General features: G+C 51.0%; 6 protein-coding genes; 4 read left to right on the plus strand and 2 right to left on the minus strand.

Moving 5' to 3' along the window:
* Positions 1-23,968: 23,968 nt before the first annotated feature.
* CHC_T00005982001 (hypothetical protein) lies at positions 23,969-24,370 on the plus strand. The gene has a single exon (XM_005717584.1). The coding sequence runs from the start codon at positions 23,969-23,971 to the stop codon at positions 24,368-24,370; it is 402 nt and encodes a 133-aa protein (XP_005717641.1).
* Positions 24,371-24,645: 275 nt separating this feature from the next.
* CHC_T00005983001 (hypothetical protein) lies at positions 24,646-25,013 on the plus strand. XM_005717585.1 is given in 2 exon segments: positions 24,646-24,945; positions 24,946-25,013. 1 exon segment carries the CDS (start codon positions 24,646-24,648, stop codon positions 24,943-24,945), a length of 300 nt encoding a protein of 99 aa, XP_005717642.1. The 3' UTR covers positions 24,946-25,013.
* A 2,383-nt stretch (positions 25,014-27,396) lies between these two features.
* Positions 27,397-30,036, minus strand: CHC_T00005984001 (hypothetical protein). Its single transcript, XM_005717586.1, has 3 exons — positions 29,984-30,036; positions 27,483-29,855; positions 27,397-27,418 (listed from the first exon to the last, which is right to left on the minus strand). Exons 1-3 carry the CDS (start codon positions 30,034-30,036, stop codon positions 27,397-27,399), a joined length of 2,448 nt encoding a protein of 815 aa, XP_005717643.1.
* A 2,186-nt stretch (positions 30,037-32,222) lies between these two features.
* CHC_T00005985001 (hypothetical protein) lies at positions 32,223-32,543 on the plus strand. Its single transcript, XM_005717587.1, has one exon. It carries the CDS (start codon positions 32,223-32,225, stop codon positions 32,541-32,543), a length of 321 nt encoding a protein of 106 aa, XP_005717644.1.
* A 1,621-nt stretch (positions 32,544-34,164) lies between these two features.
* Positions 34,165-35,025, plus strand: CHC_T00005986001 (hypothetical protein). Its single transcript, XM_005717588.1, has one exon. The coding sequence runs from the start codon at positions 34,165-34,167 to the stop codon at positions 35,023-35,025; it is 861 nt and encodes a 286-aa protein (XP_005717645.1).
* Positions 35,026-35,094: 69 nt separating this feature from the next.
* On the minus strand, positions 35,095-35,616 carry CHC_T00005987001 (hypothetical protein). The gene has a single exon (XM_005717589.1). The coding sequence runs from the start codon at positions 35,614-35,616 to the stop codon at positions 35,095-35,097; it is 522 nt and encodes a 173-aa protein (XP_005717646.1).
* Positions 35,617-70,693: the final 35,077 nt, after the last annotated feature.

The raw sequence follows: 70,693 nt of genomic DNA on the forward strand, positions 1-70,693 counted from the left end.
CTATACTGCACCCAGCGTCCCTCACTTGATCGAAACATTCATCACTGTTCAAGTAAATATCACGGGCCGTCCTTTAAAAGAAGGATTGGTGCATTATTGTGAGGTAGGTTACAGCGCAGACTGCTGTGCGAGAGCAGACTGCCGTACGAGTACATTGTAGGTGCATAGCACGTCGTGGTCATTGAGAGATTGGGCATGCTATATCTCTGCGTCAACAGAAAACGATTTCCCACTGACGACTTCTCCTCAGAGCGCGAAAGCACAGTAATGGTTGCTCCGAGTATTGCTCGGAACATGGGCACGGGTGCTTCCCATGTCTCGGGCTGAGAATTTAGTGGAGCGGAAAAGGCAGTCACTCATGGAGAATCGGCATCGATGTACGAGTCTTTTCTTCACCCACACAGTCCCACGAACACTCTTCCATCTTACCGGGTATTTTCATTTATGGGCTTTGGCGGGGTCTTGTGCCAAACAACTGTTCAAGTGGTCAACCCATTGCCACAGCAACGTTCAAGTTGGAGCGATGCTGTAAGTCGTGATGATCGGGGGTAAAGCAGACATGAAACGTGTAATGTGGCATGCACACGTGTGCACATACTGTAGTGTATATCTGTAAGAGCATCCCCACCGGTTGGAGAGTAAATGAGCAACGAGCTAAATATTTCCAACACTTGTCATTCAAATACTGCTGCGCATGCCCAGGTGCATTTGTTCACATTTGGCATTTTAGCTCCGACATCAACACACTCCACCGGTGTTGCCAGAGCTAAATGCAGAGACGCACTCAAATGGAGCAGTCTTCATTGGAGGAATAGTTAAATCCTCTGGATTTCGGCTGCTCTGTGCCGGCCGTTATTGTGATGGGAACGAGGCTCGAGATGGAAAAGGCAATGATTGGGTGGGTTGGTGAGAGCATGTTCTGCACCTGGGAGAGCGGTGTGCGAAAGGGAGCGCATAAACAGGGTGGTGGTTGGGCAAGATCGCATGTACCTTGCGATCGATGCAGGAGAGGCGCAGGTTGGAGAGGGAACCGCAGCAATACGCGAGTGTGAAACATGTAGGAGAACGGGAAGTACTGTACGAGCAGATTCCCGCGACCAGAAACCAATAACTGCTTCGCACTTGTGTCGTGGACTTTTGGCTCTGGGCTATTTTCGAGGTGTAAAACCGACCGATTTGCCCCCTGGAAATATCCGTTCGGCACCTTATTCAGTTTTTGAACATAATCCGGTTTCTATAATTTTCATAATCTGAAGGGGGTAGTACCTCCTCCCCTTCAGTTCGCGGGAACCATAGTAACATAAGGTCCCTCAAACCAAAACAGAAGCACCATAACATCCGAAAAAAGGCGCCATTCTACAGATTGGCCCCCTAATGTTGCTCTACTGCGATATGAAACCTCAGCGACCATTATATGCGGCAGAAATCGTTCATCAGTGCGGCGGAGTGGCGCATGATCTCTCTGCAAAGCAACTTTCTGCATGAGACTCGTGCATCTCGTCGCCATGTCGCTTGGCAGCGAGCAGTGCGCGCCGTGAATACGGGTCAGTGAGTTAATAACGCATGGGCCAAGGCGACTGAAATATGATATGACTTTTCGCCGAATTATGCACTTCTCGGCAAATGAGCTTGAAATTGTGAAACTTGTGCAGTCTTATGTCGTGTACATCATTTCATTTTCAGAGTCCTGAACATTTTATGTTCATATTCAAATACCTGTCGCGTTAACAGTCTGTGTTCATATTTGAATACCTCTCTCGTGCGCAGTTGCTTCGTAATTATTTCACTACGATTTCTATTTGTTCAGCGGTCGTTAACAGATCCCTTGTCTATCTTTAGTTGCATATGAGTACAAGGCAACTCTTACCTTTTGATGCGAGAATCATCTCGTCACCAAATGCTACCTTGCTCCACAGTTCAACAAAGCTAATTCTGTTGTTAAAGCGTTCTCCTCATAGATATGGAGTGCTCTTTTTGTCAATTTTCCTATCCCTTCCAAGCAATAAACAACCTCTGCAATGGCATGTGTCAATAAAAGCGTCTCTTGCTATTTCTTTGGTGCTTTGTTTGAAGGCAATCGATGGATTTATCGATATTTTATCAATAACAATACATTTCGCAGGAAGAACGTAACGGAAAAGAACCGAATAAGGTGCCGTACGGTTACCCCCGGGCTAAATTATTTTACCTTTTGACTCCCCGGTTGTCACGCCACGCGCACCAGTTGTGTGCTAACATCACACGTGTTGCGCCAAGCGCACCAATTGATGACCACCAGCACACGGTGCTCGTTCTAGAGGCCTCTAGGGCCCACCTGGGCACAGTATTCGCCTTCCTCAGCTGCTGGAAGGCAACTGAGGCGAAGCCCCCGTCCCTTGGGTACAGTAGTATAAAAGGCCCTCTTCCTTGCGGGTGACTAGCACCTGGAGGGGGCAAGAGAAAGTAAGAAGTAAACACACAAGTTTATTTCTTCGCGGGCGCGTGCGGCGTCTGTGCCTCGATCTACTTACGATTAATTATCTCGTCCCCAGCTGTAGTCTACGCCAAACCGCGCAACCAGAACGATTGCCCGCTGCATACTCCGAACTGCATCCGCGCACGCTTCCTCGCAGTAGCTCGGTCTACTGTAGTGCGCGTGAGCTCACACCGAGTGGGAACACAGCGACAATCCGGATTTGTGAACCTGTCTGTGAGGAAACATGAGTTCTGGTACGCGATCGCAACAAGCTCAAGCTCAAGAGCGTCTTCGTCGCCGTGCTGACAACTTCAGACCCACAGTACCCCATGCTGAAGCACTTCGTCAAGTGGTTCTCCAAGTGCTCAATGATGTTCCGGCCGACTCTACGTTTGATGTCGATGAGGTTGGAGAGATGATTGTCAACATGGTGCCAGGCTTGAATGAGGTACTTTCTGAGGACTTTATATCATTTCCAACCTACTCCATCGTTGTTTTGCGAGAGGTATCCAAGTTTTATGGTTGTCTACCGATGCTGGTCTCCGTAGTCGAAGGTATTCGGGATGAATTCAAGATGCACAGCCCTCTTCGACATATATCTTGGCTTCTTGCGGCCGTCTACGGCATGGAATTTGAGGATGTCAATCACACGTTGGATCTCGTGGCCCCGCTTCGCCCTGCCCCGCTACCGCAGCTGCTTCAAAAGTTGCAGCGCTCAAGTACAGAGGTTGTTGAAGGGACCGCTCCGCCTCAGCGCCAGTTCTTCCCACTTCCAGGAATTGGCCGGGAACCGCCTCCGCCACTTTCTGAACAAGATACTTTTCGACCACGACTGCAAACAGAGCCGGAAGCCCGACGTTCCGCGGCTCAAGCTCAAGTACCTCGCTCCACTACTTCATCTGCCGCTGGGTCTGCCCGCACTGTTCAGGCCATATACGGAGCTTTCAAGGGAAAGAAGTTCACCGGTGACGCACTGCAGTCGATTCAGTAGTCAATTCGGGACTACAACATACTGGCGTTTCAGCTCGACCTCAGTGTCGAGATGAAGGCAAAATTCTTCATTTGCATATTCGAAGATGCCGCCAAGTCTCACTTCATCGCCAACGTTCGAGAAGAAATGTCCTTCGCTGAAATGGAAACGATCATGAGAGTGGAATTCGAGTCAGATGCCCGTCGTTTACAAGTTCACATGACACTTCGTAGTCTTCGCATTGAGACAGCCGTGTCCCAAAACGAAGATGTAACAAACGAATCTGATGCACTCAACTGGCTTGTGAAGAGAATCAACCGTCTCAGTCCGCAATGTCCAGAAGGCTTTCGTTCAGAGGAGAACAAGATTCAGTTCCTCCGCGATGCCATAATTGGAAGGGAGTGGGCTAGCCAGGCCATCTCCCAAATTACGACTTCGAAGTACTCGTTCAACGGATTCGTATCTGCACTTCGTGAAGGTTTGCGGTATACCGAAGAACTTCGTCTGCACAAGCAAGTCTCGCCTCCGTCTCTGAGCAAGGATCTTGGTCCCTTATTGTATCAACAATACGGACGACCACCTCGAAGTGTATCTAAGGTCAAGCTCCGTTGGAGTCAAGACAATGCATCGAACCGGGGGAGCACCTTTCCCAGCAAGAACCCTCTTGACCGAAATGGAAGGCGAATGAGATGCAACCTTTGCGGATCCGATTCTCATCTCCAACGCTTCCACTCTGAGGCCCTCAAGAAAGATACTCGTAACAGCCTCGCGTCTGGAGAAAGCCCCATTCATATCATCAGCGACTTGGTTAACGGAATTGATGATATAGCACTCAATCGAGACACCGAGAATGGCGATATTGATGCCCCCGATGAAAATCAAGAACTTGTTGAGACCCCTCAGAATGTCGAATCGGTCAACCTCCTCGATCAGCTTACAAGTACATACTCAGATCCCAGACAGACAATGTCCGATGGCAGCACCTCTGCATATGTTGAGAAGATTGATGGAGATGTCATCACAAATCACATAGCAGCTTCGATGCGCTCTACGAACCATGACCATCAAGCTGAAGGTGTGTATTTTCAGTAAGGCGACGACGCGCCGCGTTCCGTGATCTTCGCCGTAACCGCAGTTGTGGTGAACACCGCACTGCCATACCAAGACGCAAAAGCAACTCACACGAAGTTGATGCCACGACCATTCACGTTGCAAGAATTGTGAAAGACTTCAGAAGAAATTCAAACTATAAGAGACCTGGATTTTGCGCGGACACAGGCGCACCATCCTCCGTTTTTGGTCTCAAGGAGCTGAGAAGACTTGCTTCGTCGTTTGGACGTCACTTCTACGTTTGAAGAAGTCGCACAAGAGGTTTAGCTTCGTGGATGCTTCATTTGAATCTCTTGGACGTGTCAAGATGCCACTGACTACACCGTCAGGTGTGCCACCAGTCTACGTTACTCTTGATGTTGTGTCTGCAGATGTCCCTGCACTTTTAGGGATGGATGTTTTAGATTCAGAAGACCTGGTTGCTGATACGTTTTCGAATGAGCTAAAGAAGAGAATTGTTTTGCAGGATGTCGAAGGGACAGATGGAACCAAGTTGGAGAAGGTTGTAGTAGACGAATGGTCCATACTTCTCACTCGATACCTAGGGCACATCTATGCACCCTATGGATTCTCTACAGCAACTTACTTCACAAGGACACAGTTGGCCAAGATTCATCGCCAGTTTGCTCATCCCTCAGCACAGAAGCTGTACAACTTGCTGAAGCGCGCTCGTCCGGAAGAGGCTACGACAGAAACGCTTCGAACCTTGGAAGATTTTTGCAAGCGATGTGACCCTTATCAAAGGATACAGAATGCTCCCGTTCGTTTCAAAGTATCGTTTGGTGCTGAACACGTTCGGTTCAACGAAAGGCTTCTCATCGACATCATGTATCTGGACGGTAAGCCCTGGATTCACATTGTTGATGAAGGTACACGTTTTAGTGCCGCCCGTTTCTTGAAAAGTGTCTCTACCGTTTCACTTTGGTCTGCAATTCTGGAATGTTGGGCTACCATCTACACTGGGCTACCTCGCAAGATACTCGTCGACCAAGGATCGCAGTTTGGAGATTTTTTGATAAGCCTTGGTGCTATTAGCAATGTCGAAGTTCGGAGGACTGGGATTGAGTCCCACAACAGTCTCGGACTCGGGGAACGTTACCACCACCCGCTCCGCAATACGTTCCGAAAGTTGAAAATAGGCTACCCCAACCAAGAACGACAACTGCTTCTCAGCTTTGCTGTCAAAGCCTTGAATGATACTCTTGGACCTGATGGTCTCGTTCCCCCCGCATTGGTCTTTGGTATTCCCTTCACCTCTCAGGACTTCAGAGACCAGACACCCTCGTGCAATGCTCGAATCTCGCGCTGAGATTGCGAACAGAGCTCGAAGGGAAATGGAGAAAGAAATGGCAGCCGTTAGAGTTCGAAGAGCACTTCGGCATGCAACCCCACCAGCAGCAGATGCCACATTTCAAGTCGGTCAAGATGTTCTGATATGGAGGGAGCGCAGAGTCGAGCCGAATAGGAGAAGGGATTGGACCCTACAAAGTTCATTCTGTAAACCAACAGAAGAAGTTGGTGTTCGTCAAAGACTCTGAAGATGGTGATCCGAGACCTTTCAACATTACTCAAGTGAAGCCATATCGGACACCAGAGCAAATCAATCACTCCTTCATGGGTGACATTCGACAGGGTCTGTCTGACTTTTCATCGCCTAAAGATGAAGACCTGTTTCTTACGGAGATTCTCACGCCTGTGTAGCATAAAAACCCCCGGCGGCGAAGGAGTGTTGCTAACAGTCCGACGGTAACCCTTGATCGGCGGAAGACGGGGGACTCCTCCTGCTCACATGCTCCGGGCACGGGCCCGGTAGCAGTGTGGTAGAGCGGGTCGGGGTAGGTCGCGCGCACGGACGAGCGGATCGACGCCTCGACGCCCCGGAGCAGCGCTGGGTGACGTACCCGCGCTGACGGGCGGAGGCGGATTCCGACTCGCTCGCGTGTCGCGCAACCCGACCCATGCCGGTTCCTAATTAAAAAGGCGTGCGAAGGTGTCGCCTAATTAGAGTAAGCTGGAGGCTTTCGCCGCCGTCGTGGATCGTGACCAAGCTCCCTTGGTCCTCCCCCGCCGGCGCCCTTCCTCCTATTTAATATACAAGTCGAAGTTATCATACTATAGTACAGTACCGTGCTACACCCGTGAACGTTAAATAGTCCGGCCCCCACTAATTTTTAGGGTCCTATCTGAGCCTCGTGAACACAAATTAACACGGCCCCCACTATTTCCGTATCCGCACTATTCAGGTACCCACATAAATTAGTAAAAGCCTGATTGACAGAAATTGGAAAAATAGTGCCCGTTTTTACAGCACAAAATGGTCAGTTGCGGCTCCAGGTCGACCCGTTACCAAAAAACGTCCCCGCCTCTGCACAACGTTAACCGTTTGTAGTCAACGGTATACAAAACTCTGGTAACGTTGCGAAACACTCTGAAAGCAACAATGCATCCAGTTTCAAACTATGTTAATTCTAAGCAGCTATGCCATCCGCTTAGCATGTGTATTAAAGCAAACAGTTCATGAAGAACTGTATCCATCACCTCAACCAACTTATCTTCACCATGAATGTCCCTTCCCCTTCTCCGATTGTCGCAGCCATCCAAAACGCTCAATCATCGCACAATAGCAACACCAGCCTTCATCTCGACTACGATTCCTCGTCATCCTCCTCCCTTTTTACTCCTCAACCGTCTGTCCCTGAAGCTGCTTCTGCACAGCCATGCCCCAAAGGAAACAGAAAAAGAAGCCTACAGCAAGTATCCACTATTCAAGAGCGTGTTCATGTTGTTCGGTGGATGGTGGCTGAGGCCGAAGCCAGTGGTTCCGGGAAGCTGATAGCCACTAAAGCTATCAAAAAGTTCCCCTCGCTTTTTCGGGGGAAAGAGAAGGCCAACTTTTCGAAAGCTTCTCGTTGGTTTAAAGCGAGGAGTAACATTTTGTCGAGTGCTGACGAAGAGGTTCGTGTAGTAAGCCATCGCGTGAAGCGGCGACGTGTTGCGGGGGGTAGACCGACAGGTGGACGAAAGGTTGTGCGCGTCAAGGCCTCTAAGGGGAGAGGCAGAAAGCAAGAGGCATGGGCTCGCAATGTACAAGTTGTACTCATGAAAGAGTTTGAACGCCTTTCTAAAGCCGGCTTAAGTTTAATGCTGGTATAATTGGAGCTCTCTGCAAGCGAATAATTCGAGACCCAGACGGGGAATATGGTGTTGACTTTGTGGGTAGGGTCGCATCAGATTTGGTCTGTAAAATTACAAAGCGATGAGTTCAGAGTTTTATGGATCGCTTTGAGATCATCAGCAGGAAGCAATGTGGAAAGCTTTTGGTGAGCCAAGTTAAGGAAATGCTCATTGAGCGCAAAGTAGCCTACCACCTTGGACAGGTTTGTCGGGGGTTCAGAAACGGGTCGTTGGAGGAGGATATGCTGGAGAATATGGACGAGACCCATTTTGTGGTCAATATGGATGATGGGAAAACTTTGAGTGTGATTGGTACACAGGACGTGAGGTATGCAGATGTGTCATCTGGAGGGGTCGGTATGACTATGGTGGTAAGGATTACTGGCGGGAGGAATGCGTCAATAGAAGCTCCGTTTATGGTGTTCCAAAATGCGACGAGAAGTTACCCAATAAGGGGTGTGCCGGATGACGTACCGGGGGTATCATATCGTACAAGCCCAAAGGGATGGATGGATCAACAGGTCTTTGTGCAGTGGCTGACTGAGCCCCGTGCCGTAAAACGGGACACATACGGGAGGCAGCGCACAATTTTTTTGGATAATTGCTCAGGTCATAACTCAAATTTTGAGCAGATGGAGAAACTTAATGCCATTAATTCAAGGCTCCATTTTTTGCCTGCAAACTCGACACATTTGTGTCAACCCGCAGATAGCTTCATAATTCAGAAAATTAAGCAGAGATGGCGGGCACTTTGGGATGAGAAAAAGGTCGAGCTTTTGGGAAGTCAAGCATGGAAGGAAGGAACGTTGGAGTCTGGAAAATTACCTAACCCTGGAAAAAACTTTTTTCTTCGTCTCGCGGCTCGCGTGGTTCGCAAGGTTAATAATATGATGGACAAAAACGTGATCCGGTACGCGAGGAAAGCCATGATAAGATGTGGTTTGTCGCTTGATTTAAATGGGCAGTGGCATGAGAAACAATTGTTTCCGCATCTGCAGAACATAGTTGCCCGGCATCGCGAATATTTTGAGGGAAAGGACCCCAATGCGGATGGCGATGACAGCGCCGAGGACGTTGCAGATGATATAGGGGAGGAAAATGGAACAGCTGCTCAGATTAATTCAGTAGGGTCTCAAATTTAATATAACATATGTGTTCTGAGCGACAGTAATTTATGTGCGGCCATTAATTAGAACAGTCTCTACTATTTTGTTCTTGACCGAAAGGCTCAGAACGAAAATAGTGGAGGCTCCACTAATTCAGTTCCCGCACTAATTTTTCCCCCGGACTAAATAATGTTCACGGTGTACTGTACCAGTGCGGGTCGTCCCGCACTGTAATACTGTCAGCCATCGGGCTGACAGCACACGTTTCGTACACGTGTGTCCGCGCGCGCGCTGTAAGATATGCGCGCGCGCACGCTGTAAGGTCCGTACCTTACAGCGAGATCTAGATCTAATTGCAAATCTAATGTATACAGTAGTCGTCGGCAATTATGCCACATCGCCCCCCACTTAACGGTTCGGCATTCACATCAGCTTCTAGAGGGATTCAGGGTGTGTCCTAACAAGCGCTTGTTTGCCCGTGCTTGCCCGTGCTTGCCCGAAAAAAAACACTTGCTCTGGTTTGATTGGTTCTGGTAGTTTATTATTTATTAACTTCGAAGAAGTTACCTCTTACAGGCGGCATTGGTGTAGCTTACGCCTTTGGGACAGTTGTCGAAGTCCTATTGGCTGGTTAGACTGATTGTGCACTTACGATCTTACGATTTGGCGGACTATTTCCTTTGCGCTCCACATGCCCAAAAGTTTTGTAGTGCAAGCAAACAGTGGGTTGACAGGGAATGCAAAACCGTTCCCGTCACCCCAACATTCCCCCTCCCGCAGTCCCCTTCCCGCGCAATCTGTTCCCACCTCCCTCTTTTGCCATGGTCGCCACCGATCGAGGTTCTTCGCGCCGCTCCCCGCGCATTGCGAAGATTAATACACGAATATCTAAGCAACCCTCGACGCCATCCTCACTAGCTCCGACAACAAAACCACACATCCCCCCATTTTCGGGCGCCCCTCCACCTTCTGAAGGCGTATCGGGGGGCCGTATTCCCCTGTCCCTTTCCGAATCAGAGACTGATCTTTTGAATCGTCAATGTGGAGGGGCGCCTCCATCGAGCCCAGGCTGGCTGGAAGAGGAGGGCACGACGGGAAAAGTTAACGACGACCATGAATTGGGGGATCCAACGGCAGAAGTGACAAAGATGTCAAAAGTCTACACTTATCTCTGCCAACAAAAGAAAGGGAAGTTAAGGGAAGTGTGCTCTTTCTGGAATTTAAAATTGGGAGGGAACAAGTTGGCGCTGATATTTCGTTGCTTAATACTGTTGTGGTACTATGAAAAGAAGGGAGCAGATATACTCGTGAAGTTTGAATCAAACCATAACTGTGAAGATTTGGGGTCTTTTGTGGACAGTTTTGCGGAAAGCGGAGAAGATTGGATAGAGGCACCCTGCTTTTCGACGGCAAAGGCGTATTTGTACAAGATTGGGGACAAATTCGACAAGCACTACCGGCCGATTAATAACGCAAATAGAAAGGATCCTGTTGCATGCATAGAAGATCTAGAAGGATGTGAAGCTGAACGCCCTAAGCCAAACTTTTCACTTTCTGAATTTGCTCGGTTGGCCGTTTTGATGAGAGACGATGAAGTGGCGCGCAGCATGCTTTTTAGGTTAGGTCAGGAATTGAGAAGGGCGGAATTGGACGGGGGTACAACGAGGGACAGCTTTTGGGGGAAGATAGAAGAAAGGTTTAACGATGATTCGGTTTGTTTTCGCTTTTCTCTTCAAGGCCACGTCGATGAAGCTGACCCCTGCGCATCTCCCCTCTGTTTTCGCTGCGCTGATGTGTTGAAAGACCACTTTCGGGACGCGAAAGCGCTTTTCACGACAGCGTTGAGCAAGTGGTCGCGCTCTGGTCAAAACGACCCGGAGCGCTTTGTTAATTTTCTCCCACGAAATGGTCAAAATTTATATGCTGCCTCTAAACGTGCTTTGATTTTGTTTGTTGTTCCTAGGATGGGAACGCCGCACCAAGACACCTATTTTGTGGAAATGACGTCGAAAACAATATTGGATGCGGGGTACGAGTGTGGAGTTAGGGGAATAGATAGGCAATGTTACGACAGCGGGGGAAGGGACAGTGGGGGTCCAGATGATAGTATCAGAGCTGTAGCAGATTCTAGAAAGAAGAGGAGGAGCAGTGTAGATGTGATAGACATTATGGAGAAGCACGTGGAATCGATTGGAAAGGTGGTGTCGTCGCTTTCAGGCCCGGCGACGAGTGCGGCCAATAATTCAACTCCAGTGAATGCAGCGGCTGCTCGCATTGATTCGTGGGAAGAAAACAGTTCGATGTTTGCGATTGTCGAGGCCTCATTAATGGCGTTGGAAAGGGCGAAGAAGTTGGCCGTCGGGGATGAGTCCAAAACACCGTTTGTTGAGGTGGCAAAGGAGCGCTACGAAAAGGCACTTTCTTCATATCGCGAGATGAGCAGCAATATGTTCGCAAATTTGTAGAAGGAAGGGGATGGGTCCAGCATGAAGTGCAGCTTTCACATGTCATTCACGTGGACACGACGAATATACTTTTCATTTGTGGTGGCGCTTTCCCTGGGCTGGAACGCATCGTGGCAGACCGGATGTCAGCAAGCAGCATTGGTTTTGGCGCAAACGTCAGGGCAGAGGGAAGAGATGGGCCAATTAGCTCGTTCATTCTCGACCATATTGAGAGTGAGTATCTTGCCAGCTTCGGCCTTATTGGGGAGCTTATCGGGCGACTGCTAATTGTCGTCAATCTTCACGCGTTGAACATGCAAGAGCTAATTCAAATTCTGACACAACCAAAGAATGCTATTGTCAAGCAGTTCATACAGCTGGTAGGAATGAAGAATGCAGAGCTTCATGTCACGGACCCTGCGCTGTCCATCATCGCTCGACAGGCACTAGAAAAGGGAACTGGTGCACGGGGGCTGCGCTCCCTTATGGAACGGACTCTCAATGATGCTATGTACGAACTGCCCGACATGGACGGCATGTCGGCGGCAATTGTCGTCGCAGAAGATGAAGACGCGCCTGGGGAACGTGTGTGCACGACAGTCTTGCGCGGGCGAGGGGCTTTGGAGCGATATCTTGCCGAGACTAGTGGGTCAGGCAATCAGGACACTGAAGAGGCAGTGCTGAACTGATAAGTTCTGTTCTTCCCTCGCAGGTTATCTTGTACAATATTATACAGTGATCTCATTACTTGCGGGCTTCAATTCAGGAACAGGCAGATTTTGCAGCGAAGTACCAGTACCGAAGGCATGAGAAATTGTAAAGAGGCAGAGTAGAAGCTTCTTCTGGGACTGAGTAAGGGTCCACCTACGCCGGGCGTCGGCTGGGCACGGTTGAAGCTGTAAAACATCGTCAGGACTATGATTCTCTAGGCATCCGCTTTAGTATCAAGTCTTGTCCAGGTTCGCACAGTTCCACCTGCACCGCGTCTGTGGCACAGACTCTGTGCACGGACACAACACTCCTTCCGCCCAACCTTTTTCCGCACACCCTCCCTCCGCATACCCTCCCTCCGCACACCCCTCCCTCTGCACAACACTCCCTCCGCACACCCTCCCTCCGCACACCTTGCACTGCGTCTGCGCCGCCACCCGGTACCTTTTTTTCTTCTCTTCCTTCCTTGCTCCATCTCTCACCTTGTCAATAACCCCGCACGTGCACTGCGGGGTACGCCGACCTCCGCGACGTCCCGCAGCAGCAGCGCCCCACCGCCACGCGCTCGCGTCGCGGCACCCGCCCGCCGACGGCGCCTAGCAACGGAACCACACTCCCCCTCTATCCTTCCACGTTCCATCGCGTGGAAAACGCTCTCGATCTTCGCACACCAACGACGCGGTGCACCAGCTCATCGCCCGGCCGGCTGTACCACGGCCGCTGTCGTGCCCGACGCCCCGCGCAATCCCCGTCCGCCGCGAGCTCGTGCCCCATGCGCGCCCGCGCCGACACCCCCGCGCTCATCGACGACGAGGTCGCCGCGGACGCGCCCGCGGACACGGCCAGCGGGGACGCCCGCGTGTGGTATATGCGCCGTCGATTCGATTAGGTTTAGATCAGGGGCTGTAAGGCACGAACCTTACAGCCCACACGAGCCCACACGAGCCCACACGTGTACCACACGTGTGCAGGGCGTGCGCACACACACGTGGCACACACGTGTACTGTCAGCTCGATAGCTGACAGAGCCACCGCGCGCGACGACTCGCGCCGGCTACGGTAGCATGATACTGTAGTCTGGTATGATAACCGAACACTTGTACATTAAATAAGGGAGCGACCGACGGCGGAGGAAAGGGACAAGCACGGACTTGTCACCCACCGACCGTCAAGGTCCGACTTCCCGCTTATTCTAAGGTAGCGTTCGCTAACTACCTTAGAACGGCACCGAGCGCGGGTTGAGGACGCGCACGGTACGCCCACGAGTCGGCTCCGCCTCCGCCCGTCGGTACTGGATCGTTACCCAGTACCGCGCCGGGGCGTCGAGGCGTCGAACCGCTCGCGCGTACCGGCGTCCTCCCCGTTCCCGCTCTACCACGCTACCCGGGCCCGCTGCCCGGTGCCGCTAGCTGGTGTCCCGCTTCACCCCCGTCTTCCCGTTCGGACGGGGTCTACGTCGAGCTGTGCATACACCCCTCTCCGTTGGGGGTGTTTATGCTACACCGCGCTCGCCGACGAGGTGGTCGCCGCGGACGCGTGCGCAGGCGCGGCAAAGCCCGATGTCGCGCCCACGCTCACCCTCGGGCCGTGCCCTCGTCTTCGTCACGCAGCCACTGCGCCATGCCCATCCTGGCCCTGCTGTGCTGGGAGACCCCCTGCCGCAGGAAGAGGCCGAACACCATGCCGTGCTCGACCGCGGCGGCGGCGGGGAGAGAGGGGGAGGAGGAGTTTTGATGAGTGCTGATGGGACGCGATCGGCTTTTTACACTGCCATTGAGTGATAACTCGTACATACGTGAGAGGCCTTTGAGCTCAAACGTTAAGCATGTTTGTCATCGTTTCACGCCGAGGCGCGCTGCAAAACCTTCTGTGGTTGCCACGCTTGAACGGCGTTTCAAGCCGGGGCGCCTTCTGGTCGGTAGCAGTTGCCACACGCTTGAACGGCGGGACGTCGCCCGTGTTTAAAACTCCGCCCCACCTCACAAACGCACCGAACGTTGAAAACGGACCCAAATGCAACTCTCCGCAAATTCGCCCGCATTTCGGAAAATATTTATTTCTCCCCGCTCCCGCCCCCCCTCCCACCGGACCCCTTCTCCTCCCCCCCTCCCCCCTCCCTTCCGCCCCACCCACACGCCACCGCATCTCCGCACTATTCCTACTTGGAAAAGACAGAAAGCCTGCGCACATCGCAGCCGAAGCCCCCCCCGGCGTCCGCGCCGCCCCCCTCCGCCCCCGTCGGCTCCGCGCGCGCCCGATGCGCGCTGGCGCGCGGTGGCCGCCGAGGCCGTCAACCTGCGCCGCAAGCCCGAGCCGACCCTGCTCGCGCTCCCGCACGACCCGGTCTCTAGCGCCGCGCCCGAGCCCAAGCCCGAGCCCCAGCCGGCGTCCGCCTCCGCTTTGACGCCCGCCACGCAGCACGACCCGCGCGTCAAGCCCGAGCCGGCGTGCGCGCCGCCGCGCGACCACACCTGGCCGCGCGCGCTGCTCGCGCTTCCGCCGCCGCAGCCGCCTGCCCAGCGGGTACCGCTGCCCCTCTGCTACGCCCCGCGCCTCTCCTGGTCCACCGCGCTCATTGCCCCGCCGCCGCGCGCGCCGCGCGTCGCGCATGCGCGCGCCCCGGACATCGAGGACGTCCCGCTCGCCGAGATGGCCCGCACCCTCCGCCAGGCCGCCCTGTGGCGCTCGGAGATCGCCGACGAGGATTACGCGCCGGTAGAGGCGGCGCGGCCGTCGCCGCCGCGTCAGCTGCCCGTCGTGCAGGAGGGCGCCCGCGTGGCGGCTGTGGCGAGCGTGTTGTCACGCGATTCATCTACGCAAGTGCGTGTGACAGTGGGTCAGCGCGAGGTCCAGATCGTGGTGGCGACGGCGGAGGAATGTGTCGCGCCGAGGAAACACCTGGTGCAACCGCCACATCCTGTACAAAAGCCCGTTCGGGATACGCGGGAACCGCCCTCACGAAAGCTCATTCGGGATGCACGGGAACCGCCCTCACGGCTGGGCACACACCGGATGTCGCGTGGTTCTCCTGCTTCCAATTTGGCGATGAAATGAAACGATGCGTGGGCGATGGACGGAGGTCGCGGGCGGGAGCAAACCAAGTCCTCCAGATCGTCGTCGTCAATTGTGAGAATCGCTTGCCACAGGCGGGCGACGGTGCGCAAGTCAGTGCCCAAGCCTGGCGAGTCGGCCAGGCCGGCGAAGAAGGGGGCGGCCATGTCGATGCCGCCACAAAGGAGACCGCATCGGAATTCAAAGCCCTTCACGCAAAGAAAAATGTCCCACCACCACCCCTCACTTCCAGGCAAGAAGTGAGGCAACTGAAAAAAAACCAAAGCATAAACGAAAACGAATGTTAGCTAGGCGAATTGCATGAAGTATTCCGGGACTGGAAGCTCCCCAGCCACAGGTCTGACAAACCGCCCATCTCTAATGATAGAAACCAAAAGATTCCTCTTCTGCGTAGCATCCGTATTGCTGCTAGCCTCCACTCGCCCAGCCAGATCGACATATGCGTGCTTCCCCTCGCTGTACCATTCCCTCGTTTCAGTCATCATGTTGTGCTCCTGAAGCACCCTTTTCTGATTGATAGACACTCTACTAACTATCTTTTGCCCATGCTCTACGCAAAAGTTATGCAGTTTCATCGCCAAAACAATGACTTTCGCAGAATCTGCAACAGAGAATTCAAGCATCTTCAAAATCTTGAATTTCTTGACTAAAATGCCGAACGCTTGCTCCACGTGCATGCGCAATGAAGAATGATAAAAGTTAAACGCATCTTCTGTATCTGTAGCAATAGAGCCAGGAATGGGAACAATTAAATGGTTAGAACAAACATACGCTTCGTCGCCCGCGATCCAAAATGGCACCATCAGATTCCCTTCATCCAAATATCTTCCCAAAGCGGACACGGCGTGAGCAAGAGATCGTGCGTAGAATCCCTGCATATCGCTGAACAATCTAGGAAGCGATAGTTTGAGTCCACAACCGCTTGCACCGGGAGAGCATAGAACCTTTTCCTGCAGTAATACGTCGCAGGGTGCTCATGCGGTGCTGGCTTCCTGATTTTGATCGCTATTCCGTCTAATGCACCAACACAGCCGGGCAAAGGGTTAGGGGGGGAACGGGAAGTTTGGAAATCGTCTGAAACCTTCCTCAAACCATTAAAATCTTCAGGAAGTCCAGGTAGCCTCAGAGCGTCGTTCAGTACATCGCGCGTCTCTTTGAAAACTTGATACACTGTACTTCTACCGACTTCAAAATGTGCCATACATCCGTATACGGACTCACCAGCCATAATGCGAAGAAGGATTCCCAGACGAGCCTCAGGTGATACGGTCTCCCGTCCAGCACGCTTTGCCATCTCCTCGTTTTTGAATAAACGATTATTAACCAGTTGTAACAGCTTATGAAAAGTTTCCCTCCCCATCCGATAGGCCAGGGCAAACTCATCATCGCTGAACATGCGATTTGCTCTAGAAAAATTCCAATAACGACGCATGCCTTTTGGTTTCATCAGCAGGCGGGGCCTCGGAAATTCGGATATTGCGTAATGTAGACCCAAAGTGGAGAGAAGAAGTGATGTTGCCAGCATTGCTTTAAGAGCGAGGCCGCGGCGACGGCGGTCAGGGGAATCATTGTGGCTTGGGTGTCGCATGCTGATCTGGGAGCGGTAGAGTCGGTGAAGTGTTAGAATAAATCAGTCATTAAAGAAAGGCGTGAGAAGCGTTGTTAGTGAGGAAGGTTCGCAGAATAAATGCAAGAGTGGATAAGGTTTGGGTAAAGCGGTGGGCATTATGCGAATAACTGCTATTGAAAGCTCTCTTCTTGCGCAAGAAAATGCTTGCATCATTACGGCGGCGGCGGTGGTGTGAATTTGGAGCATGTGTGCAGGTGCAGACACAGAAAGATCGAAAGAGCTGCTCGGGAGTAGAGGATCACCAAGGCGAGAGCAAGACCGCGGACCACGTTGAAGGGCTCGTACACATTGGAATGCCGCGATGTATACTGTAACTGTAACCCTAGATTTATGGCTGACAAATACTGTCAGAGCTGCAGAGAGAGAGTGTGTAAGCAGTTTGTACAGCTGCCCACGTGTCCAAAATGTTTTTTTAATTTCTTCAACAAAAAACGGGCAAACACGGGCAAACACGGGCAAACAAGCGCCTGTTAAGACACACCCTCAGGATGAACTTGCCCTACTTGATGACATGGTGAACGCAGAAGAGACTATCGAAACTCGCTTCGTCGATCAAGTTGACAAAGAATGGTTCACCAACACTTTTTCTGCTTCCCTATCTGCGGATAACAGCTCAAAGCCGAACCGTCCTTCAGATTTTGGGGCAGGCGACGATCAATAAAGCCTCGGGATCGCCCGCCATTGCAAATGGGCCATGACCTATAGAACGACTCACCCGAGACGTAAAAAGCCGATATCTATTGAAGCTACGTCTGTACACGTTTCTAAGCTCTCCGAGGAGATGAAGCGTATTCGAAGTAGCCGCACTGACACACCAGGATTCTGTGTGGATATCGGTGCTCCAAAATCCTGTATTGGTCTAAGGGAGCTCAAGTCAGTCTTCCGTCGATTTGGACGTCGTGTCCCTCATCTGAAATGGTCCCCGAACCGTTTCTGATTCGCAGACACGTCTTACAACTCTTTTGGCAAGGCCTCGCTTCAGCTCGCAACACCACCTGGTAAACCACCCATAGTCGTTGAGATGGATGTTGTGAATGCTGACATTCCTGCACTACTTGGTTTGGACGTGCTTGATCGTGAAGCACTTATGGCCGATACGGTAGCTAACAGGTTGACGAGACGTAGCATTGCGCAAACCAAAGGTTCCTTGTTTTACTTTGACGAATGGCATGTACCTCTGTTACGTTCCAAGAGCGGTCATGTCTACGTCGAAATGGATTGTTCTTCCTCCGTAATGGTTACAAGATCGCAACTTGGTAAACTGCATAAGCAGTTTTTCCACCCATCTGCAGAAAAGCTCTTCAATCTGTTGAAGAAAGTACGCCCGGAAGAAACTACAGCAGGAACCCTGGGGATCCTTCAAGATCTGTCTAAGCGCTGCGACCCTTGTCAACGTATTCATACTGCTCTTACGCGTTTTAAGGTCTTCTTTGGTGCCGAAAATGCCCGTTTCAATGAACATGTTCTACTTGACATCGTGACTATTGATAGCAAGCCGGTTCTTCACATCGTAGACGAAGGCACGCGTTTTAGCGCAGCTCGCTTCATTCCCGACGTATCGACGAACACGATTTGGTCTACCATGTTGGATTGCTGGGCTATGATCTACACTGGCCTTCCGAATCGCATACTCGTAGACCAAGGGACATATTTTGGTGACACCTTTAAAACTCTCGGAGCTCTAGCCAACATTAGTGATGATAGCACTGGTGTCGAGGCCCATTCAAGTCTGGGGTTGGGAGAGCGGTACCACCAGCCGCTTCGGCACACATTTCGAAAGATAATGGCCGAGCATCCTAAGACCCCGCCTGCAAGGCCGCTTGCAGCCTCCGTGAATGCCATGAACGACACGTTAGGCCCGGAAGGTCTTGTACCATCTGCACTTGTATTCGGAGAGTTCCCGCGTGTGTTTACAAAGTCAGAAACTCGTCCAGAGAGACTCACGTTAAGTGAGAGAGCCTCCGTAGCTCAGTCTGCGCGTAAGGAGATGGGGAAGATCATGGCAGAGATGAGAGTCCGCCGAGCGCTGCATCATAAAAAGCCATCAGCTGCCGATAGATTCTATCAGCCCGGAGACAAAGTGCTCGTCTGGAGGGAGAAGATTGTCAACCATCGCATAGGCGAGTGGCTCGGTCCGTTCACCGTACTAACAACGGATGAATCAAGGAAACTTGTATACGTTCAGGATGCAAGGATTGGCGCTGCTCGTCATTTTAACGCTGTGCAAGTTAAGCGCTATTTGACGTCGGAGACGACATCAGTAAACCTAGCTCACTCCTTCATGAGGGACCTCGGAGGAGCGCTAAGCAAGTTTGGAACGACATCTGTTGAGGCTGAGACTACTACTGATGTTCTCCTGACGGAAATAATCACCCGTGGTGATCCGAGAGCGTCTTCTCCCGAGATGACCGCCGCCAAGAAGGCTGAAATCAAGAACCTGCTTGAGCGTGGTACATTCAAAGTGATACTCAAGGAGGAACTTCCGCCGGACGGAAACATCCTCAATGGTCGCTTCGTACTTGCCATCAAGTCTACAGACGATGGAAAGATCAAGTACAAAGCCAGATATGTCATCGGTGGCCATCGTGATAAGTACAAAGACTTCATGGTGCATTCTACCTCCACCCTGCAGCCGCAGTCGATAAGACTCCTTCTTGCTCTTGCAGCAGTCTTTGACTTCGACATTTGGACTTCAGATGTGAGGAAGGCGTACCTTCAGTCCGCTGAACCATTGGCTACAGACATTTTCATCCGAAAGCCCGTTCAGGAGTTTGATTTGGATCCGTCACAGTGCTTGAAGCTCCTCAAGCCCCTCTACGGCTTGTGCGAGTCGGGAGACTTATGGCATGAGACCCTTGCTAAACACCACCGTGAAGAATTAGGAATGAAACCTCTTCGTTTCGATCCTGCCCTATACACGCTCATGGAAGATGGGCTGCTCAAAGGACTATCCGGTGGATATGTACATGATCTAATTCGCGCTGGCGACAAGCACTTCAAGCAGCTATCGCAAAAGACGAACGCTCGGTTCGAAATGTCGGAGGATCAAACTTTGCCGTGTTCGTTCACTGGTTTCTCGCTGTCGAAGAACGAGAACGGCGAGGTAGTACAAGACCAACACGAATACCTCCAGAAACTGGAGCAACTACCGCTCGAGGCTAGCTATTCACAGTTTAGATCGATGCGCATGAAGCTAGCTTGGCTTGCGAATACACGTGCGGACTGCTTGTTTGAGATCTCGCAGCTCGCTCAGGTGACTGAAGAGATGTTCCTGCAAGACTCCAAAAGAACGTTGCAGAGATTGAACAAGGCTGTTGCTTTTGCGATCGATAATGGCATCCCCCTGCGAATTGCAAAGCTAAACCAAGAGTCTCTCCGAGTAATAGGTTTCGCTGAAGCTTCATTTGAAAATAATGCAGACCTCTCAACACAGCTTGGTCACGTGTGCTTCATCGGCGATGACACAGGAGCAGTTGTCCCTATCTCTTTTAAGTCATACAAGTCGCGACGTGTGACCAAGTCCGCCATGGCCGGGGAAGTTATCGCCTTTAGTGATCTATTCGACGTTGCTGCCGTCCTCGCCGCTGAACTCCAGTCATTGACAGGAGTCAAGGTCCCGGTTCAGCTTCTCACCGACAGCAAGAGTCTTTTCGATGTCGTTTCGAAAGGGTCTAGGACTTCCGAGAAGAGAATGATGTTGGACATAGCTGCGGAGAGGGAAGGTTTCCGAGACAAAGTCATATCGGATATTGGCTTCGTGCGCAGTGCTAGTAATATTGCGGACGGATTGACAAAGCCGATGCAGCAAAGGTCGTTGCAAAACATGATGCTGTCTGGACGACTTGATGTGACTCCTGAGCAATGGATCGTCCACAACTAAAGGACAGGAAATGCATTTACTTGGGCTTAACGATCGCGCTGGGACACTACCTTGCGCACTTTGCCAATGCGCAGGGCTGTCGCTGCCTCGCCACCGCACTTACGCAAGAGGCATTCGCTGAGCCGCATCGGAAAGTCTTCTGCGCTGTCGATGATAAGCGTACGGCCTGCATCGACGACAAGTGTATGAGATTCGAGGTTAGGCTGAAAGACGTGCACAATGTACACCCCGCTGTCACGGCTCGCTAAGTGCGCAAAAGGATTTTCTTTGAACACTTTTGCATCGCATTTCGGGATCTTGCGCATCTCGATTCCGGTTGCCAGTTCGTGAAGAAGAAGAGTCGCCTCACGGACCTTTAGAAAATGAGGGCTTTCCTCAAAACAATATTCGTTCACCGCATTAGCGACTTGACGTCCGGCAACAATATCCACGGCGTTCGTGATCGCGGCTGTCATGCAGTTACCGTCATTCTGCTTAATAAGAACGTCCCCGTACTCAATGACGAGGTACTGCTGTACTCCGCGGATTTCAGCTCGCTGCCCAGGGCCGCCAACGGAGATCGCGCAACCAGGATTCTCCGCTAACCATGTGAAGGCGGCGTTCTTGAGCCTCCTGCGAACATAGCTGTGATTATGGCGCTTCTTGCTTGGAATACTGACACGAGGAACAGGGCTCTGAGTCTTCTTCCTGGCTGCCTCTGTGATCGGGCGAGTACGCCAGTTCCCCCCTTTCGACCGCCGCGGGTAGACAAGATAATCGTTTGAGAATTTATTTCGTAGTACGACTCGACCCCGGCATCAACAGGTGCGCTCGCATACCACGTTTTTCTCTGCGGCGTCATGCCATTTGATGCCATTTCGCTATCGCCGCACACGATAGACTCGATGTTGAACGTCTCCCCGGTCTCAGCACTCATGCGCTGCGCACGACCCGTGAAATAACCTCGCTCGGATCTCGCCGTACTCGCTTCGGCTGTTGCGAACTTCACACTGCTGCGCGTAACTATCTTACCACCTTCGCCCTCACACTGTACTACACGCACATTGGTTCACAGGATTAACAATGTTGCCTGAGCACTAAGGTGAGTCAAGTTCCCCTCGCCACGTGCAGCACAGCGATCCGGAGTCGGAGGGTCGATGGTGTGGACGAGGCGTCCGATCGGAGGGAGTGTCGTTGATATACGCTCGGCATGCTGATTTCCGTTCACCGCTGACCGGTACTGTAGACCTAATTTTGAGTAAGTTTTTGCCACGTGCTATTTAATTTATTCAGAATTTAGGATCGAACTGAGCGCGCCGTCGAGCACTCGACGGCCACGCTCGTCGTCCCCACATAAGCGGCAAGTGAGGCATGATTAGAGAGAGAGGGACAGAATAGAAGTCAGAAGTAAACCATCGGCTTGGTCGTCTTCGCTCGCTAAGGTGCTCCGCCTAGCTTTTCTTTCTGCCCCCCGCCCTCTCTCCTTCCTATTCCTCCTCCTGTCTTCGACCCTTCCCGCTCGGGCTCCGCCACACGATAAATTGTGCTCACGTGCAGCTTCGCGCGAGCCTACGAACCGCGTTGAACGACAATTCTAACAGTCAAATAGTATCCGTTAACTATTTTGGCAAACATAAACTATTTTGGCAACGCGCTGCTTCCCTTTTTTGCCGCACTTTTCCGGAATGGCGATGATGGGCGGCTATCGATCGATATGGAAAAGCATATTACGTTGTAATGGCACGCCACAGCCTGGATTTTTGGCGGACAAGCGAAAGTAATGGGCTTTCGAATGGCAGTAAAAACAGAAAAGGCGGGCAGGTTGTGATCAGTCACAGAGCTACCAAGGTTAGCAAGTGGCGGGGGTGGATCTGGGTGACTCGGTTTCGGAAAAGTGCGGCAAAAAGGGGAAGCAGTGCGTTGCCAAAATAGTTTATATTTGCCAAAATAGTTACCGAACTGTTACCGCTGTCGAAGTGAAGGGCGTTCCAGGTGTTTTTAAAAGTCGGAAATTTGGAAATCGGAAATTGTACAGCAGGGCACCGATTTCCAATTTCCATCTTGGATCCGGTCCAAAACATTTTGGAAACTTTTTACGGACATCCAATCATGTCGCACTCACGTGGGGAGTATTAGGTTATAGGCTAGGCGTGCTCGTACAGTGTCGTTCCCTGCTTGATTAACGTACCATGCGTGCTCCCTTTCGCCGTCGTCTGGCTCGGTGGGCTTTCCCGATGCGCATACTATCAAAGATCGAAAAGCGAAGGCCCACCAGGGAGACAATGCAAGTTTTACTGTCTGCAGTCGTGCAAGCGACCATGAGATGCTGTGCTTTCCGTCGACAAGAGATTACAAACACACGAGAAAACTTTAATCTCAATGCACATATAGCATCTCTTGGTGAAGATCTTTTCATAAGATGCGAAGGCGCGGCGCGGCCGGCGCGGCGGAGACCGAGGCCGAGGTGTAGGCGGCGACGAGGGCGGTGGCGGACAGCGCGCGCTGGTGGTCGGATGACGTGGCGATGAGGAACGGAGTGTTGGTGTGTAGGGCCGGGGTGCCGTCCTCGAACGGGCGCGGAGGCGCAAACGTGGGGCGCTTGCACAGGCGGACCTTGTGCTCCGACGCCGTGTGCGAGGAGCAGCGGCGCGACAGCAACCAGCGCCCGACCGCCAACGAGAACCATTCGGACGAACGCGCCGTCGCGTCGAAGAGCGCCGACTGGATCGAGTGCTTGTTCAGCGAGCTCAACGCGCGGCGCCAGTCCTCCGGCACGGGGCGCGGCATGGTAGGGCGGGGGCAGAGGGTGGGGGGCAGAGAGGGATGAGGGAGGGAGGGGGAGGGAGGGGGAGGGAGGGTGGAAGGAGCGAGTCAGTGACGTGAGTCACGGTTGGCCCACTTCAGGTCGACAGAGAGGCGAACAGTGCGTGCGATGTGCGCGAGGTTGGCAAAGTAAAGGAGAACGGGACTGGGGGGGACGGGAACGGCACTGGGGAGGAAGGGAACGAGAGGGGACGGGCATTGTTGACTCTCTTATTTGGCGGGACTTCGATTGCCGTTTCATCCGTTTTCATGTAGGGGAAATCCGGAATTTCCCCTACACGAAAACAGATTACGGAAAAGTGGAAACACACGTGGCAACGTAGCAGGCGCTTATTGGATATGTGGCGTATGACCAGTTTCCAAATTTCCAAATTTTCTACTTTCCAAAACACCTAGAACGCCCCTGAGTGGAGTATACGCTTCTGTACTGCGTAGGCGTGCAAATTCAAGTAGTGGTGCAATTGCTGTGGAAATAATTGCTGTGGAAATAATTGCTGTGGAAATAATTGCTGTGGAAATAATTGCTGTGGAAATAATTGCTGTGGAAACAAAGAGTGGCAACATTCGGGCGACAGCAAACCTAAAAAACATATTTGAATTACTATTCCGCAACGATGAGATCCCCTTCCAGCACATTTGTGGCTTTCGCCGAGTACTCGATCAAGTGCGAGCGTCGCTTGCTTCCGCCATGTTCCGACGACACTGAGGTTGTGCCTGAAGAAGTGAGCTTCCTTCCCTCGCCCACAATGACCACGTGTTGCAAGCCTCAACGTGGAGTGAGGGTCGCTGCGGGTGGTGAGCATGGCCCCGTTACCGTGCGTTTCGCCGCCGAGTACAGTGACGGCCTGCCTGGAAGGCATCGCCCCCATCAAGCGTCTCGGCCGCCAGACAAGAAGACGGCGCGCTGGGTGCGCGGCCGCCCGGCGGGGGCGCGCGATCAAAACGGGCGCGCACGGCCACCTGTTGCGCGCCAAGGCCTCCCCGCGCGACTGCTGCAGATTCAAGCCCCATTTTAGCTTACCCGGGCCGCCGTCCGCCGTCCGCCGCGCGTAACTGCGCCCTCTCTCCACGTCCTTATTTCGCCGCGCCCCACGCGGGGCGCGGCCGGTCGCAGTCGCTGAGGTGCGGGCGGATGGCGCGTGCCGGCGGGTTAACGCAAATCGCGCCGCCGTGCGTCTTCTACGCCGCACGTAGCATGGCTACAGCTCCGCCCGCAAACGCTTCCCGTTCAAACCACGCGCGACTCGCAGCGCAAGCACCATGCCGCCCTGCTTCCCGCTCGTGCGCAGCAATGCGCGCATCCATTTCAAAGCGCGTGCGTCCGAATAAGCGTCGCCGCCGCCGTTGCGCGCGCCCTCACCCCGACGCGCTGTGCTTCCCTCCCCCTTCCCCCGCTCTCCCTTGCGCGCGCGCGCGCCCGTCGCCGCCGCACGTATGGACAGCGCTCGAGACCCCGCCGCGTTCTAGTCGCGTGGCGGACGCTTCCCCGCCGCGACCCGGCTTGCTTGCGCGCGCCCGGGCGGTGTGCACAAACGTCGGGGCCGCGGCGCGCCGCACCGCGATCTGCGGGCGAGCATCCCCTTCCCACTGAGTGACGACGCTGACGCTCCGTAAAGGGAGAGGCCCAAATGTTTAGTAAAATTGAAAATTATGGTAAAATTGAGGAAAAAAGTTGGCCTCGTTTAAAAAGTTGGCCTCGTTTGCCACTTGTCTCCTCACACGTGTGGACCTGTGCACGTGGAAACCTGTGCACCTGTGCACGTGGACACCTGTGCACGTGTACCCATCGCCTCTTCAAAGTGAGATTGGCCCCCGCTTTGACCCGGTCTGCAACGCTTCTCAACACACCGTTCATTCACGAATACCTTTATATCTTCACTCGCCTGCAACTAATGGCCAGCTGCCTGCACATCATTGCATTGCACAAGATATTAAATTGAGCACAAGAGCGCACGATGAACGGAAGCAGGTCGCTAGTTCATACATACACATACATGGACACATAAATGGATTGCAACGTCCGTGAGGCGAGCTTCTCACGCATTCACAAATCAAAAACAAAGCATAAAACCCTCAACGCACTACGACTGTCACGGGCGGCAAGCGGCCATCGCACTTCGGTACTTACTTACACCACTAGCTTACACCACTAGCTTCATGATAGCAACCAGATGGCCCGCCCCTGCAACTGCGACCCCGTGATCGTGGTCTACCTGCAAGTTTGCTTCTTGCAGGTATACGTAATCTACGTAACTCTCCAACTGGGCCAAGACAGCCTCAGACCCATCCTCTCGCCTTTGCACAATTCTTCCCTCCCTTGCAAATATTTGTGATGTTCGTCCTGCGCGGGAAGCAGTACCAAAGTCTGCCGTCTTCAGGAACCGAGCCGTGATTTCTTCCCAATCCTCTTCCCACCCGGTATGAAGTGTGATCCCTCTCTCCACGTCCCACACCCGCACGCTCCCGTCATACGATCCAGATACCACACGTCTTCCGTCCCCACTCATCGCAACGCTCCACACCAAATGCGTGTGTCCAACTAACGCCTCCCCGACTTGTGCTCCCGTCTCCACGTCCCACACCCGCACGCTCCTGTCCCACGATCCAGATACCACACGTCTTCCGTCCCCACTCATCGCAACGCTACCCACCGAATGCGTGTGTCCAACTAACGCCTCCCCGACTTGTGCTCCCGTCTCCACGTCCCACACCCGCACGCTCTTGTCCCGGGATCCAGATACCACACGTCTTCCGTCCCCACTCATCGCAACGCTCCACACAAAATCCGTGTGTCCAACTAACGCCTCCCCGACTTGTGCTCCCGTCTCCACGTCCCACACCCGCACGCTCTTGTCATTCGATCCAGATACCACACGTCTTCCGTCCCCACTCATCGCAACGCTCCACACCCCAGCCGTGTGTCCAACTAACGCCTCCCCGACTTGTGCTCCCGTCTCCACGTCCCACACCCGCACGCTCTTGTCATCCGATCCAGATACCACACGTCTTCCGTCCCCACTCATCGCAACGCTCCACACCTTATCCGTGTGTCCAACTAACGCCTCCCCGACTTGTGCTCCCGTCTCCACGTCCCACACCCGCACGCTCTTGTCATTCGATCCAGATACCACACGTCTTCCGTCCCCACTCATCGCAACGCTAAGCACCGGACGCGTGTGTCCAACTAACGCCTCCCCGACTTGTGCTCCCGTCTCCACGTCCCACACTCGCACGCTCTTGTCAAACGATCCAGATACCACACGTCTTCCGTCCCCACTCATCGCAACGCTATCCACCCCATCCGTGTGTCCAACTAACGCCTCCCCGACTTGTGCTCCCGTCTCCACGTCCCACACCCGCACGCTCTTGTCATTCGATCCAGATACCACACGTCTTCCGTCCCCACTCATCGCAACGCTATCCACCCCATCCGTGTGTCCAACTAACGCCTCCCCGACTTGTGCTCCCGTCTCCACGTCCCACACCCGCACGCTCTTGTCATTCGATCCAGATACCACACGTCTTCCGTCCCCACTCATCGCAACGCTACACACCGATTCCGTGTGTCCAACTAACGCCTCCCCGACTTGTGCTCCCGTCTCCACGTCCCACACCCGCACGCTCATGTCCCCCGATCCAGATACCACACGTCTTCCGTCCCCACTCATCGCAACACAAGTCACTTCCGACTTGTGACCGCGGAAAATTCTCAATACTTTCCTCTCCGACGTACTCCACAGCCTTAACGTCCCGTCTTCATATCCCACAACAACATTCTCCTTCCTCTCACAGAGAGTTGCGCAGATGGCGCTTGTCACTCTCGGGTTTTCTGCAGTCACGCTCGGGTTTTCTGCAGTCACTTCGGAGGTTACCCTTCCAAAGCACATTCCAAAATATGCCCTCAAACGTCGACACATTTTGCGCCTGCTTGCTTCAAGATCCCCTGGGCCCTGGCTCTGGCTCTCCGTTTCGAACTCGCCTTCTAATTGACTGCTTGGGTCATTGGCCCCTGGGCCCTGGCTCTCCGTTTCGAACTCGCCTTCTAATTCAACCATCTTCGTCTCCTTCTCAGCAGATTGCGTGAAAACTGTTACTTTTGCCCCTTCCCCCTCCACCTGACATCCATACACTTCACCACTGGAATCCATGCCCACTTGAATTTCAGTACTGAAATATGGCAGAACAATCTGCTCCACCATCTTTCCATCGGCTCGCGCTACACACTCACTCACAGGCCGCACCCACGGCCGTGGTGCGTATCTCTCAATTTCCTCCAGCATTTTTCGCACACAACTTGAATCCCGTGCCTTGTGCTTCACTCGCCCATATAGTTGAAAGTAAATCCCGGCACTGTTTTCACCACAAAACGGTACACTCAGTCGCGCCGCCCGCATCATCAAAACCATTCCATCCACTGCATCCTCATCTGCCCGTCCCATTCCCACCTTCCCGCTTCCTCTTTTCCCCTTCAAGTCTCTACTCAATCCCTTCACAGCTTTCTCGTATTGCCAAACCCCGCCTCTCCGCATCACTGTCTTCACCCATCGCGCACTCAAAAATAGCCTCTTCAGATCCTCTACACACCCACCCTGTTGCAAGACACGATATATATTCTCGAAAACATACTCCTCCCGTGCGCTCTTCCCCTCTCCGTCTCGGTCCTCACTCATCGCAAGCAACCCTTCTCCTGCCCTGCACACATCCGCCATCTTCTTATACCACTCTTCTACACCCTCCTTCTTCTTCGCTTCTTCCACCGCGAAATCGTGCGTCAGATCATGCACCCGCAACCCACCACAATCCTTCTCATACTGCACTTCTACTAGTCCAACCCTTTCCATCTCCTTTGCACACCTTTCCGTCCGCTCCTCGTCCATCTCCCACAAATCTCCAACCAAGCTCAAAGGTATCCGGTCTTGCTTCTTCATAACGCACAGACTCCGGTGCATTTTTCGAAACGAAAATTCACCAACTGTCTCCCCACTCCTTCCCACATCGGCCTCCAGGATATCTAGAGACGTATGCAATGTCCCATCCAACGACGAATATCCGTCCTTCGGACTCTCCCCGCGAATCGTGTTACGACTCTTCATCCTCGAAAGGTACGCCCCCCATGCTTCTGTTACTTCTCCCTCCCATCTTTCCCTCATGTACCTCACGCTCGTTCCCGCCACGTTCAGCGCAAGCGGCAATCCGCCACACATTTTCAGTATTTCACCCACGGCTTCCTTGCATCTCGCATCATCCACTTCCTTTCCATTTGCCTCACTCGCGTGCACAAGCATCTCAACTGCTTCTTTCCCTACCTTCTCCCTCGGCTCGAAAGCAACCCGCTCCCCAATCTGACGCAGCTCCTTATCCCTCGTGGAGTACAGTAGTCTGCTCCTCCTTCCCCCGCTGCCCCCCGCAGTCTCAGCCAGAACAGACAACTTTTGAAGGATATTCGCGTCTATATCATTCACCACCCACACATCATCAATGATGAACAGGCACACATGACTACAAAACCACGCTTGTACCTTCGCTAACACCCTTTCAAACTCGCTCTGCTCTCGCATTTCCACAGCCGTCTGGTTCCCACCGGACGCTTCCACAATCAGACACAGTTCTTCAATCAGCCGTCCCACGTTTCCATCTTTCCCCAACAACATGAAGTACACTCCTCCCGAGAACTCTGCCATAATCTCAACGTCGTGCGCGATCGCTCGTAGAGCACATGTCTTCCCGACTCCGCCCTGTCCCACTGCTGTCGCACCCACTTGCTTGTTCCTATCTCTCCGTAGCACAGCCGCTTTTAGACGCGACTCACACGTGTTTGGTAATCCATCGCTCCCCCGAGAATCAAGCTTCACACATATCGACGCAGGATTATGTTCGGCTCTTATCGACGCCCTGAACATATTACCCGTGCCTCGTCTGATCGACTCGACGGCCGCGCGAGTATCGATGCCCGTGCTTGCTTGTACAATACGTTTGTGAAGGCGGTCCGCTTCTTGCTTGCGCTTCTCTAGGACTTCTCTATCTCCCATCGCAGAGGCGTACGCACCGAGTCTCGCTTTTGGGTCATCCAATTCTTTCTGCAGCTCAGCGAGGGACTTCAATATGAAGCTTGAGATGTCCGTGATTTCACGTTGGAGCAAGCCCGTGTGCTGCGACGACGTTCCATGGATCGGCATGTTTTCAAGCTCCGTGATGTCTGCCTGCAAGGTAGTGTAGGCAGTGAGCACTTCCGTAGACAGCGTTTTGTTTTCCTTGTAGGCTTTGTGTCGTTCGATGAGACTTGCGATGAGGCGGACGACTTGCTCAGCCGGGCCGGTGAGGCCCAAGATACTGTATGGATCAGCCATGGTGTTTGCGAATAGGGGGTGTTGTTCGGATTTGAATAGGCGGCGGTAGCAAAGCGGCGCTTGCTCTTCTCTATATCTCTCCCTCTCGGAATCTCTTTTTTCTCTCTTGTCGTTGTCAGTCGTTACCCAAGGGTAGTCGTTTTTCGTTCTTGGTCTTCTCGCAGAGAGGGCGGGAAAGGTTTGCTTCCACCCTTCGCATTCGAATAAATGCAGGACATCCAATGGCCCACAGCTATTTTACGGTAGGTGCCCGCTTGACAGTGATTTTGAGTGATTTCCTACGCTGAAAAAACAGGGCGGCGGTTGTGCGGATTGTTGCTGCGGTGTTGGCACATCGTGAGTTTAGTAAGGCTGCTCTCGCGACGCACTGACAAGAATTCTACGCCAGCAACGAGAGCTGCAAGGGACTCCAGGGAGGCGTATGATACAGTGCTGTACTCCAGGGGCTTGTCCAGTCCATCGGTAATACAGTACAGTACAGTACAGTACAGTACTGCAACGAAAGCCGTAGGACGATACGAGTAAAGTTTACAGTACCCTCGCGGTGGGCACGTACCCCGCCTGAAGGTCCCCCCCAAGTCGAGTCATGCGCCGAGTGGGCAGCTGGACTTGTTGGACACCGTCGCGGCGAGAACCGGTCTGCGAGCTTTGATGGACAAGATAGAAAGCTCGCCCACATGCAAAGTGACGCGCGACTGTCTCAAGCCATTCAGTGCCGCCAACCCGGCAGAGACGGCGCAGGTCGCCGAGAGACCCCAATAATACAGGGACGGCCGAGCAATGATTGCCCGCACGCACTTGGTGGCGGAATGTCCCCGGATTCAGAAGCGTTGGTGCCAACTCCAGCAAGACAGGCCGGACGAGGACAGGGGGGGGTTCCAGGCAGGCGGCCGGCAGGGGTCCGGCAGTGGAAGCTGTCGGTGGCACCGACAGCTACAAATTCACGCCTACGGATCGCACCGACTCGGTGCGATCCGTAGGCGTGAATTTGCAAAAAGAATTACAGATATCCTAATTCAGTTGCCTCATGTTCCTATCAAAACGTTCTGTAATGCCCAAATCTGAATCACAGATTCGAACGTGTCCCTCCTGCTCCAGGCGCCAGGCATAAGAGTTCATGATAAAATGTGGCAAGTGACGGTTTTTTTCTAGGCATGTCTGGTGAAAAGGCCGTATCCTACCCAGTCCTTCACCGATTTTGACTTTTTAAAGCTCAATAAACACATAAAGCGCGCATATACAGTACTGTAGCTTTACAACTGTAACGAAATCACATCATGTGTTCATTCAAGGGAATGAAGTCACTTAAATGAACCCCTTTTACAGGTCTGAATCGCATGGAAACTAATTTGGCAACCTCAAGTAATGGCCGTGGCCCGAAAAAAACTCTTTATTCTAACAGTCAAATAATGTCCGTTAACTATTTTGGCAAACATAAACTATTTTGGCAACGCACTGCTTCCCTTTTTTGCCGCACTTTTCCGGAATGGCGATGATGGGCGGCTATCGATCGATATGGAAAAGCATATTACGTTGTAATTGCACGCCACAGCCTGGAATTTTTGGCGAACAAGCGAAAGTAATGGGCTTTCGAATGGCGGTAAAAACAGAAAAGGCGCGCAGGTTATAATCAGTCACAGAGCTACCAAGGTTAGCAAGTGGCGGAGGCGGATCTGGGTGACTCGGTTTCGGACAAGTGCGGCAAAAAGGGGAAGCAGTGCGTTGCCAAAATAGTTTATATTTGCCAAAATAGTTACCGAACTGTTATCGCTGTCGAAGTGAGTGGAGTATACGCTACTGCGTAGGCGTGCAAATTCAAGTGGTGGTGCAATTGCTGTGGAAATAAAGAGTGGCGGTTGTGGCGTCAACGGCGTGTGCAGTGGTGGCGCGCGAAGCTGGAGGTGCTACGTGTTTCCAGAGTACTCACAGAGTACTCGAGAGAGAGGCTACGCCGGCAGAGCGTACGGATGGAGACCAGAGGTGGATGTCGCAAATTAGTGTCGTCGGCACAGGCGCGTGGAAATGGGTCCTGTTGTTTGGAGTAACGACCTCGGTGCTCGTCCCTGCTGCAGTAGTAACGGTCCTGAGATCAAGCCAATGTGAGATCAAGCCGGAGTGAGGTCAAGCCAACCTGCAATAACATTTAAAGTTTATGCAGCGATACAGTTCTCCTGACTCTACCACGCATCACGTAAACTCCCCCACACCTCCGTGTTGCGCCGCTGCCGCACCTCCTTTGATCCCAGTATGTACACCAACCAGACGACGCCACCGACAACAGACCAAATCTCCCCACGTTGAAAGTGTAAGAGCATTTCCAACGCGCAATTCTGCGTTGCATAGAATCAATTTTGGAACACCAACGCGAAATTCTGTGCATTTCCAAGATCGTATTGGACGATTTCTGATTCTATGCCCGCTCCTATACTGTAGATCTGAAAACGATCTACAGTATATATATATAGCTCGGATAGAATTCCCTATAGAACGCCACGCGGACGGCGTGTCCGCCGCCTTTCCAATGTTTTCCCGCAAACTTCAGTTCCTCTTGGCGGAAAGGCGACTGCAGAACGGTCGGGAGAGCTTTTGCGCGGGTCCATGTCTGTCACTCAGTCAAGCTAGCGGCTGGAAGCCGCGCCAGACACCTCGCCTTCTAGTCGGCGCGGGCGCACCCTGCGCCACAACTGCGAGCGGAGATCGGCGGACACCAGGTGGCAGACACAACACGGTGCCTCTCCCGGGCAGTACGTCTATGCCGTGCTCAGACAGCCAGGCGGTGAAAGTCGCGAGGGTAGAGGGGATGCGTGTGGGGATGAGGGAGGTGTTGTACGGGGGACGCTGATTGGAGATGCTGTGTTTGGGGAAAGAGTTTGTGCAGTTCGTGGAGAGGGGGTTTGGGGGAAGACCAGAGAGGATCGTGGACCAAGCTTCGGAGAGCGGTGAGCAGGGGAAGGATAGTCAGACAAAAGTCTCAAGGCAGGCGGCAGGCGGCGGGCGACGCCGCGCGCGTTGGCAATGTGAATCTGCTGCAATAGAAACGCAAACTGGCGTTGGGGTTGACGCGGTTAGAATAAGCGTGACTACACGTCACATAAATCTATTGGAACAACCGGCGAATTGTAAGCTTACACGTTTCAGTTCTATCCCGCTATAGAACCGCGGCGGTGGCGATGCTCTTAGCGCAATAGGAACTGTATAAAGATCCTTTCAGATTTGTCGCAAATCATTGCTGCTCCATCAACTCCAAAGAAAGCGAGGTGCGAGACCGTGATTTTATCGACGCCTGTTGCGATAACCAAGGTTTCCAATGATACCTTCAACCTTCTGCGTTCTTTAAGTTACGACGTTATCACACCGCTGTACGGCAGTTCCCTAGCGATGTGGCCATCGATTGATTTTGCTTTCATGAGGGAGCGAGATGGCTTTTGCCCTAGGAGATATATAACGAAGAAGCGTGATTTATTGTGTCTAAGGTTGTAGTTCCAACTTCTTCGGGCGGTTGGTTTGGATGACGTGTGGGGCTTTTGACTACTAATGTTTGGATACTGTACCGGGAGCAGAAGTCGTTTTTTTGATGATTGTCTCGCTACCCTTGTCGCTGCAGCCCCCTTAAAATGATACCCTGTACCACGAACGAACTGTACATTCACTGTTGTCGCTGTGTGCATCAAGTCCTACAGCACAGAGTTGTGCTAGGACTGGAACGAATTCATGGCCTTGTGAGACGTTTTCTCTGGGCCAATCCTAGTCTTAAAAGTGTCGCAAGTTCTAAACTCCCCGAGTGCTTGGTTGCTCTATTCAGGTGACCAAAGCGTTGCAGCGGAAACCCATTTGTGAAGCGACGAGATGGCGCGGCGGACACGTGCATGTCTGTGTTTTAGTGTGGCCGAAAAAGAGAGGCTGAGTATCGGAAACGGAACCTTTGATGGGATCAAGAGATGTGCACGTTGGCACAATCGGCGGCGGCAACGAGGACGTCGAACATGTGGTACTATCGTACACGCATGGCGGCGCACTGTAAATACGCCCAGGCGTCCATTCTGGACATTCAAAAGAGATCTCGAGTGCCCAGACGTCCATGCTGCGCATTCCGAAGAGATCTCGAGTCCTCTTGCTTGGCCGACGGCCGTCATAATGATACTGTACACATCCGCGACTACGCGACTACTGTACATGAGAGCGGCGCATTGTTGCCGTGTTCAGACTCTATGCTAGCGAGCTGTCTCAGAGTTAATGCACACCAGCAGTAAGAACACCGCTCTCCCACACCGCGCCCGTAAGAGGTGTATCCCGTCTCATGCCCCCGGGCAAGCTGTCCATATCTCTCCAACAAACCGCACTTCCTTGCTTCACATTTCCAACCGCCCTCTGTTTCGAACATAAAGACAACACTTTTTAACCATCCACGTCCTCCTCCCCAGGTTTTAATCCATCCTTCTCGTTCGCCTCTCCGTCTCGCAGCTATGACTCTCCTCCAGGAGTTGAATGCCACGCCCGACTTTAGCTTTTCTACAGTCCAAACGTCCAGCGACATCATCAACGCCCTCATCATATCACTGCTCACTGTTTTCGTTATCTCCAACATCCTGTCAGTCACTTCCAAGCTCATCTTTAGCTCCCGCGAAAAAAGCTTCGAGTACCTCTCCTGGGTCCGTTCCTTTATCTTTGTCAACAGCGACGACCCCATCCGCATTTTCTCCTGGATTTGGCACAGGTACTCATACAAGGAGAAGGGCTGCACACGTTACAGGAACGAAATCCAACTCCGCAGGCTTCTCCTCCCCCTTCTGGCGAGGCTCTTCATTTTGGTTACTGCCATCACCTCTGTTGCCATCTCCATCCCGAGTGAAAAGCGTCTGAGTGGGTGTGAGAAGGGCGACTTTCGAATCCACATGGACCCTAACGTTCGAAAGCCAGCTCCGGATTTAAATAGGGTTTGCGCCGACATTCCGCTGACAACTACACTAGGCGAAGTCAGATCTCGTGTGTCGTACTGCTCTTGCTTGGTGGACTTTGGATCTAACGTCCCTGTATCAGAAGGCGAAGGCGGAATAGTTACAATCACCACAGAGTCGGGTCAACTATGGACCGCATTGGTGAGTAAGAACAACACTGCAGCGAGTGCCTTCTACATCCAGTGGGTCAAGAACAGACGGCAAAGAGACAATGACAAATCGCTCCTCTTCACAAATGTTGAAAAGATCGACTCTGATGATCATCTCCAAGTCATTGCCAACGCACTCCGTTCAGAGACAGTACAGCAGTGCACAGCCAAAGGTACTTCTGACAAGTTACCGTCAGAGGACAACAGCCTTATAGCGTAAGCGCAGATATTGGATTGCGATTTTGATCCCCTCAGTCTCATAGCAAGGGTCCAAGCGTATGTCACAGGCTCACTGACTTTGAACAAGCTTCGTCGTGGCGAAATGGACAATCGGTTGGAGTTGAATCCCCTCACCGACGAAGTGCGTGAAACGGCGGCATGTCCAATTGACGATGTTGTAAGTCGCCCGATCGTCAATATCCTCCCGCTCGCCCTCATGCTCGTCTTGTGGGGTATCATCAACGTACTCGTTAGCATTTACACATCCAGGCGAGGAAACGCTTTCGACATGGGCTTCCATATCATCAAGGAAGCACTGGGGCACGACACGACTTCCAACCCTCTGGAAGAAAACTCGAATCGCGGAGAGGCGATGGAACTGCCCTTGCGCAAATGGCGCTGCGGCGCTGGTGCTGCGCATGAAGGCTTCATCGGGCGAGATGGAGATGTCCCAGTGCAGGGCTTTGACTCCTTTACAAACGTGTGTGGTTGCACGCAAGTGGTGACGGAGATAGAAGCAGCGAGTGCGCTGCCAGACTCCGCGCCTGGCACGATGGCTCCGGCCGAAGAGCTGTGGCGTGGGGATGTGCATCCGCGGTTGCAAGGACAGGCGTCGACTTTATCATCGGCGGCCCCGACTGACAACTTTGCATCGCAGACGGCCGCGGTGAGCAGCTCGTGGTCTGCGTCCGGGCTGCCGCAGCGGTTGCCCCAACCGGGACCAGCTTTTATGACGCTGCCTCCAGCCATGCAACATTCAACAGAGTCTGGGCGGCCGGGGCAGGAGTAGCCAAGGTGCCGACTTCGTGCTTTGGCACCACCGGCTCAACATGATGATCAAAAAGTGAAAATTCAAAATTCAAATAGTGAGCTTTGAACACCCCGATCTGTTTTGGCAAAATTTGGTGGCTGAAACCTCCCAAAAGAAAAATTGAAACGGTGGATGACATCAAAATTGAAAAGAAACAAAATTCGCAGACTATTAGGTTATGATAACGCTAGGTTGATAGACACTAGAGTGCTCAGGAAAGTGGTAGTCTTGAGGTCTCAAGACTACGTACTTAGTCGAGAGATCATCCTTCTGCATGTAGGCGAAGTTGGCTGCGTCATAAATGATGCGCAGCACGCGTGACATGACCCCCATACACCAGTACACTTAATGATATATTACATCCAGAAATGAACCTCCCTGACGGTTCATTTTTGTAACGGCCTCGTTCTCACTGACGTAGGCTGACATACAACCCCAAAATAAATGTCACGCCTTTCCATACTACAATTTTAAACATCTGAAAATTTTTCTACGGCAAATGATCCAATCGTACTGTATTCAAATCGGTCGTCGCCGTCGGCGCCGCCGCCACTATCGCCAAATTAGATATAAAATCCAATCCCTCGTACCCTAAACCACATCTGTCGCCGCCGCCGCCGACGCCGCCGTCGGCAAATTAAATCTACATTGTCACTGCACAGTATTATAAATCGCGCACCCCCTGACTGCCCTCACACACCCTACCCCTCACATGATCTCCACGATTGCGCACGATTTTATTTCCCCTCATCGACGACGACGAGCGAGCGATGCGACGCGGCGATCCTCGACAGCTGGGCTGCGCCTGCTGTCGGGGGTCTACTACGGGGTCGAGGACGGGCTACGCCCGCCTCGACTTCAGCGAGCGAAGCGACGATCCTCGACAGCTGGGCTACGCCTGCTGTCGAGGATCTACTACGGGGTCGAGGATGGGCTACGCCCGCCTCGACTTCAGCGTGCGATGCGACGTCCTCGAAAGCTGGGCTACGCCTGCTGTCGAGGATCTACTACAGGGTCGGGGATGGGCTAAGCCCGCCTCGACTTCAGCGTGCGAAGCGACGTCCTCGACAGCTGAGCTACGCCTGCTGTCGAGGATCTACTACGGGGTCAAGGATGGGCTACGCCTCCCTCGACTTCAGCCATCGAAGCGGAAATCGTTCACAGCTGGGCTCTGCCTGCTGTCAAGGATCTTCTCTACCTGCAGTCAAGTCCTCTCTAAATCATAAATTGGGGCGACAATCGATTAAAACCAATTAAAACTTGAAACCCCGCCTGAATTAGTCTCTAAAATGCTATCTGCTGTATAAAATATCTGGACCTCAAAAATGACGGCTACATAAAAAGCGTTTGCGTCAGTACTAAAATGGTTATGATTTTCCAATGCAATAATTCTTTAAAATGCACATTCAAGTGCTCATCCGTCTTGCACACGTGCCTGTAAGAAGTGGAAGAGCCATTTTATTCCACATCATTTCCAATTCCTACATTTGCAGTATTATAGCAGTACATAAAACTAAAGGAATACAGTCATTTGCATTGTATTTGGTCACATTGAATACCGAAGAATGGCAAGACTATTTTTAGTTGGTTAAAGGACTTAGAATCTGACATTTATATGCGTATATATATTTCCAACAAGACAGTATATCATTCAAAATGGGTTACGCAGACATCTTTCCGATTCATTTTCAAAAACCAACCTTCATAAAAACTTTGAACCTTGACTGGAAGCATCAGGTGCTAAGCTACTGGCCAACTCTTTCATCATGCTTAAAATAGTATTCCACGACTTGTTTGGTACTCATCAGTGAAGTACAACTCATCGTTAAAATATATATATGAAGTTAAAGATGCAAAATGTAGGAGGAATAAAACCGGGCACTGTGAAATAAAAGCCGTTTGAGTAACATTTATCAATTTATTTAACTAAGCAGAGGGACCAGCACCACTACCGGAACCCCCTTGAGGGCCTGAGTTCATCCTTGCCTTCTTCAACCTCCTTCCCATGCGTTTCTTGTTCTTCTTTTGAATCTTGGACCGCTGGGATTCCGGGATTGAATCCCACTCCTTCTCAGTTTTTCGACTCTTTTGAAAAACGTACCCTGAAAAGTGCTTCATTTTGTTTTCTTGAATTCTTGTACGGCAAAGGGGACAGTGTCCTGCTTGGCGGTTTACAGGATGATCAAACGTACTGCCATCATCAAAGATTTCCACCACTGGACATGTAGAAGTGTTAGATAGAAGACAGGGAGCAATGCAGTCTTTATGAAAGACGTGTCTGCATTGTAACTCGACCACGTCTCCATCAGGCGGGCATTGGCAGATGATGCACAAATGCGGATGACCAACGGCGCTCATGTTCGAACAACAAGGACTGCTCGTGCGAATTTTGGAGAAACGAAGGATGCGAAAGGTTGGTGCGCTTGTCTCAAATCTGATAGTTCGCCTGTACCCGTTCACTATTTAAAGAGTTGTTGGAGGCAGAGATTTCCTATTGCTGTGTTAGACTAGTTGCTATTTTAAAAACAGAATACTAGATTGATGCAAACGTAGAATAGAAACACATATGCGCTTGAGCATATACGTAGCAGTCTAATGAAGCGTACACGAAACGTTTGAAAACATTTACTGCGGCTCGCGACGGCCTTCATGACGAGATTTTCTCTGATTTTCATTGAGTCAAGAAATAAATGACAATCCAGAAAATCTGACTAGAAACGGTGTTTGAAAAACAGAGTGTATACCTGTTTTAAAGATGTGGCGTGCGAATTCTTCCAAGCATATCGAACTATTTTTAGAATGTAAGATTTCTGCCAAGTATCTCAACTATGGTGCATAAAGATACACAATAGACTTTCAGTTGTGGAGACCTGAAATCGACGATATATATAGCAGAAGAGAGAGGAAGGACAACGGAAAGAGTATAGTGTGACCCTGCAAATCTAGGGAGATTTGGAGGCACATATTTCAATATCTCAGCGTCCAACAAAGCCGTTCTATGTGGTACATCAGAACCCAGCAGAAACGTTTACCGAATAATCCAACGTTTACCAAATAATTCAACGTTTACCGAATAATTCCAAATAAGCTTCTGTCTAAGAGAGTGTAAATTTGTGTTTCTGAAAATAGCGAACTAGTTTTCTGGCACCGTGGCAGCCACGATTTGTAGTTGAAACGAACACCAAATCTTTTAATTGTACGTCTTTAAATATAGTTGGTCATGGGGTCAGATTATCCTATCAAGAGCAGGTACGTTCTACGTTCTACATCATGATGAACATCTTAGCAAATGCTGATTGAGTGATTTAAAATAATATACCCAACGCGTTGTCTGCATGACACCACAGAATCTCGTAAATAGACGTACTTGCGCCCAAGTAAAATATGCAGCAGTTCTATGAGATGTATACAATATCACTGCCAGCACATTTCTACTGCATTTCACGACAACTGCTAGATCAAATTCTCTGATGTGAGTTTAGTAAAAGTTTTGACTGGAAGCCGGGTGATTCTTTAATGAAAAGACCGTTCAGAAACTGGGTCCATTCCTATTTAGACGTATAAATTACGAACTTCTACAGGAATGTCAGGCTATTTTTAGTAGAGCAGAACTCTGCAGAGAATTTCAACTGTGGTCCGCAAAGTCAAACAAGTGAACACGTAACTGCTGAGAAGTAAAATCAGGTCGCAATGTTCCATGCCACAAAAATCTTGTTTGGTTAGACGTTCTTCCAATACATTTTAGGTCTAAACCATCAGGACGGATATGCCTTGCCATGGGAATGTTTTATGAAAAAGAGTTCATATTTATGCAGTCAACTTGTACGTAGTTCAGTCTATTTTTAGCTTCAACTGCAATAACGAGATAACATCTTCTCTGGATACCTCCGTGACAGTGTTTGTATTTCTACACTCATGATAAATCTGAACATTCTGTCGTGTGTCTCACCATACAACAGAAACTATCACAGCACTCTGTACCACGACATCAATTTCTGATAAGATGGATGAGGTGAGAGACTGGCCTCCCTTTACAGTAAGACGGTTTTCATATTTTTTATTAATCTTTTTGACGCAGTACACGCGATAGCGCCTGGGGCCTCCCATCTTTGTCATACGCGGCATGAAATCCTTGAACGGCTTGTTCCCAGTCATTGTCACTTCCGATATCCATCAGACCCATTCGTACAGGGCCAAATTCCTGTACTCGTTCCAATAAAGCCTTGATTCGCAAGAAGCTATTCTTCTGTCCAGAAAGGGTCCACATCTGATGGCTATAGTTGGGAACCATTTTCTTTCGCATCTCTGAGTCTGTAAACTTTCTCAGTGGTTGACAGTCGAGATTTTTGTCTCCCCTTCGCCACAGCTCAACTACTTCTTCTATGGTTTTCGGTAGTCCTGGAATGAATTTGACTACTGTACTGGGTTCCATGTGAGCCCCTGTTTTCTGTTTCTTATGCAATGAATGAGTAAATGAATCGAAGTCCCGTTTTGTTGCCTCTGCAGCTGCAGAAGCAATGCAATTCTTTTGTATCAACGGTTCTTTACTTCCATCTTCCACGGCGTTTTCTTCCAACGAGGCGTACAACTGTACGCTCGTATTTCTTTTCGGCAGCGCACTAGAAGATTCCTTCCTTCTCTGGTGCAAGAGAAATAGTCTCTGCTGTAGCTCTTTCTTCCAAACTTTCATTTTCTCATCTTGAACAGCATAAATTTGTCCTTCATTCTCTGAATCGCTTCCCTGATTTTTCGATTTGCCAACAGAATTAGTGTTACCCGACGAAAGCAATATCTCCTTACTTATCGTCATACCAATCTCCGGTTCAAGTTGCAGGATTTGTCTAGGGGCTTTGAATCCGGCACCTTCTCCACCCCCTTGGATCGGCCGCACGAACCCTCGTCTCTCCATTTTTTGTCGTGTGGGTCTGTTGGTTATTCCTCGCTCTGAAATTATTAAGACGATCACTTATATCTCATTAAAACAGAAAACTATGATCCATATATCAAGTACCAGATTATTTATTGTACTCGACGAAAACATTTCACTAGACTAACTGAAAGTTTTGTCCACATCGTTTGAACTGAGACCAGTATGGACGTGCTCAAGAAACTTTGCAAAGTCCTCCTTCTCATATATCTGCTCAGATTCTTCGCAAATAGTTTTAGCATGACGTACATACTCCTGGACTGAATTAAAGCGAGGAAGCTCTGGCGGAGCACAGTCGTTGTAGGCAGCGCAATAGTTGGCATACGCTTGATATCCACTCATCTGAATTATTTCCATAATTGCTTCATCGCGAAGCCCTAGAGCTCGATACAGCTGGACTGAACCTCTTTTGATTGAATGTCCGGAGTACATACCCAGATCACCCGATCCGACACCAACTGATGACAAGCGACCTCGGAAGAACTCGGTGAATTTCTTAGAACTCCACGGTGCTTTGGTGTCAATGACCCAACCACTTCTTGTCTCATTCACATCGCAAAATAAAGGCCCTGGGCTACTTCCACGAAGTGTCAGCCACGAGTACAATGCTAAGAATGGATCCATAAAGTATGAGAACCGCAAGGCAGAGTTCCCGAACCAATCGCGAAGCTGGTACGTTCTATGCACAGTTGAATTCTTAATTGATTCAAGCAACGTCAACGTGCAGCCACCGGACCCAACAGAGACGTTTTCGACTTTCAACTTCTTAATTTCATCATATCTGAGTCCCAAATTCAACCCGACAACGAGGATGGCATGTAGGAGCACGTCAGGGGCTGCGGTTACCTTTTCTCTCCCGTACCAAAACTTTTCGGCCAAATCACAGATATTGGCTGCTGTGATTGGCTGAGAGCGTAACGTAACGAATCCTAGATGAGCCAAATGAACGCGATGGGCCTTTCGCAGCGCTTGCAAATCAGGGTTTCCAATCAGCGGGTTGCCGCTTGCCTTACCAGCAGACTCGTCAACCTGCCACGTTTTCGTGTGGCCGTGTTCGCAATACACATGTCGAAGTCCCTGCGCCAGAGCTCCCATGCTGTCATTCTTGAGAGCATCAGCAGTTCCAAACTTACAGTAATCTGCAAGAAGATTGAGAATGAGTTTTGAGCTCTCTGGGGTGACGCGATGTGGATCTGGGGCACCTTTCAGAGCACAGTACTCTTTCAGAACTCGTCTTGCTAACTTCACATTCGCTTTCGTTGATGCGCTCGCGGCAGTAGATACCAGATCGTAGGATTCGCGCAGGGGACCGTCTGTAAAAGCATTCACACCCCCCTTTTTGCTCCCTCTCCCCTTCCTTGCTTGAGTTGACATTTTTGAAAATTGAAATCCCCCTAAACCTCCTGCTAAGGGATTGTCTTTCAGTAATCCAGCAGGAAAATGATTGTTGAAGCCAGTTTTGAAGAAATATGTAAAAGGACACTTTCAAAAGAGTACGGCTAAATATGCGATTTGATTGCGAAATTGTAGAAATGAAAGCCTAGAACATTCAAAACACATATTTAATTGGTTAGAAACTTTTGATGATGACGATCACACGTATTCCCAAAGAGCATTGGTTGTTGCCTTTTTCAGAATGCAGTACTGTGGCTCTAGTGCCCTGACTGGCTTGCAGTCATCGAGAATCATTGCTGTATATTTCTGAGAAATAAAGCCCACCCACGTCGATGACGTATATGACATGGAAGCTTTCCTAACAAGTACTTCGAAGATATGCTTTGAAAGGTAGAGGGGTATGTCAAGGAATACATTCTCCTACCTGAATAACTTCCGTTTAGTTACGGTAGTCCTCCACACTCGGATACTTCGCTAAGTTATATTCTACGCATTTAAATGGAAGTGAGTAGAACGTAATCAAATGCTTTATCTTTAATCATAGTTTACTTAAGAGACTCAATACGGAAACACAGTTTCGCCATTTCCGAAATACTGGACATCGTAGAAAGTACTCATTTAGACTTTTACATTGGATATGGTGAAGCTTTTTGCTTGGGGAATGCGGTTCTTGTATAATCTAGTGTTGGAAACTGAGAATCTCTAAATTGAAATGCTCTTTCCAAATTCTTTTTTGCGTGTGGTTAAAACATTGCTAACATTGAGAAGATGAATTGTATGACTTCCTGCTGTCTTGTTAGATTCTTATCTTAAAGAGTATATAATGGTTGACAAATCGGACATATCAAAAGGTTTATTACAAATAGAAGTTTTCTTAAAGTGCTCTAAAAGTCTCCGGAAGCTACCGTAGTTGTTTCTAGAAACATGTATTACAAAAGAGGCAAATAGAGCATTCTCGTCAGGAACATACACCCTATCTAAACTTTTAGCAGGCCTTGTTAGTTCTGTTTGCACCAATCTCACCCAAAACTTGCAAATCTTTACGGATATCATTACCCTGGAGTAGATATACTTCTTCAAATCAGTAAACGCAAACGTTCAGATCCAAGGCGCGGTGAGCCAATACTACTACTTTGGATAATAAAACTTGAACTCTCTCTTGAATGATCATTTTAAAGGTTATGTATAGCTTTGTAGAATAGTGAGGTACAAAAAGTCTCCCAGCCGTTACAAATTTCATTAGGGTTAAAAAAGTACCTTTTTCTGCATTGAAAAACTTAGAATGTGTACCTTCTGAACCGTACTACCGCATATTACCCACAATACCGAGCATTGACGAATAAAACCGAAGTGTGCACCGCTTTCGTGAGCAGAGTTTTATCTGGTTCATATGAATCAATGACCTCAAATCGTGTTGCAGTCATTTCAGTCCGGAAACTGTGAATCAGCTTTTTCGATGAATAATTCATGCTTCTATGGCTACTGACGATTAAACTTTTCGAAAATCCTGTTTTCATACGAATAAATTTGGATTTGGATCTATTTCGTTTCGTAACGTGGCTTTAATAGAGATGAAATTGTATCAAGTTCTTGGAAGCAATATAAGCTTTCAGGGTTTTTAGGTTACGCTGCTGGGAAATTACAGGCTTTTCATTCATAAATAGGGAAAACGTGATTTTAATACGAATGCAAAAAAGGCCTGGAAGAACTTTTGGTGTTAAATGCACATGAGAATCGCTTTTTATCACCACTGTTAATGTGACGAAGTTATATTCGTCATTGCAAATACTGATTTTATAAAAATCCAGAGCAGAATTTCTGGGTTGAGTATGACTCTTTTGTGCCGAAATATGCCCAAAAGTAGGCATTTGAAAATGCAGTTATGACTATGAAAGTGCAGTTCACAATTAGAATGATTGCGTTTAATTTTCCGGTTGTTCCGGTATGTTATTGTTTAATAAAAATGAAGCTTTAACTTTGGTTTTGGAGAAAATTTAACCTCGTACTGCGGCAGTTCGCATGAACCGAATTTGTTCTACTGTATTCTTCTTCTGTAAATTAATACAGTACTTAAATTGGTACTCGGAAGTCTAGAGTACATAATTTGGTACTGGGAAGATCCGAAAGTGATCCCTTTTTACTGCTGCATGGAACTGCAGAAAATTGGATCAGTTATTTCTAGGTTTTTCGCATTTCGTGTCACTACTTTCAAAATACGTTTGACCGATGGTTGTTCTGACGATATCGGTGAGTGAAGTTTCGGCTCTTCCTAGAGGCTCTGGAGCTCTACGTGACCTGACACGTGACCATGTAAGGATGGGCATCACGCGGTTCACAAATGATTCGGCAGTACACAACGTTTACTAGAAAAAATGGCACACATAACATTTTCGCACTAGACCTCATCATTTTCCGCGGTTCATGTCGGAAAACCTCTATGACAAGGTTGTCCTTTCTTAGTCAGGTCTGATTCCAACACAGGCGCACAGGAGCCTGAGTCGTTCCTAGAGCGGAACGCGAATCGGGTGAAGACGTGGTTACGGAGTCCGCACAGGAGGGCTCCGCCAATGTAGCAATAAAGCTTCAGTTGTTTATTCTTGATCGTCTTACCGAGAGGGGAATGGAAAGAGCTTCAAGGAGAAGCTCTTAGCCTAGTTCGCAGCGTACGCACTTTCTTGCCTCCTTGCTGATAACGAAACTTCGCGTCCGCTTGCACTAACGCACTAACTAAAAACCCACGACCTTTGGTCTTTGGTGACCCTTCCCTTCTATAGCCGCGACCATTCCGACCCTTTCTCCCAATTCCTTCTTGATCTAATCCGATGAGCAATAAGAGATCACAGAATAGGTCTGGGACTTCTGTAATGCTGTATCATCTTACAGCACACCACGCGAGCGTGTCCCGTTCGACACTCGGGGATTTTCTGAGAACAAAGTCGTGGTCACTTGCCTTTTTGCTTACTGCGAAGCAGTGTCCGAACCACCCACTGCTGAACAGGGGTATCCAGGCGCCCAGTATCAAGCAATCTCTCAAGTGCGGGGCACAGGGCGGCTTTTGTCAGTCCGTCTGCAGGATTGTCTTCGGACTTGATCCATCCGACGTTGCTGATCTCTTGCCGGCTGTACGCGTCGCGTGCTGCCTCAATGTCTATCATGAGACGCTTTTCCGTTGTCGTGGTAGACTTCACAATTGTTTTGAAAAGACTGTCAGAATCCGTCAACATGGCGAGAGATAGATTTTGTCCTGAGATGCGATTCAAATCGTGACGGAGGAGGTATGCATAGTCAAAGCCGTCGGCGAAGGCGAGCACCTCTGCGCCCATCACAGACCTCGTGACGCGTTTGCTCTTATACGAACTGAAATGGAGTATGTTGCACTTGCCGCTGCCGTCACACAAAAGTACTATAAAGCCCAGTTGTGATCGAAGCTCGGGGGTGTTGGCGAACGACGAGTCGGTAAACACGCGTAGTGACAGGGTATTCTTGTCCAATATCTGCTGCATGATGCCTCTCCGAGGCCTAGCGTGGATCCGTTTGACGGTGTCATTCAAATTCTTGACGTGTTTTGCGTTGAATTTCGACTCCGTGACTTGGGCAGCTAAGTTGACTGCGGCGGATATATCGGGGCGTGTATGTGTCAGCCAAGCGAGCTCGTGTCTTTTTGAACGGAATTCAGCAAATGTGCATTGTTTTGAAAGCGAGGAGATCTTCTTGGCAAATCGCTCCTGATGCATGAGGTAGCCATCTTCAGTTTTCTCTATCTGGATGCCTGCGAATTGGAAATTGTCGTTCTCCCGCGGCTTCGATTGAAATCGATCTCCAGTTTTCTTTGATTCCTTTTCGAATTCATCATCTCCCGTACCGATGGTGTCGTCGACGTACGCGCCTGTCATACCTTTAAGTTTACCTTCTACGACTTTGAAGAACAGGGACAGATCGCCAGTAGTTGGTCGCATGTTGAGGTCTTGCTGTAAGTGCTTCGAGAATGTCTCATGCCAGTAGTCGCCAGAGTCCGCTAAGCCATACAGCGGTTTTAGTAGTCTTAATAACTGGTCCGACGACAGATTAAATTCCTTTGTAGGCTTGACGTACACCTCACGCATTAATTTATCGGCACTCTGGAGGTATGCCTGTGATACGTCCTGTGACCATATGCGGAACCCAAAAACCGCTGCGATGGCGATGAGGACTCGAACGGAACCTTGTCGCAGGTTGGTGCTGTTGTGCACCAGCATGTTTTTCTCGATATCCGTGTGACCCTGGACGACAAAGTGAGCTTTGTATAATTCACCCTCAGTGCGGACGTTCTTGATCGCAAGGACGAAACGGCCGCCGAGGACGTTGGCGTCAGACGGGACATCTTCGCGGCACACGACTTCATAAACTCCTCGTTCGGCAAGACCGGCGAGCTCCTTTGCTTTGGCATCATCGAACATCCCTGAGCGGCTCCTCGAATCGGCGGGGTGCAGGACTTCAGTGACTAATACTCCGGGGGGCGGGTTGGATGTAAATTGCTCCATCCCATCGAATAGGCGTTTCAGTTCTCTGTCGCCCTGTTCTTTGGGCATGGGTATCACTTGCGACAGGTTGTAGTGCTGCTCCTTTCCGTCCCAGTCGACATATACCTCCTTTTCCATGATCTTCACAACTCGATATGGCCCCAACCATTCTTTCTCTTTCTCTCGATAGACCAGGACCTCATCCCCCGGCCTGATGTCGTATCTAGTGGCTGGTGGAAGCTTTGATTTAAGTGCTTGCTGGATGCGTAGTTGCGCTGTGATTATCGCCATTTCGAGTTTTGCCGCCTCTAAAGCTGCCATACGTTCTCGCTGAGCTGGCAACTGTGCGTTCACTACCGGAAATGCAGGATCAACTCCATAGACTAACCGTGAGGGGACATAACCGTTCGGTCCTAGTGTATCGTTGGCGGCCTTTACAGCAAGGCGAATAGCAATCTCGGGATCGAGCTTCGGATACTGCGAACGAATGACTCGAAATATCCGCCGTAGAGGGGCGTGATATCTTTCACCGATTCCGATCGAATTGTGGCTCTGTGTTCCTGATAATTGAAGATCGATACCATGTAGCGTAGTGATGTCGTCCCAAAACTTGGAAGTGAAGACAGAGCCCTGGTCAGCACGGATACGATTGGGGATACCGACGTACACTGTAACCCACGCCTCTAAGAACGCATCCCATACATGCCTAGCGGACAGACTCTTCGGAAGGGCGACATTTTGATAACCAGTATGGGTATCGACGACGTGGAGGATAGGATTACCGCCAACCCAGAAGAGGTCTACGGCGACTTCGTGATTAAAAATCACCTCATCACTCGGCAATGATACTCTAAAACGATACGGACGAATACCGAAACGCTTGCATCCTGCACACTTGTCTACGATATCTTGGATGATAGTGGGTGTATCGTTCTTGACGCGATCTGGAGTGCCTCGTTTCAGGAGGTTGAGCAGCTTCTGTACGGAAGGATGAAAGAAGTGTAGGTGTAGTCGCTCGAGTTCGGTGCGGGTGTACATAACCTCGTGTAAGTCCCATCGAACGAACATGTGACCGTGTGCTCTAACTATCGGTACTTGCCAGCCACCAATTTTGCTGACGAGGACGTTGTCAGTGTTGTCCGCGACGAGCTTGTGTCGGTCTAGTAGATCCAGACCGAATAGTAGGGGAACATCAGCATCCACGACATCCACCCAAAACGGTAGATAACAACCTCTCTTGATTCGCATTCTTACTTTTATCATACCGAGACTTGCGCGAATGCCATCTCCAAACTTGTACGAGTATGGTGACTGGATCAGCTTGAAGGGCTGCTTGCGAGCACGACAGTATGCCTTCGCTTGGTCGAGACCGCAGACTGACTTCTGGGCGCCGGTGTCAGCGCACGCACCTTCAAAGAAGCGACTGTTATACTGGCGAAAGCCGTCAGGTCGGGTGACATTCACTTTTAGCACCTCCTTGACGATCCGACCAGAGTAGTGCGGACTTGAGATTGGGGTTGTGGTACGCACGTTCCCGAAAAATCGGGGGTAGCTCGGGCGCGTCCTTCCCTTGCCAATTCTTTCGGGCGTCTTGTCCGGAGGGTCTTTGTGCCTGAGTATCGGGACTTGCTGGCAAATCAAGCCCCGTTGCAAAAATCCTCAGTGGCATCCGGATCGTCATCGGGATCCGTATCATCCATTAGGTTATCTGGCATTTCGAAGTGAGCATTGTGATTAATGGCAGCTTCGCGCGCGGTGCCTTTTGTCAACTGTGTCATCAGCTGCTCTTTCGCGGTCTCTTGCTCGATCCCTTCCTCCTCGTCCTCTTGCGTGTGGATAAAGGTCTCCATCATGTCTTGAGCAAGATCATCGACAACGTCTGCTATGTTTACCTTTGGAGAAGTCGAGTTGCGGCTTGCGGATTTCATCCTGTTTCTCACCACGCGCTGCATGTCTAGTGGCTCTTTGCATCGGAACCAGCGACACCCGACCTTGCCACAGTTGTGACACGTGAGCGAATCGCGATCTGGTGATTGTTTGCGAGGCCAGCGTTCCTTCGGATACGAGAACTGACGTGGTCCGTGGCCAAAAGAGCCGCGGTTGTTACCATGATGCTTTGGGACGATTGAGTTACGACTGCTCGGCTCGGTGCCATACCGACCCTGTCCTGCAAAGTTCGTCGACTTCCACCGTGCAGTCCTGAAATTACTACTTCCCTCGATGTTGTTGGCCTTTGCTGCCTCATGTTTCGTGGTTTGTTGCAGAGAGTATTCTAGTTTCTCGATGAGCGTGTGATAGTGCAGTTCATTCGCAGTAACGTTGGACAATACACTACGAGCCCATTCTTTACCCAGCACGGCCTGCTGCAGGTGAAGCATTTTTGCTCTGTCGGAGCGATCTTCAGGATGGGACATCGGGGTGAGTCTGTCAATTTCATCGATGGTTTTGCGCAGCGCCTGAGCTTCGGAAGTTTCCCCGACCACTTCAAATTGTGACGTATGGATCTGGTCCAAGCGATGAGAAATGTAATCTTGTTTAGCTGCGGATGCGTAGCGGTCGTGGAAACGACGTAAGACTTCTCCCCAATTGGATATTCTGCCCTCTATCTCGTTGATGAAGAACTGAAGTGCGGCGCCATCCAGCAGATAATGCAAGAAATTAATCTTGTCAGCGCCAGTTACTTTGTTTTGATTGCACATGAATTGATATCGAGAGAGTTTAGTCAGCCAGTCTTCGTCCCTTTTTCCCCAAAACTTCTGTCTTTCTCAAGAATACGCAATGCTCAATCCTTTTGCACCATTGTTAGAGTTTGTCGCGGTGAACTGCGGAGTATGTGGTGAAATCGGGACGGGGTTTGCAAACGGTGCAGAAACTGGGCTTTGAATGGGGGAATTGGGTGCAAAGGTCCCTCGCTTAATTGCTTTGAATTGAGCAACGGCTCTCTCACGTTCTCCTGCATCTTCCGGGCGATTCCAAATAGTGTAGAGTAGCCTGTTGACAATGAGACCTCCTGAGGCTCCAGTTGAAGGCGTGTCTACCCCGTGTTCGTTTAAGAAGGATCGTATTTTCTTGTAGATTTCGTAGTTGACGGTAATCATGGGATCGACTAGCTCACGAGGTTCGAGGTCTTCACGTATCTGAGACAGAAGATCTTCCCCTGTGGGGATGGGGAGCTGCGTGGAATAACCTGTGAACAAGTTGTAAATTCCTTCTTGATGAGCGTTGCTTAGACGGATGTTTCCAAATGGGCCGACATGGGAGTTTGTCGGAGGGGGATCGTCAGACAGCGATGGTATCGGGGGAGGTGGGTTCGAGGGCATTGTTTCTTGGTCTTGTTCTAAGGATGACAAAGAAGCCTTCCTTAATTCCGGAATGTCGGAAAACCTCTATGACAAGGTTGTCCTTTCTTAGTCAGGTCTGATTCCAACACAGGCGCACAGGAGCCTGAGTCGTTCCTAGAGCGGAACGCGAATCGGGTGAAGACGTGGTTACGGAGTCCGCACAGGAGGGCTCCGCCAATGTAGCAATAAAGCTTCAGTTGTTTATTCTTGATCGTCTTACCGAGAGGGGAATGGAGAGAGCTTCAAGGAGAAGCTCTTAGCCTAGTTCGCAGCGTACGCACTTTCTTGCCTCCTTGCTGATAACGAAACTTCGCGTCCGCTTGCACTAACGCACTAACTAAAAACCCACGACCTTTGGTCTTTGGTGACCCTTCCCTTCTATAGCCGCGACCATTCCGACCCTTTCTCCCAATTCCTTCTTGATCTAATCCGATGAGCAATAAGAGATCACTGAATAGGTCTGGGACTTCTGTAATGCTGTATCATCTTACAGCACACCACGCGAGCGTGTCCCGTTCGACAGTTCACATCGCTGGTAATGCGTATCTACAGAATATATCTATGCTGTGCATTGTACAGTACCCTTAAGGGTACAGCAAGCTTCTCATGTCGAGAAACCCGCATGCAGATGCACAACTGCTGGATTATGCATCCACCTACTGTATGCAAAACAGCACTACAATTAGAGCACTGCCATTAGGGCACCTTTCCTCGACACCCAAATAAAGCCGTCGTCGCCTCCCCCACCGATAGAGGAAGGAGGCATCGAGTGTTCTTGGCATCACATGGATAAAGCGAGAGCGACGCATTGTTGCCGTCTACTACATTGTTGTCGTCTTCACGCTGTATGTCACCAAAGTGTCGCAGAATGAACAAGCACTCGCAGTGACGAGTGGCTCTGACGCTCTTCAGAACCTGCCGGTGCGGATACCGTCTCAAACGCCGAGATGGCCTTCCACTTTCCCTAGAAGAAACAAGCGTACTGTGCAGTAAATTGCTTCACAAGCCGCCCTGTCCTGTGTTTTGCGAAGAAAGCAGCTCTTCGAAACATTCCCTTCCCTCTCCCCACGTTTCAATCTATCCTTCTTGTTCGCCCCTCCCTCCCGCCAGCCATGACTCTTCTCCAGCAGTTAGACGTCACGCCCGACTTTAGCTTTTCCACTGTTCAAACGTCCGGCGACAATGTCAATGGCCTCATCATATCTCTGCTCACTGTCTTCATCATCTCCAACATTCTGTCAGTCACTTCCAAGCTCATCTTTAGCTCCCAGGAAAAGAGCTTCGAATATTCCTCTTGGATCCGCTCCTTCATCTTTGTGAGCAGCGACGACCCATCCGCATTTTCTCCTGGATTTGGCACAGGTACTCATACAAGGAGAAGGGCTGCACACGTTACAGGAACGAAATCCAACTCCGCAGGCTTCTCCTCCCCCTTCTGGCGAGGCTCTTCATTTTGGTTACTGCCATCACCTCTGTTGCCATCTCCATCCCGAGTGAAAAGCGTCTGAGTGGGTGTGAGAAGGGCGACTTTCGAATCCACATGGACCCTAACGTTCGAAAGCCAGCTCCGGATTTAAATAGGGTTTGCGCCGACATTCCGCTGACAACTACACTAGGCGAAGTCAGGTCCTTTGCGTCGTACTGTTCTTGCTTAGCGGAGTTAGGGTTTGAAATTGTTCCTGAGGGGGAAGGTCAAGCCATAATTTTGTCGATGACTAACCGCAGGGGTCGTCTAAGGACGATAATAAGTAGTAGGGGGGAGGTTGCGTCAAGTGACTTTTACATCCAGTGGGTTCAGGACAGACGGCAAAGAGAGAACGACACATCGCTCCTCTTCACAAATTTTAATAAGATCGATTCTGATGTTCATCTCCAAGTCATGGCCAACGCACTCCGTTCAGAGACAGGAAAAGAGTGCAACATCATAGTTGCCGCTGACGATACGTCGGAAGAGACTGGCTCTAAATTGAAAGGGCAGGGATTGGATTGCGATTTTGATGCCCTCAGTCTCATAGCAAGGGTCCAAGCGTATGTCACAGGCTCATTGACGTTACAGAAGCTTGGACGAGGCGAAAGGGATAATCGGTTGGAGTTGACTCCCTCCACCGGCGAAGTGCGTGAAACGGCTACATGTCCAATTGACGTTGTTGTAAGTCGCCCGATTGCCAACATCCTTCCGCTCGCCCTCATGCTCGTCGTGTGGGTCGTCATTAACATACTCGTCAGCATTTACACGTCTAGGCGGGGAAACGCTTTCGACATGGGCTTCCATGTCATCAAGGAAGCACTGGGGCACGACACGACTTCCAACCCTCTGGAAGAAAACTCGAATCGCGGAGAGGCGATGGAACTGCCCTTGCGCAAATGGCGCTGCGGCGCGGGCGGCGCGCATGAAGGCTTCATCGGACGAGATGGAGATGTCCTAGTGCAGGGCTTTGACTCCTTTACAAGCGTGTGTGGTTGCACGCAAGTGGTGACGGAGATAGAAGCGGCGAGTGCGCTGGCGGAGTCTGCGCCTGGTACGGCGGCTCCTGGTGGCAGGCTATGGCACGGGGCTGCGCAATGGCAGGTGCAGCAGCAGGCTGACGATAAAGCGATGCAGACGGTCCCGGTGAGCCACACGTGGTCCGGATCAGGACTGTCGCAGCAGTCGCGCGAACCGGGGCCACCTTTTAGGGCGCTGCCTCCCGCCATGCAGAATTCGCCGGTGTCGGAGCCGCCACATCATTAGTAGCTACGCGCGCCGACTTGAAGTTTAGCACCACCGGCCTGTAACTTGAACGTGATTTAAAGCACTGCAGGGGATACACAACAACGCCCTCTGAGTGCAGTGCGCAGCAAGATCACGTTCATTTAATTTACTCCGCTTCAACGGAAGACCCAATTATGAGGTCTTTTAGGATTTCGCAGCAAGACCAGATCATGGGCTTTAGTAAAAGTCTTACTAAGTAAAAACCTGTTGCGTACTCGTGCTTTTTCCTCGGTTCCGCCGCGGCAAGTCGTACAGGGACAGTCTATCCCACTCTGCCTTCTCCATCCTGGAGAAGCGCTGGCAGAGTCGTTTATTTAGGTAACGCTGCCACTCTCCCGGCCCCCTCAGTCTCAGCTGCGGTAGGGGACACCTGTCCCCTGTGAGCCTATCCCCGAGCACATATGCGCCGCGTCCGGCGCAGGAGCTCTCCCAGCCATTCAGCGCTCGGGGACTACAGTGATCTCCACCGAATGACAGTCGGCAGTGCCGCCCATCCCGGGCGGACGCTGACATGTGTGGTTCATCTATGAGAACGGCACCCATGCGCCACTTGTGTTCATTGCCAATCACAGGCGTCTACGTCTCCTGGCTGCTACCCAGCCAGGTGCGTGATGTTGCGAATTACGATATCGTACTTCTATCAGTTGGGGGCGGCTCCAGACGCAGCAGTCCCCCATGCATCGTCGGGCCGGAAGGCCGAGCGGTGGCATCGTCACAGGGACGCCACCAACTTCTGTTGACGAGGCGTGCCATTCTTGCGTACGTCCTGGATATACTCATCCACAAGTATCGGCACGTCCTCTTTTAGCGATGTCAGAGAAACCCAGGAGCTTTCGCTACTGTCGAAACCTCTCCACTGGGTGAGCAATTCCACTTTTTCCCCGACTTGGCGAATGTCGTGAAAGTCGCTCACAACAAGGAGCTCGTTCTGTTGGTAAGCCAATTGATTTCTGACTTCCTCCGTTACTTCGAATTCCTTATTCCTGAAATATTTGAGCCTGCGGCCGTGCACATCAGTTCTTTTCCCAGACAAAAGATTCTCGACCAAAAAAATGTACTCAGAGGCAAGAAACAACTGTTTATGGGCCTGTCCACTTGACCGCCGGCTTGGTTCCTCTGATCTTTTGAAAGCTGCCTCGCAGCACAAAATCTCCTGCGATGAAGTTGATCGGACGTACGTTGGTCCGCGTATTGTGTCTCTGGATCTCCTTCTCACGTGTGGCGGTTGTTCGAGATTTCACGTCGCGCGCGACGTGAAATCAGAGCGCCCTGTGTTTTTTCAATTCGGACAAGCCGTTCAGAGTGGACTTCATCAATCGATGGGACACGAACAGAACCTCCAATCCTAGTCGTGACAGAGCGCAATGGTGTGTCCTGGGGAAGCCCAGTGAATACGTTGAGGGCGCAGCGACGACCTAAGCGTTGCAGCGGGGATGAATTAAGTACCGATTGTACTACAGGTATGACATCAGGCCAGGATCTGTGCGGGAATTGGAATTCTGAGAGCAGCGCTCGCGTGGCACGTAACAGTTCGCGGCATACCACCTCGACCGTGCCATTGCTCCAAGGGCAATATGCTAATGTGAAGTGGCGAGATCCTCCGGCTCGGTAGCAAGTCTTTCCTCAAACCATTTCTTTACAGAGGCATCATTTGCATCGCGAAGCTCCTCCGCACCTTCGATCTGTCCCAATATGCAGAGGCTGTGCAATAAGGTTGGTTCCATGCATTGCCGCACGGAGGCAGGGGAGATGTGGCGAGATGCGTCACGATTCCGATTTACGTCAGCTACTTTCTCCTTGTAGGCTTCATACACAGTCTCGAACTCGATCAGATGGGACTGAGTAACTTGTTTCAAGACAGGAGCAGTAACTGTTGAAACGACGCCATAGGAAGACATACTGACCATGTACACACGGAAATTGTCGCGAGGGTGGCCAAGAAAAATGCACAAAGTTGCACTTTCGAAAGGGCAAAGTGCTTTGTGGCTGCAAGTAAAAACCCCATGGTGCCAAAGCACGAGCCGGCGCGGGTGTCTACTGCTGCCGCGGTCATCGCGGGGGGCGTGGGAAAGACGCGGCGCGGTGGTACAGCGGTGGTGGGGGAAGGGGTGGATGGATGGATGAGGTGCAGATTTACGTCATGTGTGGCGGGGGCGTGGTACCTAACTTTACTGCATGCACAGTCGGGAGCCAGGGAGGGACGTGATTGCTGCTCTGCATTCTCACGGCCTACAGGCGGCAAATTAGAGCGTTGAAGCGGTGGTGACCGACTTAGGGCACTTCCGCGGCAACAGTGCAACCCCGCGGGAAGAGGATTTGGCGACATTACAACGCTCCCGCTGCTGCCATGCGGAGAAAAGGGCTCAGCAGGACTGCCTGGCATGTCAAGTTATGTCGGCGGGATCGCGTCCACTCTCTCGGGCGGCATAAAGCAGACGGTGCGGGTTATAGAAAACCCTTGTCGCAGACGTCTCCTAAAAGGGCGCCACTAATGAGCAACCAGACGCTGGACATGCTAGACTGCGACCCATACCGCGCCGGTAGCTCGCTGGGCGCCGCCTCGCAGGACGACGCGAGCGCCTCTGCGCGTTGGGGATGACCCACAGCTCAGGCTCTGGGGCGCGCGCCGGTTGCACGGCACACAGTACTGCACCCAGCGTCCCTCACTTGATCGAAACATTCATCACTGTTCAAGTAAATATCACGGGCCGTCCTTTAAAAGAAGGATTGATACATTATTGTGAGGTAGTTTACAGTGCAGACTGCTGTGCGAGAGCAGACTGCCATACGAGTACATTGTAGGTGCATAGCACGTCGTGGTCGTTGAGAGATTGGGCATGCTATATCTCTGCGTCAACAGAAAACGATTTCCCACTGACGACTTCTCCTCAGAGCGCGAAAGCACAGTAATGGTTGCTCCGAGTATTGCTCGGAACATGGGCACGGGTGCTTCCCATGTCTCGGGCTGAGAATTTAGTGGAGCGGAAAAGGCAGTCACTCATGGAGAATCGGCATCGATGTACGAGTCTTTTCTTCACCCACACAGTCCCACGAACACTCTTCCATCTTACCGGGTATTTTCATTTATGGGCTTTGGCGCGGTCTTGTGCCAAACAACTGTTCAAGTGGTCAATCCATTGCCACAGCAACGTTCAAGTTGGAGCGATGCTGTAAGTAGTGATGATCGGGGGTAAAGCAGACATGAAACGTGTAATGTGGCATGCACACGTGTGCACATACTGTAGTGTATATCTGTAAGAGCATCCCCACCGGTTGGAGAGTAATGATGAATCGTAATCCTCATGGGGGTCACTTTACTCGTCGTCGCCGTATCGTGGGTCTAAGTACCGCTGGTGACAGACTGTAATGCAGACAGTCTGTCCTTGCGGTCGGTCACGCGCGCACCTGTCAGCGTCTGATGAAGAGAGTTGCGGTCCGTCAGTCCCGGGGGACGCTGAGGGGTGCGCGTGAAGGTTGTGCCGGGGTGCGCTTTCGGGTCGGGGCTGCGGGGTTCATTTGGTTGGATGATTTTGCAGATTTCTTGAAAGCGGATGGGTCCGAGCGCTTTTTTGAATAGGTCTGCTGGGTTGCCCGCGGATGGGATGTGTTGCACGGTGATAGCGGCGCCTTGGATGTGATGTTGGAGGTGGTGATGCCTGACATCGATGAGCTTCCTTCTGCGCGTGGGGGCGGAGTTTTCCGCGACTTGTATGGTCGATTGGTTGTCGATGAATATTATCGTGGGGTGCTGTTGTCGGTGCTTCATGTCCCGAAGCAGCCGACGAAGCTATAGTGTCTGCTGGGCGGCGAGCGAGGCTGCTATGTATTCAGCCTCGCAGGTTGACAGGGCTACGACGTCTTGTGGCGCCGATGTCCAGGCTATCGGGGAGTGGCCGATAGTGTGTATTATGCCTGTGAGCGACTTGCGGCTTTTGGCACTTGCATAATCTGCGTCACTGTATGTGCGCAGACTTATCGGGGCTCGAGCGTGATACGAGATGGCCTTGCTCTTGGTGCCCTTGAGATACCGGAGGAGCCATTTGAGCGCGTGCCAATTTGCTTGGCTCAGTTGCTTGCTGTGTCGCGTAAGCTGGTTGGTGGTGTGGTATGCGTCGTAGCGAGTGCTGTCGACGACATACCAGAGGTCTCCTAGAATGGAGCGGTAGTGGGTGGCAAGCGTGGGGGAAAGGGGCGCCGTTTGGTTCTCTACGTTCTTGTTTGGCTTTTGCGGCGCGGGGGTTGTTTTTGGATTGCATTCCGACATGTTGTGTTTTGCAAGTATCGTGCTTATGGTCTGTTCTTGCGAGATGTGGATGCTTTCTTGTGCGTCGCGTGTTATTTGCCATCCGAGGTACGAATGAGGGAATCCGAGATTTTTGATGTTGTACTTTTGCTTGAGGGCGGTGAGTAGTTCATCGATGAGTGCTTGGTTTGAAGCGGTGACGAGGAAGTCGTCCATGCTTACAGCGAACAGCAGTGTGCCCATTGTGTTTGTTTTGGTGAATAGACATGGATCGCTGTCGCATTGCTGATAGCCTTGCGTGATGAGGTGTTTCTGAAGGCCTGCGGTGTAACGGTGGCCGGCGGATCGGCCCCCCTATAGGTTGCCTATTAGTTGTCCCGCTTTGGTGCCGTGCTTGAGGTTGCCGTCGAATCGGGGGAGCTGTCTCACATAGACGGGGAAGCGAGGGTCATGTGTCTCGTGTAGGTAGGCGGCCGTGATGTCCATGTACTGTAGAGGCCATCTGTGTGATGCGGCGATTGCTAGGATCGTGCGCACTGACGTTTTCTCTGCCATGAAAGTGGACGTTTGTTTAGGGTCGAAGTGTTTGCCTGGCTGCATGCAGTCGCCTCGTATGGAACAGCGTGCCTTTCGTTTTGCTATTTTTCCTGTTGGTGTGCGTTTGTATCTGTACGTCATCGTGAGGGGTATGAGTTTTTCGTGTGGGGGCACGTCTGATGGCGGTATCCATTTTATCGTGGTCTGTGTGTCCAGCATGTCTAATTCAGCGTTGTGTGCGGTCTCCCATTCTGCCGCGTCCGGGTACTGCCATGCTGCGTGGGCATGGCGTGGCGCTGGTGTGGTTTGGTCGATGGTTCGTGGTGGTGGTATGTATCGGCGCTTGTTGTTGCTTTGTGCTCGCGGTTTGGGTCTTGTCAGTTTGGTTTTGAATGCTTGCGTTGACGTGTGTGTGGGGTCCCGGTGTCGTGAGTATGGTTTGAAGTCGATCGCTCGGATGACTCTGTATCGCGCACTGTTTATCGTGATGGTCATGATGTGCGTTTCCGATGTTGGGAACATGTATCGGACGGGTTCGCTGCGAGCTTGGAGTTTGGTTTTGTGTGCGTGGATTGGTGCCGTTCCGATTTGCCCGAAGGCGAAGATGCGTGTCATGTGCGCTGGTCTGCCGTCCCAGAGGCTCCACGGACTTTTTTTGGTGACGCTGTGTCTCATTATGTTGTACTTGAAGACAACATCGCGTACTGCGTCCTCCCAAAATTGGGGTGGTAGTGACGCGTGATGGAGTGCTGCTCTGGCACTTGTGAACAGCGTTTTGTTGATTCTTTCGGCAATAGAATTTTCTTGTGGCTGGTGGGGGGTGTTGGTTATGTGCTGTATGCCGTGGGATTGATATGTGCTTTTTGCGTGCGTCGATGTGAATTCTTTAGCGTTGTCTGTCCTGTACGCTTGGGGGAGTTTGTTTTGTAGGGACAACGTGTGGAACAACTGCGGTATTATAGCGTTCACTTCTTGTCTCTTGCGAATGTAGTAGGTGACAAGGCATCTGCTGGCCGTGTCTATGCAGGTGAATATGTGTGCATTTCCGTGTGTTGACGGGGGTGTGATGGGGCCGCATGTGTCTGAGCTGAGTTGCTCGGCGATTTGTTGTGAGTGGTGTGCGGTCGGGTGCGGCCGGGGGGATTGTCGAGCGTGCACACATGAGGAACAGCTGATGGGTGGGGGGCGCCTTGGAGGCTGGCTGGGAGATTGGCGATGGTTCCTTCCTGTGCCATGCGTTGGAGCGCTTTGGGCGGGGAGTGGTTGAGGGCAAGGTGCCACTCGTACGCTGTTGCTGTGGTTTTTGTCAGTCGTTTGGGTGTGTGTGGATTGGGGTCGTGGAAGTGTTGTATTTTTGGCGATCAGGTTCTGGTGGGCATGCGATTTGGCAATAGGTGTGCTGATTTTGTCGCTGATTGGGGTGGGGTGGCCTGTGCTGTGGCCGTTGGTTTCTTGGTCGTTGTGCAGTTGTTGGCTCGTGTTGGCATGGTGCGTGCACTTTTGGCTGTGTGTCGGGTGGTGCTTTTTCGGGGTGACCAAGCATAGGCGTGCAGTGATTTATTCCATGGAGCCGTGCCGATGACTTTGTTTTGTCTGTCCCTGATGTGTGCCGTATTTCTGTCAAATGTGACCGTGCATTTTAGTGATGCTAGAGCTTGGACAGATACTAGTGTGTATGGAATGTTCGGGCTGTGTACTGCTTTGAGGCGTAGGGGGTAGCCCTTATTGGTATATGTCTGAATGGTGCCGGCGTGGGTGCATATCGTGGGTTGGTTAGTTGCTGTGAGAGATTTTGTGGGATGGGCGAGGAGCTTCATGTGTGGTAGGGGGCGGCATGTGTGCGTGGGATGCACTGCCGAGTCTAAGATGAACGTACCCGCCTCGCCTTGGTGGTGGTCGGGCTCAGTGTCGGTGTCATCCATGTTGAGCTCACTGTAGTGCGCGTCGTCTGGTTCGAGGATGGCTCGTGCCTTGGCGGCGGGTCGCCGACGTGCTGTCTTTTGATTCTGCGGATGTGTTTGGTCTCGACATTCGCTGTCCGCGTGTTGCGGGTTCCTGACGCCCTTTGAGATGTGATAGCGGCAGGGGTTGGTGTGTTTTGTGGCGAGTCGGCGTATCTGGCGGGGTTGGGGGCGGCGCCCGTGGGTTGGTAGGTACGCTCGTGGGCTGGCTGCTGCTTGTGGCCAAGGGTTGCTTGGTTGGATGGCTTGACGGTATGTTCCGATTCGATTGTATTTGTGCACGAGGTCCTTCACGTCTTTGGGTTGCAGTGACAGGAGCTGGAGTCCGATGTCCACTGTTGTTGGGTTGTGTTTGAGGCCTTCGATCATGTAGTCTACTGTTGTGCTCTGTTTGGCGATGTCGGGGTAGCGAGCCGCGATCATTTGCGCCCTAATGGTCTCATGGCGTTGGATGTATTCATAGATTGATTGGCCTGGTTCGATGTGGCACTGTTCCGCTAGTTGTTTTAGGTACAGGTGGTCACTCGCATTCGTTGTGTCGAGATGGGCTTTGAGCTTGTCGAGGATGTCGTGTGGTGTGGGGTTTTCGTCAGGCATAAGAAGGAGGTTGATGATGTCTGCTGGTATTGTGGCTAGCATTTTGCCCAAGAGTTTGTGCTTGGCGTGGAGGTGGGATTTTCGTTCCTGCTCGTCGTCTGGGGTGGGCGGGTTGCCCTCGATATGTTCGATTGCATCTTGTGTGTAGGCTGCTGATTTTATGGCCAGGAGCCATGGTCCATAGTTGGATCGGTCGAGCTTGGTGATATTCTTAACGTCCATGGTGGTGAGCGTGTGAGATCGTTGTTGCCTGGGAGGAGGGATGTAGGGAAGGGCTGCTGGATGCAGGAGGTTGGGTGTTGATGAGGATTCGGAAAGGGGGCGGCGGGGGCGGGTTGTGATGCCTGTCTTTCCGGCTGGTCTGTTTGCAGACGCTCGACGGCTGCGAGTGCGTGTAGCGCGATCCAGTTTGCGTTCAGTTGATGGTGTGTCGTAGTGGTGCGAAGCGGGCCATAACCTGACGAATCTTAATCCTCATGGGGGTCACTTTACTCGTCGTCGCCGTATCGTCGGTCTAAGTACCGCTGGTGACAGACTGTAATGCTGACAGTCTGTCCTTGCGGTCCGTCAAGTAAATGAGCAACGAGCTAAATATTTCCAATACTTGTCATTCAAATACTGCTGCGCATGCCCAGGTGAATTTGTTCACATTTGGCATTTTAGCTCCGACATCAACACACTCCACCGGTGTTGCCAGAGCTAAATGCAGAGACGCACTCAAACGGAGCAGTCTTCATTGGAGGAATAGTTAAATCCTCTGGATTTCGGCTGCTCTGTGCCGGCCATTATTGTGATGGGAACGAGGCTCGAGATGGAAAAGGCAATGATTGGGTGGGTTGGTGAGAGCATGTTCTGCACCTAGGAGAGCGGTGTGCGAAAGGGAGCGCATACACAGGGTGGTGGTTGGGCAAGATCGCATGTACCTTGCGATCGATGCAGGAGAGGCGCAGGTTGGAGAGGGAACCGCAGCAATACGCGAGTGTGAAACATGTAGGAGAACGGGACGTACTGTACGAGCAGATTCCCTCGACCAGAAACCAATAGCTGCTTCGCACTTGTGTCGTGGACTTTTGGCTCTGGGCTATTTTCGAGGTGTAAACCCGACCGATTTGTCCCCTGGAAATAACCGTTCGGCACCTTATTCGGTTTTTGAACATAATCCGGTTTCTATAATTTTCATAATCTGAAGGGGGGTAGTACCTCCTCCTCTTCAGTTCGCGGGAACCATAGTAACATAAGCTCCCTCAAACCAAAACAGAAGCACCATAACATCCGAAAAAGGCGCCATTCTACAGATTGGCCGCCTACTGTTGCTCTACTGCGATATGAAACCTGAGCGACCATTATATGGGGCAGAAATCGTTCATCAGTCCGGCGGAGTGGCGCATGATCTCTCTGCAAAGCAACTTTCTGCATGAGACTCGTGCATCTCGTCGCCATGTCGCTTGGCAGCGAGCAGTGCGCGCCGTGAATACGGGTCAGTGAGTTGATTACGCATGGGCCACGGCGACTGAAATATGATATGACTTTTCGCCGAATTATGCACTTCTCCGCAAATGAGCTTGAAATTGTGAAACTTGTGCAGTCTTATGTCGTGTACATCATTTCACCTTCAGAGTACTGAACATTTTATGTTCATATTCAAATACCTGTCGCGTTAACAGTCTGTGTTCATATTTGAATACCTCTCTCGTGCGCAGTTGCTTCGTAATTATTTCACTACGATTTCTATTTGTTCAGCGGTCGTTAACAGACCCCTTGTCAATCTTTAGTTGCATATGAGTACAAGGCAACTCTTACCTTTTGATGCGAGAATCATCTCGTCACCAAATGCTACCTTGCTCCACAGTTCAACAAAACTAATTCTGTTGTTAAAGCGTTCTCCTCATAGATATGGAGTGCTCTTTCTGTCAATTTTCCTATCCCTTCCAAGCAATAAACAACCTCTGCAATGGCATGTGTCAATAAAAGGGTCTCTTGCTATTTCTTTGATGCTTTGCTTGAAGGCAATCGATGGATTTATCGATAGTTTATCAATAAAAATACATTTCGCAGGAAGAACGTAACGGAAAAAAACCGAATAAGGTGCCGTACGGTTACCCCGGGCTAAATAATTTTACCTTTTGACTCCCCGGTTGTCACGCCAGGCGCACCAGTTGTGTGCTAACAGCACACGTGTTGCGCCAAGCGCACCAATTGATGGCCACCAGCACACGGTGCTCGTTCTAGAGGCCTCTAGGTCCCACCTGGGCACAGTATTCGCCTTTCTCAGCTGCTGGAAGGCAACTGAGGCGAAGCCCCCGTCCCTTGGGTACAGTAGTATAAAAGTCCCTCCTCCTTGCGGGTGACTAGCACCTGGAGGGGGCAAGAGAAAGTAAGAAGTAAACACACAAGTTTATTTCTTCGCGGGCGCGTGCGGCGTCTGTGCCTCGATCTACTTACGATTAATTATCTCGTCCCCAGCTGTAGTCTACGCCAAACCGCGCAACCAGAACGATTGCCCGCTGCTTACTCCGAACTGCATCCGCGCACGCTTCCTCGCAGTAGCTCTGTCTACTTTAGTGCGCGTGAGCTCACACCGAGTGGGAACACAGCGACAATCCGGATTTGTGAACCTGTCTGTGAGGAAACATGAGTTCTGGTACGCGATCGCAACAACCTCAAGCTCACGAGCGTCTCCGTCGCCGTGCTGACAACTTCAGACCCACCGTACCCCAAGCTGAAGCACTTCGTCAAGTGGTTCTCCAAGTGCTCAATGATGTTCCGGCCGACTCTACGTTTGATGTCGATGAGGTTGGAGAGATGATTGTCAACATGGTGCCAGGCTTGAATGAGGTACTTTCTGAGGACTTTATATCATTTCCAACCTACTCCATCGTTCTTTTGCGAGAGGTATCCAAGTTTTATGGTTGTCTACCGATGCTGGTCTCCGTAGTCGAAGGTATTCGGGATGAATTCAAGATGCACAGCCCTCTTCGACATATATCTTGGCTTCTTGCGGCCGTCTACGGCATGGAATTTGAGGATGTCAATCTCACCTTGGATCTCGTGGCCCCGCTTCGCCCTGCCCCGCTACCGCAGCTGCTTCAAGAGTTGCAGCGCTCAAGTACAGAAGTTGTTGAAGGGACCGCTCCGCCTCAGCGCCAGTTCTTCCCACTTCCAGGAATTGGCTGGGAACCGCCTCCGCCACTTTCTGAACAAGATACTGTTCGACCACGACTGCAAACAGAGCCGGAAGCCCGACTTTCGGCGACTCAAGATCAAGTACCTCGCTCCACCACTTCATCTGCCCCTGGGTCTGCCCGCACTGTTCAGGCCATATACGGAGCTTTCAAGGACAAGAAGTTCACCGGTGACGCACTGCAGTCGATTCAGTAGTCAATTCGGGACTACAACATACTGGCGTTTCAGCTCGACCTCAGTGTCGAGATGAAGGCAAAATTCTTCATTTGCATATTCGAAGATGCCGCCAAGTCTCACTTCATCGCCAACGTTTGAGAAGAAATGTCCTTCGCTGAAATGGAAACGATCATGAGAGTGGAATTCGAGTCAGATGCCCGTCGTTTACAAGTTCACATGACACTTCGTAGTATTCGCATTGAGACAGCCGTGTCCCAAAACGAAGATGTAACAAACGAATCTGATGCACTCAACTGGCTTGTGAAGAGAATCAACCGTCTCAGTCCGCAATGTCCAGAAGGTTTTCGTTCAGAGGAGAACAAGATTCAGTTCCTCCGCGATGCCATAATTGGAAGGGAGTGGGCTACCCAGGCCATCTCCCAAATTACGACTTCGAAGTACTCGTTCAACGGATTCGTATCTGCACTTCGTGAAGGTTTGCGGTATACTGAAGAACTTCGTCTGCACAAGCAAGTCTCGCCTCCGTCTCTGAGCAAGGACCTTGGTCCCTTATTGTATCAACAATACGGACGACCACCTCGAAGTGTATCTAAGTTCAAGCCCCGTTGGAGTCAAGACAATGCATCGACCCGGGGGAGCACCTTTCCCAGCAAGAACCCTCTTGACCGAAATGGAAGGCGAATGAGATGCAACCTTTGCGGATCTGATTCTCATCTCCAACGCTTCCACTCTGAGGCCCTCAAGAAAGATACTCGTAACCGCCTCGCGTCTGGAGAAAGCCCCATTCATATCATCAGCGACTTGGTTAACGGAATTGATGATATAGCACTCAATCGAGACACGGAGAATGGCGATATTGATGCCCCCGATGAAAATCAAGAACTTGTTGAGACCCCTCAGAATGTCGAATCTGTCAACCTCTTCGATCACCTTACAAGTACATACTCAGATCCCAGACAGACAATGTCCGATGGCAGCACCTCTGCATATGTTGAGAAGATTAATGGAGATGTCATCACAAATCACATAGCAGCTTCGATGCGTTCTACAAACCATGACCATCAAGCTGAAGGTGTGTATTTTCAGTAAGGCGACGACGCGCCGCGTTCCGTGATCTTCGCCGTAACCGCAGTTGTGGTGAACACCGCACTGCCATACCAAGACGCAAAAGCAACTCACACGAAGTTGATGCCACGACCATTCACGTTGCAAAAATTGTGAAAGACTTCAGAAGAAATTCGAACTATAAGAGACCTGGATTTTGCGCGGACACAGGCGCACCATCCTCCGTTTTTGGTCTCAAGGAGCTGAGAAGACTTGCTTCGTCGTTTGGACGTCACCTTCTACGTTTGAAGAAGTCGCACAAGAGGGTTCGCTTCGCGGATGCTTCATTTGAATCTCTTGGACGTGTCAAGATGCCACTGGCTACACCGTCAGGTGTGCCACCAGTCTACGTTACTCTGATGTTGTGTCTACAGATGTCCCTGAACTTTTAGGGATGGATGTTTTAGATTCAGAAGACCTGGTTGCTGATACGTTTTCGAATGAGCTAAAGAAGAGAATTGTTTTGCAGGATGTCGAAGGGACAGATGGAACCAAAGTTGGAGAAGGTTGTAGTAGACGAATGGTCCATACCTCTCACTAGATACCTAGGACACATCTATGCACCCTATGGATTCTCTACAGCAACTTACTTCACAAGGACACAGTTGGCCAAGATTCAACGCCAGTTTGCTCATCCCTCAGCACAGAAGCTGTACAACTTGCTGAAGCGCGCTCGTCCGGAAGAGGCTACGACGGAAACGCTTCGACCCTTGGAAGATTTGTGCAAGCGATGTGACCCTTGTCAAAGGATACAAAATGCTCCCGTTCGTTTCAAAGTATCGTTTGGTGCTGAACACGTTCGGTTCAACGAAAGGCTTCTCATCGACATCATGTATCTGGACGGTAAGCCCTGGATTCACATTGTTGATGAAGGTACACGTTTTTGTGCCGCCCGTTTCTTGGAAAGTGTCTCTACCGTTTCACTTTGTTCTGCAATTCTGGAATGTTGGGCTACTATCTACACTGGGCCACCTCCCAAGATACTCGTCGACCAGGGATCGCAGTTTGGAGATCTTTTCATAAGCCTTGGTGCTATTAGCAATGTCGAAGTTCAGAGGACTGCGATTGAGTCCCACAACAGTCTCGGACTCGGGGAACGTTACCACCACCCGCTCCGCAATACGTTCCGAAAGTTGAAAATAGGCTACCCCAACCAAGAAAGATAACTGCTTCTCAACTTTGCTGTCAAAGCCTTGAATGATACTCTTGGACCTGATGGTCTCGTTCCCTCCGCATTGGTCTTTGGTGAATTCCCTTCACCTCTCACGACTTCAGATACCAGACACCCTCGTGCAATGCTCGAATCTCGCGCTGAGATTGCGAACAGAGCTCGAAGAGAAATGGAGAAAGAAATGGCAGCCGTTAGAGTTCGAAGAGCACTTCGGCATGCAACCGCACCAGCAGCAGATGCCACATTTCAAGTCGGTCAAGATGTTCTGATATGGAGGGAACGCAGAGACGACAGCCGAATAGGAGAATGGATTGGACCCTACAAACTTCATTCTGTAAACCAACAGAAAAAGTTGGTGTTCGTCAAAGACTCTGAAGATGGTGATCCGAGACCTTTCAACATTACTCAAGTGAAGCCATATCGGACACCAGAGCAAATCAATCACTCCTTCATGGGTGACATTCGACAGGGTCTGTCTGACTTTTCATCGCCTAAAGATGAAGGCCTGTTTCTTACGGAGATTCTCACGCCTGTGTAGCATAAACACCCCCAGCGGCGGAGGGGTGTTGCTAACAGTCCGACGATGACCCTTGATCGGCGGAAGACGGGGGACTCCTCCTGCTCACGGAACCGGGCACGGGCCCGGTAGCAGTGTGGTAGAGGGGGTTGGGGTAGGTCGCGCGCACGGACGAGCGGATCGACGCCTCGACGCCCCGGAGCAGCGCTGGGTGACGTATCAGCGCTGACGGGCGGAGGTGGATCCCGGCTCGCTCGCGTGTCGCGCAACCCGACCCGTGCCAGTCCCTAATTAAAAAGGCGTGCGAAGGTGTCGCCTAATTAGAGTAAGCTGGAGGGTTTCGCCGCCGTCGTGGATCGTGACCAAGCTACCTTGGGTCTCCCCCGCCGGCGCTCTTCCTCCTATTTAATATACAAGTCGAAGTTATCATACTATAGTACAATACCGTGCTTGTGATAGACCAGCAAAAAATGCGAACACGTATGGTAAACCGCTCCGGGACCGGCCTACGAACCGACCGGAGATCCGGGTTCCCAAGCACGCCGACGTCCGGCAGTCTGGGTAAAGCGGTTCTTTACCTTGGCAAAGGTTCAGATTACGTGTGTGCTTTACTTTTCTTGCTTTTCGAACTCTCTGCAGAGTTCTAACGACATGGCTATTTACTCTACGGCAGGTTCCCCAGATTAAAAAGGACAGCCAGTACCATCCAGTCATATTTTCCATAATGATCGTAATTCAATATCTCGCGTCTCGGGACATACCCCATCAAAGGGCCTCATGCGAGGATCGCCGTGCAACACACAGTTGCACAGGGCGAGATTTTTAGTGCAGCATTTAACACTCCCACCTTTTAAAAGGACGAGTGTGAGGCCTTCCTAGCAACGCGGATGATCCACTGCTCCACTGGGGTCAGATCAATGCCCGATGACAGTAAAATGTCAAGCGACTTGCATGGCTCCGGCTTGGTGAGGGCGTCCGCGGGATTGTTATTTCCAGAAACTAATCCCACATTAGATATTTCGTAATCGTTGTAGGCTTCACGAGCGGCAGCCACATCGATCATCAGCCGTTTTTCAGTAGTGTGAGTTGCTCTGGTGATGACATCAAACATCTGTTTCGAGTCTGTGAACATACACAGGGGGATCTTTTGGCGGTATATGGTCTCGAGATCGTGCTTGATGATGTACGCATTGTCAAACGCAGTGGAAAACGGATAAACTTCTCCAGCCATGATGGAACGCACAACGCGACGAGACTTCCGGCTACTATACGCCAAGACGTGCGATTTGTTGCTGCTATCGCACAGCAAGATAATGTATCCCAGCTGCGAGGTAGAGTCGTCATTAGTTGCAAACGATGCATCAGCATATGTCCGTATGTGAAGCGATGTGCGATCCAGAGGTTGATACTGAAGTGAGAGATTAGGGCTGCTCTTAACTTTCTCGATGGCCTTGTTTAGTTCCTTCACGTGCCGATGACAAAACATATTTTCAGTTACCTGAGCGGCTCTGTTCGTAGCACAGCAGATGTCGGGGCGGCTATGAGATAGCCATCCGACAGCGGCGCGAACCGAGCGGAAGCGCTCGAAGTCTATGTCATACGGGATAGGACGAAGGGACTCCGTGTAGTCCGGCTGTCCGATTGAGAATAGGCCATTCTCCCACTTGATAGTGACCCCCACAAATTCAAAAGAATCCCAAACTAGCGGCTTCGCCTCGAATCGTTTCTTAGTGGCGACAGCGAGGTCCTTGAAATCCTTATCGCCCACGAAAAGGCAATCATCCACGTACGTTCCCAGTAGTCCTTCCGCATCCACAAGTCTTTGTTTGATGTACAAGGACGGATCACCAGCGAGCGGGGTCATGTGCAAAGTACGGCGCACATGGTCAGAGAATGTTGCGTTCCAATAATCACCGGCATCACAAATTCCGTACAACGGTTTCTTTAAGCGTAGTACCTCGTTCTGAGACAGGCTGAATAATGGACGATCATCTTTGCGCGGCTTTAGATAAATTTCGCGTGACAAATTGTCTTTGGATTGCAGGTACGCCTGCGTGACGTCCAGATGAGCAGCTCTAAAGCCTCTCACAGCAGCAGTACTTATGGCTAGCTTGGTAGAGCTTTGCCTCAGAGTAGGACTGTTGTGGACAGTAAACGGCTTCAATTTATCCTTAAATCCTTGGCCGACAAATCGAGCTTTCGCCTTCTCCTCCGTTGTTCCTTTGTTCTTAAGTGTACAAACGAAGCGACCACCAATAACGTTTGCCCCCTTCGGTATGGAAGAAGCAAGGACTTTGATCCAAGTATCTCGTGCAGACAGCCCGTTAATCTCAGTCCGCTTCGCGATCATAAACTGCTTTGAACCTAGACGGGCGTCTCCCTGTTGTAATATTTCGGTGAGGCAGATGGGTACAGGAGTCTCCTCTACCTCAGCTCCGCCTTCTGTTTCCCGAGTTATATTTCCAACTCGGTCACATAAGCGGGTAAAGAATGCCTCTCCTTCGATACGACGCTCAAATGTATCCGCTATCACAGTAGGTAGCTCGGCTTGTGACGGTGGTACATATGTCAGCTCAAGATTTTCGAGGCCGGCTATGTCTGGAGACGGATTGTACTCCTTCAGTTTGTCGACTGATACCTGCTTCAGCTTCCCATGGTCATCGATCCATACTCTCTTGTTATCACCTGCAACAATTCGGAAAGGTCCCGTCCATTTGTTTACAGGGCGCTCGCGGTAGTACAGGACATCCATACCAACCCTGAGCTCATTAGTAGCGACAGCAGGCACGTTACGGCTTACAGCAGTCCGAAGCCTGGAAGAAGCAGCTAGCTTCACCATTTCATCTCGAGCTTTTTTCATTGCCTTCATTCTCTCTCGCTGGTCAGGTAGGTCCGAAAGGCCGGTGGGCATCTGAGGTACTATTCCAAAGACAAGAAGCGTGGGGGCGAGGCCTACGGGTCCTGACGTATTGTTCATGGCGTGCACGGCAACAGACAAGGCATTTTCACTATCTAAGTCTGGATGCTCAGCACAGACTTTACGATAGATAGTACGTAGGTACGAATGGTAACGCTCACCAGACCCGAGAGCGTTATGGCTCTCTATTCCAGATGTCTTGATTTCGATTCTTGCCATGCGAAGCAGTGAATTCCACAATTCAGACACAAATTGACGACCTTGATCTGTGTGAATGGCTTTTGAATACCCGACGTACGGGTTTACCCAAGCCTTCAAGTATGCTTGCCAGACGTCTTGGGTGCGCTCGCCATCTGACAGGAAGGTTGCGGCGCTGAACATAGTGTCTTTGTCGACAATATGCAGAACAGGCTTAGAATCTAAGTACATTATGTCGATAAGCACGAGGCGATTGAAGACGATGTCCTCTTTAGGCATTGAGACTTGGAAACGTCCAGGTTGCTCAGATATGCGTTGGCAAATGTCGCACGATCGTGTGATCTCTTCAAGCTTTGCAAGGGTCTGAGGTGTTGCGTGGGGATCGTTTGCTCTCTTCATGAGACTATAGACGCGCTGGGGGTTTGGGTGATAGAAGTGCTTATGAATGCGCTGAAGCTCAGCTTGGGAGTACATTGTACCGTATTCCCATTCGTAGTAAATATGGCCGAGCTTACGTATGAGTGGTACCCTATAGCGATTCTCCTTGCACTCCAGCACATTTTCCGCAGTGTTAACAACCATCTCATGCTCGTCCATGACGTCAAGTCCTATGAGAAGGGGGACATTGATGTCCACGACATCTATCGCCAAGTCAAGATTGGCATCTCCGGAAAACGGGATACGAAAATTTGTACGGCCAAGGCTCATACGGCGCTCCGTTCCAAACTTGAATACGCGTTTTGACGCTGGACTGATCGATAGAGGTATGCCCATGAAGCGAGAGTAAGCTTCCGCCTGGGGACGACCAACTACAGACTTCTCTGCTCCTGTATCAAAGCATGCACCATGGAACTTTTCCGTAACGGTAGCAAGAATATTTGTCGTAAAGGCTACATCAAGATCCTCAACATCGTCCCCGTCATCTCCATCCTTCCCATTTGATATGAGAGCGTCAAATAGGTGATCATCAGCAATGTCTGGTTCATCCTCTGTGTCTGGTTCACCATGGGAGCTATCGAGTTGCTGACATAGCTCGAATAAAACGAAGTGAGCATTGCGCGTTTCCCCGGTTTTCTTCGTATAATACTCCATCTTCTTTTTCGCTGCCCTCGTGGCGTTGATTGGCTTCGTACACTGGTTGACCATGTGGTTCGGGTCGTCACAGTTGAAGCAGCCCATCACACGCAGGGGATCGAACCTATTCAAAGAAGAGGGTGAAGCACCAGGACGCTTCCATGTTTTCTGAGGGTGCTTGTTATTATTTACGTAATGACCTTGTCCTTCGTAAAGAATCCCCGGCACATTTTCCTCGTCACCACGAAGGTATTTGGTCCTCGAA

The sequence above is a fragment of the Chondrus crispus genome, genomic scaffold (assembly GCF_000350225.1).
Source record: "Chondrus crispus Stackhouse genomic scaffold, scaffold_330, whole genome shotgun sequence".
Lineage (NCBI taxonomy): Eukaryota > Rhodophyta > Florideophyceae > Gigartinales > Gigartinaceae > Chondrus > Chondrus crispus.

Bases quoted from the DNA above. Each gene is read 5' to 3' on its own strand.
- CHC_T00005982001 (XM_005717584.1), top strand. From the start codon at position 23,969: ATGAGATCCCCTTCCAGCACATTTGTGGCTTTCGCCGAGTACTCGATC.
- CHC_T00005983001 (XM_005717585.1), top strand. From the start codon at position 24,646: ATGCGCGCATCCATTTCAAAGCGCGTGCGTCCGAATAAGCGTCGCCGC.
- CHC_T00005984001 (XM_005717586.1), bottom strand. From the start codon at position 30,036: ATGTGCCAACACCGCAGCAACAATCCGCACAACCGCCGCCCTGTTTTT. The intron at 29,856-29,983 runs GTAGGAAATCAC...CTCTGCGAGAAG, and splicing joins CGCCGCCCTGTTTTTTCAGC to ACCAAGAACGAAAAACGACT. The intron at 27,419-27,482 runs GTATGGATGTCA...TCTGCTGAGAAG, and splicing joins ATGGATTCCAGTGGTGAAGT to GAGACGAAGATGGTTGAATT.
- CHC_T00005985001 (XM_005717587.1), top strand. From the start codon at position 32,223: ATGTTTTCCCGCAAACTTCAGTTCCTCTTGGCGGAAAGGCGACTGCAG.
- CHC_T00005986001 (XM_005717588.1), top strand. From the start codon at position 34,165: ATGACTCTCCTCCAGGAGTTGAATGCCACGCCCGACTTTAGCTTTTCT.
- CHC_T00005987001 (XM_005717589.1), bottom strand. From the start codon at position 35,616: ATGCACATCCCCACGCCACAGCTCTTCGGCCGGAGCCATCGTGCCAGG.